The sequence below is a fragment of the Castor canadensis genome, chromosome 3, assembly GCF_047511655.1.
Source record: "Castor canadensis chromosome 3, mCasCan1.hap1v2, whole genome shotgun sequence".
Lineage (NCBI taxonomy): Eukaryota > Metazoa > Chordata > Mammalia > Rodentia > Castoridae > Castor > Castor canadensis.
The window spans coordinates 137,184,837-137,256,925 of record NC_133388.1 but is presented as its reverse complement, the minus strand read 5'-3'; the positions used below and the strand labels follow the sequence as shown (position 1 = coordinate 137,256,925).

Genomic DNA, 72,089 nt, shown 5'->3' with positions numbered 1-72,089 from the left:
GACACCACAGGAGCCTGAGGAACCTGCCCCATACAATGCCCCCTGCCAGCAGGAAGCAGCTAAAAGACCAATGCTTCACCCCAATTCCTGATCCTCAGCCCCTATCTTCATCATTATTAAAGAAAAAATGGGGGAATGATGGAACAATAATGCCGCCATTTTATAAATCCGTGGCTATTTAATCCTCAGGTCTCACCTCTTGGAAAATGGAGCCATTCCCAATAAACAGCCCCACCCTTTAACAAAACTTCCCATGCTCCAAAACAAGCTCCACCCCCATCAGGGACCCCTGCACATGCGCCAACCTCTTACCCTCCCTCTTCTATAAAACGCCATGCCTGGCCTGAACTCTCTCTCTTCCTGTACCATCTTTCCCAGGTCAGCCAGGTGGCTCTTGCCTGCCATTAAACCCTGCTCTTGGACGTGAGATTTGCTCGTGAGCTTTCTTTATGAGTGGCATTTTTCCTAACAATAGTCAAACAGCTATAAGAGAAGACTACTGAAGAGGACAAAAGTGTCTTAGACTTTAAGTCTCAGAGCAAGGGAGAGAACAAGAGAGGATCCAGGGCAACCAGAAGGTGATGATTAGTCAAGGTAGAGGCATGGAGGAGTTCTGAGCCCTTTTTTCCTCTCCTTCTGGTGCCACACAGGTCCAGTTGAGGCTTCTGCCCCAATATAGGAGCAGTGAACATGCAGGAAGATGTCAGTCCTGGTACTCAGAACTTGGGACATGACCCACTACCACCCAGGAGGAAGGGGAAGTCCTGCTGCCATGTAGGCTAAAGACCACAGCCCTGCTTAGAATCCTGGAAACAGGTCAGGTGGTCAGATAGAGAAAAAAATAATAAGTTAATACAGTTGCTCAGATTCCTGATGTGCATGAACCAAACCCAGAAATACGTAAGGAGAAATAAGGCACTGAAGGAAGGCATTGAGCTCAGAATATGGATAAACTAGCACTAAAAAAAAAAAAAAAAACAACAGGCAGGACTCATGCCTGTAATCTTACCGACTCAAGGATCAGGAGGATCATAGTTCGAAGCCATCCCGGGCAAATAGTTCACAAGACCCTATCTCAAAAAATCCCTTCACAACAAAAAGGGCTAGTGGAGTGGCTCAAGGTGTAGGCCCTGAGTTCAAGCCCCAGTACTGAAAAAAAAAAATAGTCGAACAAACAAGATTTTAAAGGAAGCATGAAGGATGGGGGGATGGCTCAAGTGGAAGGGCACCTGTTTAGCAAGCGTAAGGCTCTGTGTTCAAATCCCAGTAACAAGAAAAACAAACAAACAAAAAACCCAAAACAAATAAAGGAAGCATGGTTTTAAAGGATTTTAAAGATTTTAAAGGATTTTAAAGCGAGCATGATCCTCCAAGACTTCAAAGGGGTTAATGGCTCCTTTTAACTAAAACTGATTATTATGAACAAAAAACAACAAATCTTGGAAAGGGCAATTTTAATCAATGATGTAAAAAAACAATAAGTATGCTAAATAACAGAAAAGATTTAACTGAAGAACACTTAATAGGATGATGCTAGAACACAGCTCAAAAAAGACAAATAAATGGCAAATATAAAAATATTTCAAAGTTCCTATATCTGCTTAGTAAGAATTACAAAAGCAGGATGTGGTGGTATACACCTATAATCCCAGCACTCAGAAGGCTGAGGTAGGAGGATGGTGAATTCAAGTATAATAAATGGAAATAAGACCATCACCAAGTTAAACCAAGATGAAGTTCACTGGCTCTGGGGTAGAAATAACTTATAAAAAATAAAAATCAGATTGTCATTAGTTTTGTCATGGGCAATTACAAATGAAAAACTATACTGGAACAGTATTTTCAATTTCTGTGATAAAATAATCATGATTTTCCAATTCTATAAACATTCACATTATCATTAAGAAATGAAGGCATAGCCGGGTGCCAGTGGCTCACAGCTGTAGTTCTAGCTACTTGGAAGACTGAAATCAAGAGATTCACAGAAGGTCAACCCAGACAAATAGTTCAGGAGACCCCATCTTCAAAATAACCAGAGCAAAATGGATTAGAAGCATGGCTCAAGCAGCTAAGTGCCTGCTTTGCAAGCACAAAGCCCTATGTTCAGACCCCAATCCCAACAGGAAGGAGGGAGGGAGAGAAAGAGAGAGACAGAGAGACAGAGAAAAGAAAGAAAGACATAGCCAGACACTGTGGCTCCTGCCTGTAATCCTAACTACTCAGAGATGGAGATTGAGAAGATCACAGTTGGAGGCCACCTCAGGCAAAAAATTCAACAGACTCCCCCCAACACACACACACCATCTCAACCAATAAAATGCTGGGCATGATGACAGATGCCTATCATCCCAGCTACACAGGAAGCATAAATAGGAGGACTATATTTGAAAAATACATAAAACAAAAAGGGCTGGAGGCATGGCTCAAGCAGTAGAGTATCTGCCTAGGAAGCACTAGATCCTAAAGTTCAAACCCAGTACTGCCTTTAAAAAGAGGAGAAACAATGCAAAGGAACTAATGCAGAAACTTTAAAGCGAGAGAGGCCAATAGGGGAAGGGGACCAAGAACTAGAGAAAAGGTTAGTTTGAGAAGAATTAATTTAGACTGTAACACATATGTACAGGAAAGTGATGCGAGTAAACTCCCTGTATAGCTATCCTTATCTCAACTAGCAAAAACCCTTGTTCCTTCCTATTATTGCTTATACTCTCTCTTCAACAAAATTAGAGATAAGGGCAAAATGGTTTCCGCCTGGAAGCGAAGGGGTGAGGGGGAGAGGGAGGAGGTGGGAGGAAGGGGAGAGAAATGACCCAAACATTGTATGCACATATGAATAAAAGAAATAAAAGAAATAAATAAAATAAAAATAAAAAGAGGAGAAAGGAAAAGGAGGAGAGGAAGAGAAGAGAAAGAGAGAGAAGGAGAGAGGAGAAAGGAGAGAGAAGAGGAAGAAGAAGAAGACATTTCAGACATGCAAGGATCTAGAAAGCTTATAGCCCCCCACTTGGGAGGCTGAGGCAGGAAAATTGCAAGCTGTATGCCAGCAGTGGCTATATAGTGAGCTCAAGGCCAGTCTGAGCTATGTATCAAGATCCTGCACCCCCAAAAATAGGAGAAAAACAATCTTGACACCCCCCAAAAAATCAATGTAAGATAAAGAAGTGATATATTTGAATGGTGGTAAGGAGCTAACAATTCTTACCATTAAGTCTAAATAAATGTTGATTATAAACAAACAAAAAGTAAGGACAAAGGACAATTCCACTATCTTGACATGTAAGATGTAGAGGAGGGTAGGACTGTGGCAGGAAAATTGGGGACAAAGAAGAAATAAAAGTGGGCTTGAGTTCTAATAAGGTTTAGGGGAAAGATGGAGATGTTAATTAATTCTAGGTATTGCTTCAAAAATATGCTTATACACATGGCAAAAATTCAATCACCAGAAAATAGTTTACTTCCAAACCAGTTGCTAAAGGAATGGAACCTGGAAAACTCAATCTTCACTCAAGAGTCAGGAATGGGGTTCAAAGTAGAGGTAAAGAAAAGGGTAAAAACAAGAGAGAAATAAAAATTAGGACTAAACATAAGGAATGTGAAGGGTGGAATAGTCAGCAGTCTGTTGAAAGACAGAGACTCATTACTTTTTTATAATCTAGCCAAATGTTCAGAATAAAATGGACTAAAATAACATGGTTTGGGATGGAAAATAATGGGATAGAAAAGGTAATTTTAACAAAAATAAAGCAAAGGTAGCAAAAGAAAGTTCAAGAGAAAAGACCCAAGAAAGGATTTTATTTTTCACTCAATAAATACCTCTTCTGCACCCATTATGGGCAGTATTTGGGTAGCAGTGACCAAAACAGGTAAAACCAGCTCTAGTGGGACACAAATACAATCCAATCTGTGAAGGACTCAGCAACAGCACAAATGCAAATCTATGTATGGTGAAATAATTGAAAGTCACAATTCGAACAAATTATAACAATTGTCAAAGTGTTAGATTAAAATATTTTTTTTGTGCTGGAGATGTCACTCAGTGGTAGAGAGCTTGCCTACATGTGCAAGGCCCTAAGTTCTCTCCTGGGCTGGAGGTGTGGTTCAAATGGTAGAGCATCTGCCTAGCAAGCACAAAGCCCTGAGTTCAACCCCCAGTATTACCAAAAAAAAAAAAAAGAAAAAAAAATCTTTCCTTCTACCAAATATTCTAGGCTCAAATTCATAATTCTTGGATCCCTCTGATCTTAGGAATCTAGTCCTTAACTCATACTGCCCTTTCATTTCCACCCCTAACTCTGACATTAACAAGTGTCTCTGAGCACACACATAAAGCTTATGTGTTCAAGTCCTATCCATATTTCCTGCAAACACCCCTGGCTGTCCATCTCTCAAGCTTTGGGGTGTACATACAGACATTTCAGTTCCCTCTTGGGAAGATGTCTGTGCAGGTTCTAGAAATTAGTTCAGTGCAATTCTGGAATATCAGATGCCCAGATAGTGGTCTACACTTTAGGGAGAAAGTAGAGCAAGCTCTGGGAGAAGGGGAATATTCTTTTGTTAGAAATGGATTGGGGCGGGATTCTTTTGCTCTATCAGAATAGAAATCACAGATCACCAAGGGGCAGCTCCCTTGTATCAATAGCCTTGAAGTCCAGAGGCTCCCAGGGACTTTAGCTCTAAGCCCTGGGAGTCAGAGGGGTATGGCTCCAGCTTTCAAAGGCTGAGGCTTATTGCTGTAGGTATCAAGACAGAAGCTTATTGTCCAGGCTCCAGCGCACCAACACCCAGTAGCCAGAGCCACAGCTCATGAGCACTGGGTGTCAGGACACTTGGCTCTTAATCCCTCAGTGGCTCCTTCTAACTCTGAGATTGACCACAGTTTGCAAACCTTGTACTATTGAAATCAGAGTTTTGGACCCAAGACCCAAACTCCTGAGATTCTATATGCCAGGTCCAGCCGCCCACCTCTAGCCGCCAATTAAAGAGGCATGGTGATGGCAGACAAAGATTTATTACACGGCTCAGGGTATGCCATGGGAACAGGCAAAGCAAGCACTCAGCTCATCCTCAGCCATCTTCAGGGTGCAGACATGCGTTACAGGTTTACAAAGGCAAAGAACTCCGGGCAGGGGACAAAAGGTATGCATAGTTAAACAGTTCAGTCCCAGGAATGGCCTGGTTGGTCATTATCTCGGTCTTTGTTCTGGGAGAGGTTCCACAGTTGATATCTGGATTCATTGTCAGCTGGCAGGTGGTCCATCCTGAGGAAGGTCTACTGTTGGGGGAAGTTTCTGTCTCTTGTCATAAAGATGTTATCAGTTCTGACCTTCTGGAATCCAAAGTGATTGCAAAGTCACTGCAAAGAGAATGGTTTAGAGCAAAGACAGATACAAAATGAAAGCGGGAAGGTCAAGTTCTCCTGTTTTTAATTAATTGGTGGCCCCAAGTAAGGTATCAGCGCTTCTCAGAAAAAGCAGTTTTAGCAACTCTTACACTATCTGCTCCTGCCTTTGGCTTTTCCCAGGCTCTCATCTTCCACAGTCTCAGCTATGCCACCTTCTTTCAGCTTCTCAATACTTCCGCCATCCTTCTTAGCTTCTTACAGATTTGCCCTCAGCTGCTCTCTGGAACTCTTCAGCCACCTCCTAGTGTTACAGCTCTAAGCCCTAGGTATCGGGATCACTGGCTCTCAGGGGCTCTTTGTGTTACAGCTGTAAGCTTTGGCTATCAGGGCTCTCAGCCTGAGTGTCTCTGAAACTCTTCAGCCAACTCCTTGTTGCCACTGCCGCTGTGATAAAAACCACAAGAAGGCAAAGCACCATTGGAGAGAAGCCTCTATTGGAGTGAATGCTGACTGCAACAGGGAGCGAGTGCACAGAAGAGAAGCCTCCCACACTAACCTAAAAAGACTGGCAAGCAGCCCACTTACACAGCTAGAAAAGGTGCATGGTATGCCTATGCTCAGATTGCAATTCTGTCAATCACAGCACAGCTTCCAGTTCCACCAATCGCAGGCTTCACAGAAGGACCAATCACAAGCATCACATGAGGCCCAATCAGAAGCCTCACACAAGCACAGCCTCTTCTCTGTCAATCACAAACTTTTTGCTGAGTCGCTAGCGAGGCGCTCTTCCTCCTCCTGACGTAATTGAGTGTGTATCTGTTACAAAGTCGGATGCAGGATCCTCTGGAGCAGCAGCAGGCCACTTCATCTCTCTGGAGGTCACCAAGGCTTGTCATAGCTAAAGTGGAGTTTTCCCCGTGCTGGTGCAGGCTGGAGAAGTTATGGCTGGAGCAAGGCCTCCTGAGCAGTTGTGGAGTCAGCAGCCAGCTCTGGGTGGCAGTGGACCTTGTGACCGGGTGTAGTTTCCTCAAGGCATCCATGAAGTGTTCAAAGCATTATGTTACCACAATGGCAGTCCAGCTGGTTCCCAAGAGAGGGGCTGCCCGGTTGACAGCTGCCCACTCAGTGCAGCCAGGCATAAGGGAAGGGTCTGCTAGCTGTCATTCAGGGAACCAAACCACCACTCCTTCGGTTTTGCACATTCACAGAAGTAGTAAACATTAGAGGTGCTTAAGGATAAAGACTTATCATTGCCACTAATGTTCCTAACACTGCTTATCTCTTAGCAGAATATCCTCAGGGAGAATTGGGTTATTCTGTCTCACCTCGGCCTCTTGAAACCCTTGATGTGTGGGGTTGGCATGACCACAGGAGGGTCAGAATGGAATCCTTCAGCAAAAGGCCTAAGGTGAGGACACCTCTTCACTAGGTTGAAAGCAGCACGCTGACAGGACAAGTAAATCAATAAACATGAAAAATCTCAGTATTGGTGCTAGCTAAAGATTGAAAATAGAGTGATAGGTGGCTTCTTTGACTAAATAGTTAGAAAAGGCTTCTCTGAGGAAGGAACAGTCACTTAGGCCAATATCTGAATTTAAAAAATTAAAACTAGACATTCAAATTAGAGGGAGGAGCCATCCCAAGTGGAAGTCCCTGGGCAGAAGTGAGGCTGGTGTGTTTCAGGAGCATAGAAAAGGCCCAAGCACGGCAGGGGAAGAGGAGAGTGGCAGGTGAGCTGTACAAGTAAGCTCAAGTCAGCCGGTGTGGAGTTTTGTAAGTGAAAGTAAAGAAGTTTGGTTTAATTCTACATGAGATAGGAAGTTATTGGAAGAGGTTAGGCAGAAAATCAACATACTTAAATTTACATATTTTAAGGGTGACTCTGGCTGCTGATTGACATGGGGGAAAGGCAAGAAGGAAGACAGTAGTAACCACTTGGGAGGCCAAGCAGTAGGCCAGTTATACAGTAATAATGGTTTAAATAGTAATGAGAATGTTGCAGGGTTTGCTAGCTGAGATACGGGACTCTTGAGGCAATTAGCAGGAAGCAATGTTTTATTGTGCCAGCACAGACTCAGTGGATGCATGTCCAAAGGCTGAGCCCCGAGAACAAAGGGGTCTCACCTTATGTACCCTTGCAAGCAGGTTACAGAAGCAAAAAACAAGTCTAATCCATACATGGTTATATTTAATTTTATTGGCTACTTTACCCTAGTGCTACATGACTTTCCCCTCTCTGGTGCTAGGTGACTGTCTCATGTTCAGATTTCTCAGGTTTTCTCTCTCTGCTAGGCCATCCCTACCTCCCTGATGCTTTCTCAGGATTCAGGCATAGTCTGTTTTCTTCTGATCCTCCTCCCTGCTACATTAAGAATGAGTAAATGGACATAGCTAGGATGCATTTTGAAAGTACAATTAGTGTGACTTGAGAATAAATCACACAGAGGTTCAGGGAGAGGCTTAGGTAGAAGAGAATTCAAGGAAATTCTTGGCCTTCTGGCTAGAGAGACTAGACCAATAGTGTTACCATTTACTGAGACCGAGGAATAAACTTGAGGGAAGAAATAAAGAATTTTAATTAGACAAAGAGATATTAGAGCCAGGCATAATAGCACATGCCTGTAATCCCAGCACTCTGGAGAGAGAGGCAAGAGGATCATGAGTTTAAGAACTGCCTAGGCTTCATAGTGACACTGTCTCAAAAAAAACAAAAAAGAAAAATAAATATTAGCAGACTTCTGTTCTGCTTAATATGTAGAAAACTGCAAGAACATCACTCCTCCTCTAACAAGGAGAAAAAGAGAGAAAATCTACACAATCATAACTTTGTTGAGGTCATCAGCAAGTGGAGAACACAAGACAATTAAGTAAATCAAATGCTGACCAGGGACCAGCCCCTCCAAGGAAAGAGTGCACATGAATTGCCTCGCCTGTGGCACAGCACAGAAGAAAGAGGGAGCCATGGTGCACACAGATGAGAAAAATCAACTAAACTATTAATGAGTTCCTACAAGCCAGATGTGAGCTGGGGTAGGGTTTTGGCAGAGCTGAGATCCAAGAAACAAAGGGCGTCTGTACTCACTCTGCTCTTCTCCATGAGCCTCTACCAAGAGCCCACAAGAAAGACTAGGGACAGGGCAGGAGCACAGTCAGTCCCCTGCTGGTGAGCAGAAGGTCATCAGGAGCTGCAAGAAGACAGGCATAGAGCCCTAACCATTCATCTACACATGCATGCACCATACCTAGACAGCCACTGTCAAATGCTGACATCCAACCATAAAATCTTGAAATCACCCAGGGAAAAAAGAAATAATTACTGTGTTGGTCACTTTTCATTGCAGTAGTGCAATATTTGAGAAAGACCAACTTACAAGAGGAAAGATTTATTTTGGCTCATGGTTTCATTGGTTTCAGTCCTTGGGGAACCGGCTCCATGATATGGGCCTGTGGTGAGATAGAAAATCATGGCAGCAGGAACACGTACCAGAGGAGGCTGCACACCTAATGGTGGTCAGGAAACAGAGAGAAACTTAAAACAAAATTCGAGCCTTCAATTCATGAGCCTGTTGGGAGGAAATTTCATATTCAAACCCCAACAATTTAGAAGAACAAGATAAAAATTATAGCAGATTTCTTATCAGAAACAATGCAATCTAAGAAGCCGATGAAGTGAGATCCTTAAAGAACTAAATGAAAAATTATTAACCCAGAATTCTATAGCCAGAGAGAATGCTATTTTTTAACATAAATACATACACACACACATGGAAGACATTTTTGTATGAAAAGATATACTGCTAGAAATTTATTTTAAAATACTCCCCTAACAATTGGGGATAGTTGAAAACATTGGCAAAATAGTGTTAATTATTGAAACCAGATGATGGGTACATGGAAATTCATTACAGTGTGTCCTCTACTCTTTCTTCCTTTCTTTTTTGGTGGTGGTACTAGGGTTTGAACTCAGAGCTTTGCACTTGCAAAGCAAGCACTCTACCGCTTGAGCCACACCTTCAGTCCATTTTGCTCTCGTTATTATTTTGGAGATGGGGATCTTGTGAACTATTTGCCCAGGCTGGTCTCAAATGGCAATCCTCCCATCTCTACCTCCCAGGTGCTGCAATTACAGGTGTGTGCCACCACACCTGGCTTCCACTACTCTTGAGCATATAGAATTTCTGTATTAAAAAGTATTTTAAAAGAAAAAAGGTAGGAAGGTACAAACAAATATGCATCATAGAAAATTTGGAAACCAAGAAAAACACATTTAGCAAGATGGAATATATCCTTGTAGTCTTTCCAAGATACATGTGCATCCAAGATTGAGAATATAAAGTAATCTAATATTTTCAATTAATAATAGGACATGCTTATTGTCCCCATATCCTGAAAAATTGTCAGAGCATAGCTTTTAGTGGCTACATTGTGTCCCATCTTACACTGAACTATAATATAAATTGTGCATTTCTGGAACATTTTAATCAGTATTAATGGATTGATCATCAATTGGTCTTGCAAACTATGTCCCTGGGCTGGCTTCAAACAGATCCTCCTTATCCCTGCCTCCTGAGTAGCTAGGGCTACTGCCATTCTTAATAGAGTAAATCTTTCATGTGGTAAAAAAATTAGCTTCTTTACAATGCAAAGATAGATTTTTCAGGGGATAAAATCAAACAGGAAATACAGGATCCCAGAGAATAGCTTCATTATTTTGTTTGAGGTATGTTCTGAAAACATAGACATACCCCACGTGTACATGGTAAGTGTTTCTGGGCCCCTGGTGAGGCAAACATGGTGACAGACACATGTGATATAGCATCCAAAGATGCACCCCCAGGGACCAACTTCCTTCCACTAGGCCCCACCTCCTACTTTTCACCACCTCCTGTCAGTGGTATATTATGAATCCATCAAGGAATTGATCCATTCATTAGCTCAAAGCCCTCATGATCTAATCCTGTCTGGAAAGGCTTTCACAGACACAGTCCAATATGTACTTTACTAATCTCCTAAACAATTCTCAATCTAATCAAATTGGCAATCAAGATTAACCATCACAAATCAAAAAAAAAAAAAACAAAGGTTTTTGAATAGTTTTACGATTTTTACTTCTTCAGGTCTCTGGTAATGTCCAATAGTAAATAACTTTCTGCAATCTACTGTGAACTTGAACACAAAGCATCTAAATAAACCCTTTAAAAGTGAATTTATTGCTATTAAAAATAGGACCAAAGGAACAGAAGGTTTTCTCCAGCATTGGCACCTACCATGCAATGCATGTCCAGAGTCACCTTTCACACTCATGGGCCTGGATTTTTTCCCAGTACAGGGACACAGGCATTATTTCAAAAACTCCAGGAGCCAAATAATCTAAAATACATTTTCTTGTTTTCTATAAATATAATCTTAAGTATTTATAAGCTCTAGAGATGTCAGCTGAATTTGCCTTAAAGATAAATGTATTATTTATCTGTGAAAAATCAATCAGAAACCATCAGAGCTATAAATTTTGATTTCTTAATTACCCACAGGCTCAATATTAAATAATTAGCATCTAAATTGGTAGAAAGCTGGAATGGGGTCCAAACATTTCTTGTAAAAAAAAAATAATAAAAAATAAAATAAAATTTCATTTTCTACAGACTTGTGTTTCAACTCTCTGTATTCTAGTATACATTCTCACTAATGGCTAGAGGTGCAATGGAGCAGTCTTTAACACACCCCTCTTCCAACAGTGTATTAGAAATATTCTAAATGCTTATTCCAAAAGCCCTTAGAAATACCTGGAGATGTCCAACCGGGGGGGTGGGGAGAGAAAAAAAAGAAGGAGGGAGGAAGAAAGAGAGAGAAAGGAAGGAAGGAAGGAAGGAAGGAAGGAAGGAAGGAAGGAAGGAAGGAAGGAAGGAAGGAAGGAAGGAAGGAAGGAAGGAAGGAAGGAAGGAAGGAAGGAAGGAAGGAAGAAAAAGAATTTGAGCGAGGCATGGTGGCACACGTGTAATCCCAGCACTTGGAGGCAGGAGGATTGAGTTTGAAGACAGCCTGGGCTACATAGCAAGTTCAAGGCCAACTTGGACTTCATATGAACTATTGTCTCAAAATAAGAAAGATTTTGAAAATGCTTAATTATTTTCAGTATCTGGAAGCTGTAAGTAATAGGAAGATTCCTCTTGCTCATTCATGTCCAAAGATCTCACAATTCACATTCTGTGATTTAATCTTTATGTCTTGAAAACATATAAACAAATATATAATACTTTACAATAAAACTGCATTTTTATTCCATTGTAGATACCTGCAGTTCTATAGAGCTACAAGTATACCCTTGAAAACTAATTTAAATGTATAAAAATCAGTACCTAGATAGGTAAACAGATAATTGACACAGTAACAAAAACTGTCTTTCTACTTAGTAAAACAAAAGCACCACAGTGGGGTGAATGACCACGGTTAAGTTCTGATACACACCTGATCACTCTCCCATTTAGTTTTGAAAAACAAAAGTTCTGACTTAGGTTCTTAGTGCATTTTTTGTTTTATTTTTCACTTTTAAACTAACATCTTTTTCTTTCTTTTTCTGTTCGTTGTTTTGTTTGTTTGTTTGGTTGGTTTTTGTTACTAGGGTTTGAACTCAAAGCTTTGCACTTGCTGGCAGGTGCTCTATTGTTTGAGCCATGCTTCCAGCCCCTTTTGCTCTTGTTATTTTTGAGATAGGGTCTCACTTGGACTGTGATCTTCCATACTGGGATGACAGGCATGTGCCATCACACCCAGGTTTTTCTGTTAAGAAAAACTTTTTTGTCTCAGCTGGACTGGAACCTCGATCCTCCTGATCTCAACCTTCTGCATAAGTGGGATGACAGGTACGTGCCACTGCAATCAGCTACTGGTTAAGATGGTGTCTCGCAAACTATTTTTGCCTGAACTGGCTTCAAACCACAATCCTCCCCATCTCAGCCTCTCAAATAGCTAGAATTACAGGCTTGAGACACTGTGCCCAACTAAATACATTTTTTGGTATGTAGTGGTACTGGTTGAACACAGGGCCTCGTGCTTGCTAGCCAGGCCTCCAGCCCTTAAGCTAATATCTTGTTTTGAACATAAAAGAGGTTTGTAACAATGATATTTTTAGGAAAAATACTAACATTTGAACGATCTCAGTAGGACTGAATGAATGCCTTTGCATTTTAAAGCCACACAGTTCTCTAGAGTGCAAAGTGCTAAAACAAAATTAAAGAGCAAAACAATTCAATCTTCACCTCTCTTTTATTAACAGCCAATATAAAAAACCCCCAAGTCTCAAGGGACTCAACCCCAATCCCACACAATTTGAATGGTTTAATATCAGCTGCATTTTCTCAGAAGCTTGCTATGGGAAGTTCCAATGCTAGCACACCAGACATGTTTCCTTCATGCTTCCTTTGCAAACTTGATCACTTTTGCTCTCTCCTCTGGTGACCTAGTGTTCCTCTGCATGTTCCTAAAACCAATTATCATCGCGTTCCATGCTCTACAAAACTTATCCAGGCACGGAGCAGTCTTTGAAATCAAAGGCACACCATGCTCAGGCCTACTCCAAACACTGCATGAGTTTCTGATCCACGTGTTTTCCCTTTCCGTGTCTCCTGGGATCCTGGCCCAAATGGCACTTTTTATTGGTGGTATGCCCTGCTCCTGTCAAAGAGGAGCAAAAGCTCTAATTTCTAAATGTGGAAGCAATGATTCAGAACTGGTGGTTCTTCCTCAGGTAAGGTGATCTATTTCAGATCGGGATATGTTACCACAACTCTGATCATTTTTCAAGTTTGTGCATGTTTATTAAACTATAAATATTTTAGCAATTGATTCACTCATGCTTTAAAGACATCATGCACTTATAAAAACTCAAGGCTTGTGAGCCATAGAATATTTCATGTAGCTTCAGAAAGATACTTTTACATGTATGAAAGAAATACAGAAAGGTTAACAGATGGGATGTATTTGCATTATTATCTTACTCAAAGAAATGAGATAAAATAATTTTTTTTAGGAAGTTACTTGGCAAAAAACCTAAATAGGTTAGAAATTTGGAGGATGAGAATCAAATAACAAAATAGAAGTCAGTTCTCACCTATGTGACACCATGCAGTCTCCTTTACATGGGCCCCACACCGTACCATAGCACCTAGATTTATTGAACAGAATGCCTGATCTAAAAATATATTTTACTTTGGGGATAGTAATAGTAAAAGGAGTGGTAGAAAAAGTTGTGACCCTATTACAATAAATGGCATAATATGTAACTATTTATATTTCCAATTAAAATTCAAAACCAAAAAATGTGTATGATCTACTATTGAAAGGGACTAGAAGGAACCAGAAGAGACACAAAGACAAACTCGTTTCCTTAAAAGTATAAGACAACTACTCTACTTAAAGGAATTCAGTGATGTCCTCTGCAGGGCTCAAGGGACCCCATGATCTGATGCCTAACAAATCACCTCATAACTCACTAGAATACTACATAACACACTTCTTCATTCCTTAATACCTTTGTACATTTGTTCCATAGCTGGTCCACCTACCTGCAGATCACTCATCCTTCAAATTTTGTCTCAGTTCTTGCCTCTTTGGTAAAGGAATTTGCAGGTACCTCTTCCAGTTGGTGCTGCAAATGACATTTTAGCAAGTCACATCCTTTTCTACCAACAATGACTCTCCAGTTGAAATGCAGCTCCTTGCTAGTTACCAAGTTCTAGTAAAGACTCAGGTGTCAGAAATGGGGTATCAAGTGACTACAACCTGAGCTGCCGTGAGCTACATCCCACAGGATGCAGTGTAAAGTGGTAAAGGTATAAAAGACTTATCTGGTCTGCCAGATCACAATAGACTGTGCACTCTAAGCTAGAAATGGTGTAGTGCAGATGAACCAAGTATGTTTGGAAGGCACAAACAGGAAGCTCCATTTCCCATAATAGCCAGTAGTGTTTTGCCATCTCCCTCTCCATCCACCTATGACATCTTAAGGAGTCTTGTGACCAGTTAAGACAGGAAGAAAATGCCTGAATCTGGTAAATGATGAATCTGTACTGTGTCTTTCAGGCTGCCCTGAATGAAAATGGTTTATGTAAATCTTCCTCACCGGTAGAACTTTGAGAGGTATATTTGGTTGTTCACATCATGAAAAAGAAAAAAATGGTTGAGGTCTAGCCTTCACTGACTCATGGTCAGGAGCTAACAGTGTTGACTGGCTGCTCGAGGACTTACCAAGAACAAAGTGAGAAACTTGGTGACAAGAATGAGTGGAGAGAGACATGTGGATGAATTAGAATAGACATAAAACATGAAGATATTCACCAGAAGAACCATTTCAGAGAAGACTCAGCAATCAGATGGATAAAATGGCCTATTCAGTTTATATCAGGCAGCCTCTTTCCTGTACCTCCTCAGTGTTTGCTCAATGGGCCCAGGTAAAAAAATCACCATGGTAGCAGGATGAATGTTATGCATAGGCTCACCAAAGCTTACCAAGCTGCACACCTACTCAGTGCCCAACTAGCCAAAAGTAAAAGCCAATACTAAACTCCTGATATGACACAAATTCCTAGGGGTCCAGTGAACTTACATATATGTCATTCACTGGTCTTACCTTCTAAAAAATAGTGGGCTTTTGAGAAAGTTCTGTTTAGTTCACCTGCCCATTTCTTTATTGGTTCATTAGTTTTGGGAGAATTTAGTTTTTAAGTTCCCTGTATATATCCCTCATATGTGGACATTAGATCAAGGGCAAACACAACAAGGGGATTGGACTTTGAGCACATGATAAAAGCGAGAGCACACAAGGGAGGGGTGAGGATAGGTAAGACACCTAAAAAACTAGCTAGCATTTGTTGCCCTTAATGCAGAGAAACTAAAGCAGATACCTTAAAGCAACTGAGGCCAATAGGAAAAGGGGACCAGGAACTAGAGAAAAGGTTAGATTAAAAAGAATTAACCTAGAAGGTAACACCCACGCACAGGAAATCAATGTGAGTCAATGCCCTGTATAGCTATCCTTATCTCAACCAGCAAAACCCCTTGTTCCTTCCTATTATTGCTTATACTCTCTCTACAACAAAATTAGAGATAAGGGCAAAATAGTTTCTGCTGGGTATTGAGGGGGGGAGCGGGAGGGGGTGGAGTGGGTGGTAAGGGAGGGGGTGGGGGCAGGGGGGAGAAATGAACCAAGCCTTGTATGCACATATGAATAATAAAAGAAAAATGAAAAAAAAAATAAAAAATAGTGGGCTTGATAAAAAGTCAGAAAGGCCTGCTAAGTGACAGACACTGCTGGGAGACCACATGTGGTAAGGTTGGGGTGCTGTGCTACAGGACATAGCATATGTCTGAAACCAATATTATCATGTGGTCCTATCTCCTCTAAAGCCAGAATGCATGGCTCCAAGAAACAGGGGGGAGGGAGAAACATTCCTTCTCACTATTCTATCTAGAGAATTTTCCTTCTTGTCTTCACAACTGAAAGAAATCTTGCATACTGTCAACATGGCTTTGAACTCAATAAGTCTGGATATCCTGATGCCCAAAGGCAGCACCCTTCTACCAGAAAACACTGTCACTGTTTTGATGAATTCTGAGACTGTCCTTTGGCCTTTTTTGAAATTCTCATGCCTGTGAATTAACAGACAGAGGAAGAAGGTCACTCTATTGCCCAGGGTGATTGATCTCAATTACCAGGAGGAAATTGGGTTGCTGCTACACATTGAGAGCATGACAGACTATGTCTAAAAGGCAGAGATTCACTTGGACATCTTTTAGTACTCTCTTGCCCAACAGTCGTGGACAATGGAACACTACAATGACTCAAGTAGAACAAAACATCCAAGGACTCAAGGTCTCAGGAATGAATGCTTGGGTCACTTTACCAGGAAAAGCACTCTAGCCAGGTGTCTTAGTTCAAGTTGCTAGAACAGAATACTATCAACTTGGTGCCTTATAAACAGAAATGTATTTCTCACATCTCTGGAGGCTGGAAGTCTGAGATCAGAGTGTCAGCATGGTAGAGTTCTAGTGATCCCTCTTCTGAGCAGACTGCTGACTTAGAGTTGGAGCCTCACATAGCAGAAATCAGGAAGCTGCAGCAGTCCTTTTCATCACTCTTATAACAAGACCAATATCATTTGGAAAGACACCACCTTAAGACTTTATCTAATCTTAATTACTTCCCAAAGACCCTGCCTCCTAATACTAGCATGGGACAGGATTCTGGGATGGGGATGGGAATTCAACATATAAATCTAGTGGGGAAACAAAACTCTGAGTCCATAACACCAGGTGAGACATTAGCAGAGGGTGAGAGAAATGGCTGCTAAACAAAAGCAATTATGATTATCAATTAAGTCTCACGAAGATATATCAAATAGAAATTACAGTGTCTACATTTATATTAACTAGTTATCTATTTCCCCTTTCTCCCTCACACCATCACTACTTTATATGAAGAACACTGGCAGCTATCAACATTTTAGGTTTCAGCTTAGTGTGACCAGATTGATGACATCATTATCAATAATAGGATAACTGAGAGGACTTTGTGTGTTCCCTGAATTAAGATACAAATCTAGCTGAGTAAAAGGTAAAAAATGGATATAGAAAAGCAAGGGTAATGGACTCTGCTGAATATATTCACATTCACTGTCCAATCCTCCACCCCTGTCCTCTGCTCCCAAAAGGCTGACCTTCTATTAATGAGCTTCCTGGTGTCCTGGACTCTGGCTGGCTTCAAATAATGAAGAACATGTTTGAGCAGCCAGAGGGTCAGAGGGCAGATGGAATGCTTACTTCTTCCACCCACCATCCTCTCTGCAGAGTCCCCAGTCCTTACCTATATCCAAGCAAGATAGTTACCTCTGACCAGGGAACTGCTCTACCCAAGCCCAGTTATTACATTCTCTACCATTTGTCCTATGGTCATGTCACCTGCCTACTGCCAATGACAGAGCATCCTTTTCCCCCACTAATCATGAGTTTCCTAAGGGCAGGGTCTGCTCCTTACTGTTTCATACACTCGAGTGTAATGAGGGCCTGGTAGTTAACAGATACCCGCTAAACACTCGTTAAGTGAATGAATGAATGACCATCAATACCCGTAATAAGGGATACACTGTAAGTAGCATGAGAACAGGCCACCATACGCATTAATGAAAGAGCAGTAGGCTGAGATTCAGTCTGCTCAGAGAGGGCACAGAGCTGCCTTAATTGGGTGTGATAGCTCATCTTGACTATCGACTAGATTGAAAGACATCTAGGGATTAGCAAATCACACTTCTGGGTGTGTCTGTGAGGACATTTACAGAGATGACTGACATGTGGGAAAGCAACTAAGGAGGGAAGACCAGCCCTGAATATGGACAGACTTCCCCCCGCCTCCCCCTCCTCCTCTTCTTCCCTCTCCCCCTTTCCTTCCCTCTCCCCCTTTCCTTCCCTCTCCCCCTTTCCTTCCCTCTCCCCCTTTCCTTCCCTCTCCCCCTTTCCTTCCCTCTCCCCTCACCCCCTTCTTCCCAACTATCATAAGATTAGCAGCTAAGCTCCACCATGCCCGTCTACTGTGATGTTCTGCCTCAACAGAGGCCCAGAAACAGCTGACAAGGACTGTAACCTTTGAAACTGTGCACCAAAAAAAATTTTTCCTCCCTTTAAATTGTTTGTGTCAGGTATCTATCACAGTGATGTAAAGTCTCACTAATACTTCAAGGACCAGAGCAAGGGGTACCTTTTTGTAATCGGTCCAATTAGCAGGTGACTTTTGGTAATATGAACAAAGCAACAGTATATTCTAAGAGATGAATTTTTTTTCGGGGGGTACCAGGGCTTGAACTCAGAGCCTTACCCTTGCTAGGCAGATCCTGTAACACTTGAGCCATGCCTCCAGCCTACAGGAACTGGTCTTACATAAGAAAAAGCTATACCCTAACTGCTTAGGCAGTAAGCAGTTAAAAGAGGTTTATCAGTTTGAGGACAATAATGAAATTCAGCTAAAAAGGATCTCATGATGACATCTGTCATGAGATAAATGAATTGGAATTGCTATTCAGTTATTTACTTATATCATCCTTATAATTTTAATCTACCATAAGAATGAAACAGGGAATTTTTAGCCAAACCTCAGACAAATCATATTAGGAATATTTGCAACCTTGGGCCAGTTAGCTCAGGACTAATGTGGTCTATACAAGCCGCCATGGGAGACGCTTCCAAATTCTTAACCATGACTCTGCTGTATAAATAACTGGTGATAAATGAAGCTGACCAAAGTTTTCAAGTGATCTGATTTGGTCACAAGTATATAGACAAAGACTTGCACAAAGCTTGTGTCCTCTCTGTTAAAAAAAAAGAAAAAAAAATCCAAAGCCAGAAAATATTTTTTCAGATTGCAAAACCAATATGTAAATAATGTTCTGCATAACGATATTTTGGTCAATGACAGACTGCATACTTGACAGTGGTCCCTTAAAATTTTATCACCTAGTGATGTTGTAGCCATCTTATTTTGTACAAGTACACTCCATGATATTTGCACAATGACAAAATCACTTAACACATGTCTCTGAGTATATCTGCATCATTAAGTGATGCATGATCCTGTTTTAGAAGATAAACAATTTTTTTTGGTGGTGATACTGGAGATTGAACTCAGGGCCTTGCGCTTACTAGGCAGGCACTCCACCAGCCCAAGATAAACAATTAACTACATAAATAGTAAGGCTATGCTTCATTCCCATCTGATAACCTTTAAAAAATAGTGCAGATAAATAATTCCAAAGCTTAACTAAAAACTGCTGTCGATAAGACATATCAAAAAATAACTCCACCCAAATACTTTATTTGGTAAGTCTAACCAAATATTTTATTTGATAATCCTAAATCTTATTTTTCTACTACAATTTAAACAAATTCTTTGTGATAGACTAAAATACTGTGGTAGTAGCACTTGTGAGACTCTCAGGTACTTAGTAAAAATTATAGGGTTTGGGATTTAGTGAAAGGAGAATTAGTGAGTCTTTACTTTCATAAAGAAGAGGTTATTTTAAGATTTCCATGGCAAAAGCGGATTACTCAATAGAAAACTCACACACTAAAAATGGCTATATCTGACCATTCCTTTTGGCAAACAAATAAGGTAGCTTTTGTTACTCTGCTACACTGGGTTGATTTAAACCACACCTGTTTAGAAGAGTGTGGAGAGCACTTCTGCAAGTTTTGACCTGCATCTGTTTATTTCAAGTTCATGAGAGTTTTTCTGCATCGCATTTATGTCTCATGTTTCAGAACCTTCCAAGGGGGAGCTGAGTGTTTGCCATTCTATGGGTTATTTCCTGGAGAAAACGTCTCCTTTTACCTTCCTTGGCTATTCAATCTTTGTTTTTTCCCCCTGCATAATGGAAAGAACATTGCTTTGAGTCCAGCTGACTTGAATTCAAATTCCAACGTTATCTTTTAGCTGTGCAGACTCTAAGATCCTGGCTCCCTGTTTATAAAATGAAGCTAATAATAACTATTTTGGGGGCTGTTATCCGGCATATCAAAACTGCACATGAAGTATCTGTTTCAGTACTGGGCATTTAATAAGTGGTAGCCATAGTGGTCATTATTGTCCTTGTTGTTACTATTACACTTACTCTCATCAAGACTTCTAAGACATCAATTTGATTTCAAGAACTTGCAGTGGTTAGAAAGTTAAATTATTCAAAATTATTCAGGAAGGTGGGTGAATCACTGGTGAGTCAGTTGTATCTTACCCAATGATACATGTACTGGTGGTGGTAAGACAGGCTTCTCTAAGCCATTTTACTATATAAAACATATGCAGAATTAAGCAGACAGGATTACCAATTGGAGTCAGAGAAACAGTTCCAATCAAAATTTAAGTGAGATATGTAAAATCCAAAATGCTCACAGAGCACTGAAGAATGGGTTTTTCATTTTTCAATGTTGATCCAATTCTTAGCATCTTCTGTTGAGTGTTCGATATTGCAAAAGAAAAAGTCTCCATAGCATGAGTTCTGCTTTTTTTGTGGTTGTCATTGTTAACATTGTTCAATTAATCATCTGTATTTCTTCTGTCACATAAATGAACAAAATGTCCAAACCACTTGAAACAGCTATCAATGCACATCTCATATAAACAGGATGACATCAGGGAGAACTTAAGGGCCTTTCTAAAAAAACCATAAATCTTCAAATTCAAGTCAAATTATAATACCAGTGTTGGAAGGAATTCACATGAGGAATTGGAAAAATCCTTACAACGTAATTAGTATATCACATTACTTATGTCCTACCTTTCTTCTTCTCCCAATTCTTTCAGAGAGTCTATCTAAAGCCAATAATTTACCCTAGTCTTTCAAGATGTCAAATACCATTTTTCCTTACTTAAATGATTTGATCAAAGAGAATTGGCTTGGAAAAGTATTAGGAGTATCAAGCTTTAGAATAAACCATGTGGATGGAAGTTTTGGTTGAACTGGGTGGGGTTTTTTGTTTGTGTGGTTTTTGTTTTTTTTCTGACAGCAAACAAGTCTATCTGAAAACACACTAAGCTCCGGCCAGTGCCCAGAACTAATTTGGTTTAGAACTATTTTTAAAAAGCACTAGCTAAGTTTTATAACAAGTCATACCAAATGGCTATACCATTTTTTATCTTCCTAAAATCCAGGAACCATTTTTTCAAATGTGACTGTAATAAATTGTCCATGTAGTAAGCAGATCTAGAATACCCCCATTCTTCAGCCTTTTCATAGATCCCTAGAAACAAAACACTTAGAGGTTTGCATCTGGACTTCCACTTAACACATGCCTTTCTGAGTTTTCTTTATTTCCTGTTAATAGTTTTTATTGAAATCTAGAGAGTTTTGGCTCTGGCCAGAGAGGAAGACATGAAATGCTTCCCAGCAGCCTGACGCAGCCAGATTTGGGGTTCAGCCTTCGCCACTTGCCAATGGCGTGTGCTTTGGTTTCAGGCTATCAGGATAGATATTTACTTTCCCTGTGGAATCTCGTGGCAGTCAGGTCAGTTGCCATCCTTCTCCTAATACTCCTGATTAAATATTCACTTAGGTGTGGTGTCTGAAGCATCTTCAGTTTATAATCTCTCTGATGTGTGCCTTTAGCCTGACCTTTGCTTTCTCAACTACAGAAGTTCTGTTTGGATAAAAACAAGAGATATAAAGATTTTTTGGTTTACTTTTTTTCTTCTCTCTGTATATCCAAACAGATTAATCACTAACATGCTCCCTAGAGTCAAAACAGACATTTGTTCTACTATTGAGACAGCAGGTGTTATTCGGAGAGCCAGAGTTCAGGGTGACCTGGATTTGAATTCCAGAAAGGGAACCTGGCACTGTATTGTCTTGAGCAAGTTACCTAAACTCTCTGAGAAAAATGGAAATAATAATTTCCACCTCACAGGATTTTGTGAGGAAGATCTAATATCATTAATATGTATCATGAAGTCAAGCTCATAGCAAATACTCAGTAAATTCTAGTTTTCTTCCAACTGCCTTTCTTTAGCAACAAAACAACCCAAACCTGCTTGTGTTCACTGTAGCACAGGAAACACGCCAGATGATGACAAACAAAAACACCCTTCCCTGGCTCTCCTAGTAGCCCCATAACATGATCGGGGCAGCTGTTAATAGCTCTTTTTCAGATTAAGAAACTGAGGTACAAACAGGTGGAGTAACTTTTCCAAAGCCTCAAAAAAGATAAAAGCCCAAATTAGAACCTGGATCAATTAATCCCAAATCCAGTTCTGTAATTTTATTGTTTGCCATTGAATTTTGTTCAACAATACTCTGAATTATTTAAGTGAAAGCCTGCTCTTGGTAGTCTCCATTCTTGTCAGACTTGATAACTAGATACGCACAGAAGGAGAGAATCACAAGAACCAGGGCCACATGCGCTCTGGGCCAATGTCTGTCCCTGACAGTACAGCCAAGGACCACACTGTGGGAGGCCAGGGTTACCTTCCATTCTACTAACTTCAAAAGCCTGTGTATTAGGTCCAGAGAGGGCCACGAAGGGCAAGTGGTGGCTTAAAGCCAAGGTCAAGATGTGATGAGTTCAGTGTTGACATTTTTAGGTTGAAGAGACAATGGGACAGCTGGCTGGTGCTGCGCCCCACTCCGTTCTCATTTGAGAGTTGACTCTCAATAGGATAATGAAAGCTGTTAAAAAATATTTAACAGAGGGTGAAGAGAAGATAAGAAAGAATAAAGTAGAGGGAGAGCATGTATTAAATATCACAATAAAAACCCTTGTACAATTAATATATTAATTAATATTCATTTATTTAATATTTTATGATTATAACAATGATTAATAATTATTTAATATGTTAATTTTTAAAAGAGAAACAAACAAACAAAAAGGGTTTGTTCTGTCACATGCAGTCTTCAGCTGCCCTGGGAAGTATAGAGCAGATGTACTATCTGGATGGCTTTCAGATTTAAACTCCTAACTTCTGAAACTTAATGCTCCTCTATGAGGTCTCAAAAAAAAGATTTGTGCTGGTATAAACATTTTTTAGACTTAAACTTGGAAGGGTTTTTTGTTTCACTCAACCTGCTTTCACTAAGCCCTCACAGTCTCTGCACTGAAGACAAAACTGGTATTTGTGAGGAGTCAGAGGTCCAGACATGTTAGCTGGTAAGAGGTGGCACCTGAAGGGGAACCCAGGTTGTCTAACCTCTCATCCTGACTCCTTTGTGGTAGCCATGGGAACCCAGTCACTCTTTCTCAGGGTCTCCTGCTAGGAAGCAGAAAGGGATTTCTGTAAGCATGCACTGAATGGACGAATGCTACAGCAAAGGGACAATGAGGAGTTACATGTTCCACTTTTCTTCTCATTCTGCCTCACTCCTGTTGTGAATGAAATGCCAAGGAAATTCAGCCAAAACAATCAACTCACTGCTGTCCTCTTGTGCCAATTTGTCATGCTACCACAAGCCAGAGCAGCAACTGATCCAGGTCAAAGAACCAAGAACAATCCAGAGAGAGTCTCAATTCAGGAGGGTCTCCTGATACGATTAGAAAGAACAAAAAAGTCATAGACTTAATTTATCCCATCTTTGCTTGGTTGGCACTTATGTTTATCTCTACTCCTCATCTATGGAAATCTGTAAGGTAATTTTAAGCATTTGTGGAATGAAGTCAGCTGTTCAGCTCAGAAGTCAAGACACCTCATGACTGAAAAGTAGGGTCATAAAAGCATGAAAGGAGGCAAAATGATGGGAAACCTTAGAAAGGAAAGAGAAAGATGAAGAGACAGAGAGGAATCCACTCAAGAAACACTTCAAAGACAACAAATCGAGATCTGGCATGTTTGGGTCACTATATCTGAGTCCAAACTCAGTCAACAATTCTCTTTACTTAAGATCCTTTTGACTGGGTCACTTTCTTATTGTTTATAACAGATTAATAAATCAGGCTGTTTGTCAGAACAGTCATTTGGGGTTTGTTGTTGTTATTGTCAGTTTTTGGTCTTTTGAGATAACGTCTCACTCTGTTGCTCAACTGTCCTTAAACTCCTGGGCTCAAGAGATCCTCCTGACTCAGCCCCCAGAGTAGCTAGAAATACGGGTGCATACCAGTGTGCCCAGCAAAAACATTCTAGGTTACTGACATTGGCAATTCTTACTTACACTGGCAATAGGCTAGTTCTCCACAATTGGACTGCTGGTCACTGAAGCACCTGTTAATAATGCTTTCTGGTTCAATGTATCATGACAGCTTTGCCCATCCTGACTTTGCTGCTGTCTGGTCACATTTCTGTTCTAGATTCTGATCTAAATTCAAGAACACTAATGATAATGAGAACACTTCAATAATGAAGTTAGAGACATCTACAAAACGTGAGGGGGGAAGGATGTGAAAGGTTTGGAACCTTGGTTTCAACCCTAGGAAATGTCCATCATCTTCCTAGTCTTAAATGAAAGGGTATTAATCTTTAAAATCATCCCCTTGAAGTGGTAAGTGTGGTCAATCACACCATTTAAATGTTCTCCTGTAGGGAAGTTTACATTTACTCTTTTCACTAGGCATGGTAGATTAATCACACTTGTAATCCCAGCACTGGTGAGGCTGAGACAGGAAGATCAAGAGTTTGAGGTCACCTTGGGCTTCATAATGAGAGCCTGTCTCAAAAAAATTTTTTTAACTCTTTTCCCTAAAGTTTCAATAAATTTAGTGTATGAAACAAATTGACAACAAATAAATTAGCAGGGAAGAAAGTCATACGTTTATTAACATGCAGAAACATGGGAGCCCTACACACAGAGGATACTCAAGATGTATATTTGGGGACATTTGACATTTATATGGAGCTGAACAAAGGGATAGGGCCTTGGGCTTCAGGTGGGGGGAGGAGAGAATGGGAATGGTGTCAGGCTATGGAAATTTGTCTTGTTGCACAAATGAGATCTCCTAGGTAACAACCACCTGTGGTCCACTCTCAGTCAGGTACCAGACTCCAATCTTTTCTTCCTGGGAAAAAAATCTTCCCTAGGCAGAAAGGGATAGAAGAGCCTGTTCAGATCTACTGGCTGTTTACTTCACTAATAAGTTTCCTTTATACATGTAAATTTATTTTACAAAAGGGCAGACTCTGAGAGCCATTCTTGTCTCTGACAAGGACTGCAGTTTCTCCAAATAACTTACTCAAAATATGCCAAAGAATTATATGTGGGATGGAGAATTTTACTAGCCCACACTCCTAAACCTCAGTCAGCACCTTATGCAACAGTGGAAATAGAAAAGCCTGTGTACCCATGACCTATAAGATAGAAAGGTATAAAATGCTGGGCCGGTGGCTCATGCCTGTAATCCTAGCTATTCAGGAGGCAGAAATCAAGAGGATAGGGGTTCAAAGCCAGCCCCAGGAAATAGTTAATGAGACCTTATCTAAAAAAAAAAAATCACAAAAAAAGGGTTAGCAGAGTGGCTCAAGCAGAAAATGTGCCTGCCTAGCTAGCATGAGGCCCTGAGTTCAAACCCCAGTGCCATAAAAAAAAAAAAAAGAAAGGTATAAAGAAAACAGGTGAAGAACTAGAAAGTTATTTAGGAACTCTAAGAGAAAATCAGTACAAGTGTGTAGCTGTTTGTGTTGTTGGGGCAGGGCGGGGTAGCAGGGATGGACATGGGAAAGCTTAGGATGGTGATTTCAACCAATGTTTCTACCTCTGGGGACTTTTAGGATCTTTGTAGGGATTGTTCCCTTGTGTGGATGACTGGAGGATGCTAAGTACACTTGGTTGTACACCAAAAGAAATCTACACCCTCTAGAGTTTGTCAAATGTCCTGCCTGCCATTCATATATATTAAAAAACTATTTGTAGTTATCTACATTTTATGTATATGTCTTTGATTTCAACTCAAATGTTTCTTGTACTATTTTAATATATGCCAGATTTTTCAGAATCACCAACATGGAGCAAACTGAGAGAACACTGAGCTGAGAACATTTCATACTACTTTGTTCCAAACTTTACCACGAGTGCTTCATTGGTTTCAGAATCACATTACTCTCAGCTACGCAGAAGATGGAGCTCAAGACGATCAAGGTTCCAGGCCATCCTGGCCAAAGTTAACAAGACCCTATCTCAGTCAATGAGCCGTGCCTGGCAGTATGCTCCTGTCATCCCAGCTATAGGATTGAAGTCCGGGCCAGCTGGGGCAAAAATGTGAGACCCTATTCAAAAAATAACTAAAGTATACAGGGGTAATGCACTGTATTCAGTGCATAAGGTTTCATCTATGTGTGTTTGATTATAGAAACTAATAAAGTATTATCTAAGTAATGAAAAAATAACTAAAGCAAAAGGGCTGAGGCCATGGCTCAGGTGATCCAGCACTTGCCTTAACAAGTGCAAGACCCTGAGTTCAAACCGCAGCATCAACAACAAAAAAAAAAATAAACAAAAACAAATCACATTCCCAACATCAGTGACCTAGAGCATCGTAGATCTAGAACATCAGTGAATCACCTCTGCTTGTGCAGTGCAGGGACAAAGGAAAGGTTTTCACTGGAATAAACCAACAATAGGCAGATTGAGTAGGAGAAAAGATACAAAATTTGTTATGCTCCAGAAAAAAAAAATCCCAACATGGAAGTTTGCATAAAGCATGAGATTAAAGGAAGGTCACATCATTGAGCTTAAATACCCTCGTCATTGGGGCAGAGGTGGAGGCAATTTTTAGGAGGATAGCAAATGATTTTCAGGAGCACTCAATGGGCTTAGAGAATGTACGATGGCTGGGGACAAAGTCTATTTGGCCTACATAACAGATGAATGGAATAGAAGACAATGGTGTGTGACAGAAATCTGTCCAGGTATGCTTGCAGGTTTGTTGACAGACTTCAGTTTCTTCCTGCAATGAATTTAGTTTTCCATGGTTAATGAAATGAAATTTCAATTGTGTTCCTCTTTTGGCAGATCCAGTAAGGCAAAAAAGGGAACTTTGCAGACAGCCTCTCTCTATATTGGGAGGAGGAGAAGCTATGGAAGGTCAGAGGGGCCTGGATTCTGGGGTGCCCCTGAGGCCTCTCAGCAGGCCAAAAAGCCAGTCTCTGGGGTACCAGTTTCTGAGCCTCACTGATAGCTGTCACTGTTTCTTACTTATATGCGTGCATCTGGCTCCCAGCATGTGCTGTGCTGTGGAAGTACCAAGGCTCTACTATGCAGAGATACATATTGCTGCTCACTATAAATTACTCTCCTTCAGAGCACAGTTGAGGCTAAGTGCAGGTACATTGTATCACCTACAAAATACATTCCAGACTAGAATTGGGGGGGATTATTTTTATAAAAACATGGTTTTTAATTTTCTCTTTTACTTTTATTATATTTTTTAATCAGCATACATTAATAATAGAAGGGAGTTTCATTGTGGTGATCCCATACTGTGTACTTTGAACAGGTCACCCTCTCTACTATGTTCTCATATCCTTTTCCCCTTCTCCCACTCCTTTTTAAAATAATATTTAGTGGGTTTCATTATACTATCTTCCAAAATCTACAGTAGTATACTTAAATTCTCCTCCCCCTCAGTGTCTTTTCCTTTTCCCTTCCCCCCCCTTCAGAACCTACCCCCCAGACCATCTCTCTTCCACATTTATGTCCCATTATCATCATCACCATCATCATTTTACAACTAGGTTCCAGAAATAAGCAGGAACATGCAATATTTGGCCTTCTGAGTTGACTTATTTAACTCAGCCTGATGATCTCCAGTTCCATCCATTTTCCTGCAAATGACATAATTTCACTTTATGGCTGAGTAAGATCCCATGGAATATACATATTCACACTACATTCATCGGTTGTTGGGCACCTTGGCTAATTCCACAGAATTGTGACCAGAGCTGCAATAAACATGGGAATGCAGGTATTGCTCTTGTATATTGATTTACATTCCCCTGTACATATGCCCAAGAGTGGTACGATGACATCATAAAGTAGATCTATTTTTAGTTTTTGAGGACCCCCCCACATATGATTTGTTCATGAATTACTTGGCATAATGGAGTTAGGAATTATCAGTGGACGTTGACAAGGAGATGAAACTTTGATGGCAAACAGGATATTTATGCTATCATAAAGCCTCTCTCACAAATTATTTTACTAATTGCAAAGAGAAAAATGGTAACTTTACTGTGGAGAATCCCAGTAAACACCACCTTAATCAAAAGATTTAGAAAAGTTTTTAAAAAATATTTTATATGATATTTATATGTGCATATGCATGTGTATGTTCAGAGAGAGAGAAAGGAAATAAAAGTGGAATTCAAGGTTGAAAGACCTGATATAACAACTTTTAAATCATCACCTATGCCTTCTGAGAGTTCATGTTATGTAAATAATAAAGGAGTACCCCTGATCTTTGGTTTGACTTTCCACACTTTCAGTGCCTGCAGTCAATACTGGTTCAAAAATAGTAAGCAGAAAAAATTTCATAAATTTTAAATCACATGCCATTCTAACTAGCACATCCTCACTGTATAAGCCACCCACCTGTCAGTCACCTGACAGCCATCTTGATTAACAACTCAACTATTGCAGTACCACGGTGCTTGAGTTCAAGGAACCTAATTTCACTTCAGAATGGCCCAAAAGGGAAAAGCAGTGATGCCAGCAACTTTGATATGCCTGAGAGCAGCCATAAAGTGTTCCTTTAAGTGAAAAGGGAATTTTTATCACAAGTAGATTACGGAAGAAGAAAAAAAAAAACAGGATCTATAAGGTTCCATACTATTTAAAGTTCCAGGCATGTACTGGAGGTCTTGGAATGTATTTCCTGTGGATAAGAGGGGAATAACTGTACTGTTTATTTTGCATTTCATCAGCTAGACAGTAGCCATGGGGGAAGGTGATGTGAAAGAAGAAAGAACAGCACATGCTGAATTGAAGTCATTTTTTAAAACAAATGTGGGTATGGACGTATGTTCATGGGTATATCTTTATTCTAGTTTGCAAATCTTTTATGAATCCAGTGAGATATTTGATCATGAGAAAATCTGATAGAATTTTTATTCCAAACAAACGGAACCAGAGTCAAATATCTCACTCTAATCCTACTCCAATCCAACGTTATGGATTCTCCCAGATTCACTGATGGCAGCCATCACCTAAGTTCCTTCATTACAATCCATGAGAAGCCATGCATCAGAGAGGGATCTGTCCCACTGTCATATTCTCTGGAGTACAAAGTGTTAAGAAGTAAGAAAGTGATCAACCTACCAAAGAAGACAGGCAGACCACAGACTTCAAAAACCTCAAAGCCTTTCATGAGACCTCGAACCTGCCCACGTTCTAAAAAGGTGGACGCGAGGCGAGCGTTCTCCTTCTCCAGAACATAGGAACCACGTGTGCAGCCCACAGCAGCCTAGTGGAGGATCCCCAGGCAGCCAAGCAAGCAGGAAAAGCTTTCTCTGTCACCAGCAGTTGTCTTTTTCCTGGCATACAAGTCAGGTGCCGGAAACTTTACCCAGACTGGCAGGGACAGAGATTAGAGGAAGCAGAAGAGGGAGGGGCAGTAATGAAGAAAACAGAATCCACAGAAAAAGTGAAAGATGGCATCAAAATGGTACTATCAGAAACAATTTCAGAAGTGTTACCTATTGTCTTTTTTTCAAAGTATTTAAAACCTCTCAAAGCTCGGAAAAGTCACAAGCCTACACTCTTGGCATGGCAGTTCTCCCATCAGAAAACAGAAAAGAGATTCTCACCCAGAACTCACAAAAGTGTGCATGCTTGCGTGAGTGCCATTGACTGTTTGGTTTAGTTCCTTTGTCCTGACTGCCACCAAACTCCAGATATTCCTTGCCTGCCTCCTTCCCAGCTCTCCATGACATCTGACTTTTGTAGCATTTTCCTCATTCTCTTTATCAGCCACATCTTCCTCTGCCCTACACCTGAACAACTGTACCTTTCCCAAGCTCCTTAACTAACCCTTATTTCATCTTGCAGCTATTAGGAAAACACAAAGTCATTTGGGGTCATCTCTCCAAGGTTGAGAAGCCTGAGCCACCCACCTGCTCCTGCTCATCAAAATGAAACCTGCCAAGTGCTGAGTTGCTTGAAAATGTCCCATTAAGTCATTTAAAGATGTAGCTCTACAAACATCCAACAAAGCATAGCCTTAACTTGAGAACACACTCCTTGTCACAATCACAGAACCTTTCTACAAAGTGTTCCTTCCTTACCAGAAAATAAAACAAGCTCCCATCTGGAAATGTTATCATCAGATCTTTATTCATGTTTATTTCGTTTATAAAGAGCACTCTTTCATGCAACCAACCATGTGATCTTGTTCATGATAAAGGGCATTTTAAAGTTACCTGGACACTCACGTCTACAGTGCCTTATAACAGGTTTTTATTCTCCTTCCTTAGGAAGCAGCTGAGATGACCAGAATGGACATTTTAATAGTTTCAGGCCCAATAGCAAGGCTGTCCATCTCTACATTACATCATGGACACAATTGTTCCCTTCAGCCATAGTGAACTGCTATGTCTTCTGCCTAATCCACTTGCCAGAAAAACCCATGTCCCGGCAAATAATCTAGAGTACACTATTACCCTCTAACTCAAGCCCTGAATAAATACCATTGTAAATTGTGCCCTTACCAGTCTGGTAAACTTCTATCACATTGTTCAAAATGAACTGCAAAGAATCACGTGGCTTGCACATCATTTATAACATTCTTACTGTGATTGTGTGAGTTGTCCAGCACTTCTTCTAACCATCTGCTCTATCAGGCACTCTCAGTTTTGTTGACCTCTGCAAAGGCAGAAATTTTGCTAGTTTCCTGCTTATTGCATGTAGTGTTACAGCTTGGTGAGGAGAGACGTAGGCTCCCAGTGTGGCTCTACCTGATTCAAGCTACACATGTGAGTTATCATTTCTTTTGGCCTTAGCTTTTTCCTGTGAAATTGGGGAACGTACTATATGATACCCGAGCCATAGGAGTAAATCCTATGGCTTTGCTGTAGTTTGGAAATAGAATGTCCCCAAAGGCCCATGTGGTCCCAGCTCGGTGCTACTGGGGGGTGGTGGAACCTTTAAACGGTGAGGCCTAGTGGGTGGTCTTCCAGTCAGTAGAGTATGCCCCTGAAAGGAATAGTAGAACCCTAGGCCTTCCTCTTTCTTTTTTTTTTTCACATCCTAGCCATGGTGGCCAGAGATGTCACTCAGGGTCAGTGTTAGCCTAGTACATGCAAGGTCCTGAGTTTGATCCTCAAGACTGTAAAAAAATAAAAATGCAAAAATGCATCCTAGTCAGGCACTGCCTATAATCCTAGCCACTTGGGAGACTGAGATCAGAAGGATAGAGGTTGGAGACCAACTTTGGCAAATAGTTAGCCTTTGGCCAAAATAACCAGAGCAAAATGGACTTAGAGATGTGGCTCAAGCTGCAAAGCACCTGCTTTGCAAGTATGAAGCCCTGAGTACAAACCCCAGTCCTACCAAAAAAATCCTAGCCATGAGGTAAGTGAATAGGTCACAACCTGCTACCACTATGCACTGCCTTGCTACAGGCCCAAAGTAATGAAGCCACGCAAGCATTTATTGAAACCTCGAAAACTGGGAGCCAAAATAAACCTTCTCTTTTTATAAATTGATTATCTCAGGTATTTGGTATAGTAACAGAAAACTGTGTGACAGCTCTGTGAGTATGGCTGTAACTCCACAAGGTACCCTGGATAATGATCCACCAAGCTCATACTGTTAGAGGCCACACACCTTCCAGAGGCCTCCCTCATTACCTAGCCATCTCACAGAAGTTCCATAGCCAGTTCAGGACGCAGGCCGCACATGGCAGTTTTACCTCATTTTGCTAATGGTGACCACGAGCCTTGGAGGCTGGCTTGCTCAAGGCAGCAAAGCCAGTACTAAGCAGGATCAGAACTCGAACCTTAGCCCCAGAATTTCAAACCCTCGATCGGTGCCCTTTCTACTATATAATAGTGTTCCTCATAAAATCTCAACAAATAGTCACCAAACTGATTATGAAGGAAATTCTCATTCTCTACTACATACTTCCACATGAATTAACGCAGAAGTGCCACACGGACATGACATGGCTCCAGCATTTTTGGCCTAGGCAGAAGTTAATATTATTTCCTTTAGGACATTAGATCCAGCACTGACTGCTGCCCATGTAAGACATGTTCAAGGACCACAAACATTGTCCTATCCAAGGCTCTGTGGTGAGAACTCTCCTGGCTCAAAGATCCTCCCTCCCAGAAGTCACCATCTTAATGAAACGACAGGATGAATTTTTTTTTCTTTTATTATTCATATGTGCATACAAGGCTTGGGTCATTTCTCCCCCCTGCCCCACCCCCTCCCTTACCACCCACTCCGCCCCCTCCCTCTCCCCCCCACCCCCTCAATACCCAGCAGAAACTATTTTGCCCTTATTTCTAATTTTGTTGTAGAGAGAGTATAAGCAATAATAGGAAGGAACAAGGGTTTTGCTGGTTGAGATAAGGACAGCTATACAGGGCATTGACTCACATTGATTTCGACAGGATGAATTTAAATAAGTACCCTAGAAAGTACATGGAACATCTAGGCGAGAGGCACAGGGTCTCCTGGGAGGATAGGAGATCTGTTAGCTTCCTGGGACTCCCCTAACAAGTTCCCACAAACTTAGTGTCTTAGATTATAATTCTAGAGGCCAGAAATCTGAAGTCAGTGTCAATAGGACCACACTCCCCACAAAGACTCTGGAGTAGAATCCTTGCCTGCTCCGCTCCTGGTGGCCCCTGGCATTCCTTGGCTTGTGGCAGAATCACTCCAACACTGCCTCTTCTTGACAAGGACATCATCCCTGCATCTGTGTCCTCTCCTGTCCTCGTGAAGACAGGACTCTTTCCAAATAAGGTCACAATACGCGGTTCCCGGAGCCGTGAACTTTTGGAGGGGCACTATTCATCCCACTACAAAAAGCATCTGTGTCAGTCAGAGAAGTAGGCCCAATAGAGTGTGTGTGTGTGTGCGCGCGCGCACAAGGGGATTTATTCCATGCTCACGTGAGCACAAGCTGAAAAATCCTAGGCCATCTGCAGGATGGAGTGCCAAAAAACTGGCGGCTTCTTTATCCAAAAGCCAAAACTGCAGAATGAGAGGGAGGCCAATGATGTTGCCCGAAGGCCACAGGCCCAAAACCCCAAGGAAGCCGCTGGTGGGAGTCTGTCTTCAAAGCCTGAAGAACCTGGGGTCTGATCTCCATATGTGACAGCAGCAGAGACACATACCTGCTTGGGAAAGAAGAACGTAGGCAAAGGAACAAACAACCCCTTTCCTCCATCTAGACCCTAAGTCTACAAGATGATACCTCCCACATCCTGGGCAGGTCTTCTGCATGCAGGTTGCTGACCTGCCAATCTTCTCTGAAGACTCCCGCACAGACACACTTACTGCATTCATTACCAATTCTCTAGGCAACCCTCAATCCAGTCAAGTTGACACCCAAAATTAACCATCCTGGTTTCCCAGAAGACATGACATTTGAATAGAGCCAAGGGGAAAAAACCCAAGATTTCAACATCAACGACAGAGAGGAAAACCATCCGAAGAGGACTCAGGAGCAAAGACACAGAAACAGACAAGTTCAGGAGGAAAAACATGGAGAGCAGCAGTAAAAAAGAAAGCCAGAAGATGGGCCTTATGGTGATCTAGGATCACTCCTGTAATCCTAGCTACTCAGGAGGCAGAGATAAGGAGCATCATGATTCCAAGACAACACAGGCAAAAATTTCTGGAGACCCCCATCTCAACTAATGGCTGGGCATGATGGTTCATGCCTGTCATCCCAGCCATGCAGGAAGCATAAATAGAAGGATCCCTGTCCAGACCAAGCTGGGCATAAATGTGATATCCTATTTACAAGATACCTACAACAAAAAGGGCTGGGGGTGGGGAGTGGTTCAAGTGGCAAGTTCTTGCCTGACAGGCACAAGGCCTTGAGATCTCCAGTACCAACAAAAGAAAAGAAAGGAAGAAAGAATGAAGGGAGGGAGGGAGGGAAGAAGGAAGGAAGGGAAAGAAAGAGCTGGAAATACAATGTATTCATCTGCTTGGACTCCTGTAATACCTGTGTGGCTTACACAGCAGACATTTATTTTCTCACAATTCTGGAAGCTGGAGTCCAAGATCAAGGTGCTGTCAGGGTTGGATCTTGGTGAGGCCTGTCTTCCTGGCTTGTAGACAGCTACCTTCTTGCTGTGTCCTTACATGACTCCTTCTCTGTGTACACAGGGTGGTGTCTCTTTCTCTTCCTCTTCTTATAAGGACACCAGGCCTATCAGATTGGGGCCTCATCCTTGTGACCTCACTTCACATTAATTGCTTCCCTATAGGGCCTGTTTTCAAATACAGTCATATTGGGGATTTCAACATATGAATTGGGGTGAGGGGACACAATTCAGTCCATAACAAATGATTTGGGGCCAAATCAAGATGGGGCAAGAATACTAAGTAGGCCAAGGAGTTGGGCCTCTAGTCTATGAATGTAGAAAGACGCTGGAAATATTGATAGTGGGTATGACAATGTTTTCAAGGGAAGTACCATCCTTTTCATTCTCCTCTGTAATAATAAGGACTGTTTTCTAGGAGCTCTTTCAGATGAATCAACTATGTTACTGGCTGTATTTTAGAAGATAAATATCTTAGAATCTCTTACTCTGTCTGATAGAAAGCCTAGGAAGCAATTTGATACCAAAAGAAAGCTAACTGGTAAGTCAGTTTCTTTTGTTCTTAAAGGATTTACAATTAAATAGCATAGCTTCCACTGTTACTTTACCTTAGGTTCTTTAAAAGCAATCCATGACAATCTCCATGCTTACACACAGCCACTTTCAAGTCTGGGTAAGTAAGGCTGTAGTTAAGCATGCTGCCACTAAAATAATGATTACGAAAACTATTTCAAAAATTAGAAATTTGTTCATGATATAACATTAAGCAAAATACCAAAACATAGGGCTGGAGGTAGACTGCCGAGGGACAGAGCACAACTGCCTAGCAGTTGTGGGGTCCTGAGTTTGATCCCTAGGACCACAAATTAAAATAATAATAAAAATAATAACAATACAAAATAAATCAGGCCAGGCCAAGCCCTCCGATTGCCTGGCCTGGTCACACAAGTAGGAACCAGTCCCCTTGTCCCTGCAAGGGCAAGAGGGTTTGCCCTTCTCTTCTTTTCCCTTGTCTAGACACCACCCAAAAGGAAGTTTCACTCTCACTCCTACCCCCACAACAAACACTGCAGAAAGCGAGGTCCTGATGGAACAAAGTCATAGTTCCCAGGAGCAAGACAGCAGGCCACCCACTGCCTACACAGCTTTTTTCATTCATTCATCAAACATTGATTGAGTGCTTACTATGTGCTTCATACCATGCTAAGTACAGATATCTAAAACACAAGAAAGCCCCTGCTCCCATGAAGATTATAATCGAGTGCAGAGAGGCTGACAACCTGTTAAACACATTAAAATAAGCATAATATATAGTGCCTTGCTAGATGACAAGTGTTGCAGGAGAATACAGCAGAACAGGAGGGGAGTCAGGAGTGCAGTGGGCAGGAGGGGATTGCAATGCTAATTAGGATCATTGAGGTGCCCTCACCAAGAAAGTGACATGGGAGAAAGGATTTGTGTAAGGGAATTAATTATACACATGTCTGGGGAAGAAAATTCCAGGCAGCCAGAACACCAGGTGGTAAGGCCCTAAAAGGAAGCCCATTTGGAATGTTAAAGAGGCCACTGCATCTGGAGCAGATAAGTGATAGGGAGAGTAATAGGAGAGGGAGTCAGGGAGGTGGGGGCTGAGGGAGGGGGTGGACCCTGTCATCTTTTCACCCTTGGTTTTGCCTTTATGATGAGAGAAACAGGGAGTGACTCAAGAGTTTGGAGCAGAGAAGTGACCTGCTCTGGCTGATGTATTAAAGAGCCAAGTATCTTGGACTGAGGATGTAGCTCAATAATGGGGTGTTTGCCTGGCATGTGTGAGTCCCTGGGATCAACCCCAGTACAATGGAGGAGGAGGAGAAGGGAAAACTCTTCCTGTATGCAGAACAAGAGTAGAAACTTGGAGACTTAGCTCAAGGCAATTGTAATAATACATGTTGAGATGCTGGCGAGCCGTACTAAAATGGCAATGTAGAAGAAAGAAGAGATTGTAAGATCCAGATATCAGGATTACATGAAGGATTCCATATGAAAAATGAAAGAGAGGAGTCAGGGACGTTCCCATGGGGTTTGAGCACTTAGAAAAATGAAATTGTCCCTAACAAAGATGCAAAAGGACATAAGAAAAGCCCATTGAGGAAATGACCACAAGTTCAGCTTTAGAAACATGAAGGTGGAAATCTCAGAGACACAAATTGATGGTCTGGAATTCGGGGACGGGTGTGGGCTGGACATCCATCCATGAGCCTAGAGGAGATTTCCAAAGTAAGTAAGGTACAGAAACAGGAGCACTGTAAGGGTTGCGCACCGGACGTGCTGTGGAAAGGGAAGGAAGCCGCAAGTATCTGGGAAGATGTAGCCAGTGAGGTAGGAGGGAAATCTTGGAAATTAAGTCAGGAAAATGTTGCTGAAGGACAAAGCGAGGATCTTCCCTCAGCTCCTGCTGAAAGGTAAAGCTGAAAAACGAGCTTTAAATTTAGCAAGGCAGAGGTCAAGGTCAACCTTCAGGAGTTTTTTACTTATAGAAAAAAATAAAGTTAGGAGAAGTTCAACAATAAAAACATAAAAGGGACACAGTGCCTGGCATCAAACCTCAGGGAGGGAAGAAGGAAGAGGTGACAGAGCCTTTGGCATGTAAGGGCTAGACTCGTGTGCGCCTGGCTGAGATGTTTCTGTGCGCGCATAAGCCTTTATTTTCTCATGGCTCAACAGACCATGCTGCTGACTTACTGATTCTTTGCTCTCCAACTCTGCCCTACATCAAGCTTAATCTTTTAAGTGGAAGGAAAAAAAATAAAAGGTCATCTTCCAGCAATTAAGCCATCACTCATATGAAACCTGGACTCAGTTCGTGACACAAAAGGGATTCTTGCACATTCTTTTTCAGTTTGAGATTCGTTGTTCTAATGATGCATTTCTGTTACTGACATTGTTGCCTCATCTTTGGAAGAACAGCATCAGGAAACACACACTGCCGTTTCTCAGTATTCAACCCAAGGAGGCCAGACTTCTGTGGTCAAGGCTGTGTTTGCACTTTCTATCATCACACACTCCACTTCCTGTAAAACCATCTATCACCAGCATTCCTGCCAAGTTACCCATTTAGAACTGTCTCTTTTTCACACAAAGCCATATGTGAATGCTTATACCCATCAGAAAAAAGTTTCTTTTTTATCTCAAAATCAGAAAGTCTGCCTCAAAAATTCCTGAACAGTTCCTTTTCACTCATTAGTATTTACCAATAGTTTTTTCCCCAGTTAAACCAGAAGATGAAATATATTTCTAGGGACACACTTAAAACATTATATTTACATGTCTGGTCTTTGTTTTGGTTTGATGGAAAGAGCTATCATTAACTTATATAAGTAGAAAATTTTGAATATTATCTATTTGTTAAAGGAGAGCCATTTACAAGGCACGGAAAGGCAGTGTATATGTCTAAGCATGATGGAGACACTCATGAGTTTGCTCATGATAAAAATAATTCCCATTATTTTTCTAAGTTTGTGTGGTTTTGTTGTAATTGCTGGACTACACACACACACACCCTTCCTTCCAATCATGCAAGTATATATAAACAACCTACAAACCCACTCATTTTATTTGCCAACACCCATACCTCACCAGCAAGTGGGTTTCCAAGATTCAAGAAAACAAAATCACTGGTCCCTTCTTTTGGTCCACAATAACAGCTCCCCTGTATACTTGAATCATAGATGGACTGCTCCTCAAACTTCTTTTTCATAGTTATATAATTACAATTTTAGTGGTATGAAACTAAAAGAAAAAAGTAGCTCTTGCTTGACTAAGTAACCTATAAAAGAAATTTGCCTCTTCCCCGTGCCTGTAGATTTCATCACAAAGCAGAAATGATCAGAATCTGTGCTTTAAAAAAGAAATACACCAAGATTCATTTACAAAATTCAAAATAAATAATATGCTTTCTTAAAATATTATTTTTAGATGCTGGGTTGTATAAGCAACTTGCAGAAGATGGAATGTGAAGGCAATTCTTCACAAGAGACAAGCACAAGAGGCATATATTAAGAATCTTCCCAGCCCAGGACCAGCAGATGATGAAATCTGACAGATTGGCTGGCATCACCTCCCCCATTCTGGGTGCTTGTCTCATGCAATCTGCTCCCACGGGACTGAGCCATTGCCTGGTTCTAAAAACATCAGCCACACACACATACCACCTCCGATCCTGGAAACTGAAGAACTCCACACTGTGGTAAACATTTGTTCTCTGAAGTTTTCTTCACTAAACTTTTAGGATTCAGATTTCCCACATGTTAAGAGTGTGCCGGATGCACAACATTCAGAAATTTTCCTCCATTACTATCCACAATAGTTCAAAAACACTTGTTCAACAAGCATCTATTGAGCATGTGCTGTGTGCAAGGCCCCACCACAGCTATCAAAGATGCTGACTCAAAGACTGGACGTGGTCCTCTTTTTTTTCTTTTTGTGCTGGGGCTCAAACCCAGGGCCCCACGCATCCTAGACAAATGTTCTACCATTAAGCTACATCCCAGCTCATGGACTTCTCTCTAAAGGAAATTGACATGCATGAAGAAAACAATGTCACAAATATGACATGAACAGTACAGTGGGAGAAAAAAGGCCAAACTGAGTTCATTCTGTCTGAGAGATTGAGGAAAGCCACCTTGAAGAGCTTGCATTTGAGCTGGGCTCACTGAAGGAGTTCTAAGGGAGAAGGGCAGAAAGAGTGTTACAGACACCCCAAAGCCAAGGCCTACCTGGGAAACTGAGAACCTAGAATGACAGGGGAAGAGCACAGAGGGAATCAGGCTGAATGACAGGTTGGGCAGGAAAAATTTTGAATGCTATGCTTTCATTTGATACTAAAGCAATAAGAAACCATGAATGACTTTCACGGAAGAGCAATCAAATCAAATTGTATAATTATATCATTGTGGCAGGGTTTGGGGGACAGGTTGAAAATAGGCTGAGAAAATCAGGACTTGAAGTGGAGCTGTGGCAGCACAGAGAGGAGGAAGCAAGAGATGCGATGAGCAGGACTCAGAGGTGAAGAAGAGGGAGGAGCGCAGTGTGAATCAGTGATCCTAGTTACAGTGACAGGTGAGATGGACTTGCGTGATCCAGCCATGGGAGGAGGGGTAAGTTTGGGTGAAGAATCAAGTTCATCATTCTTTGTTCAGTGGATTGCCTCTGAGAGAAGAGATGTGTGATGGAAGTCAAGGAGCTCTAAGCCCAAGTGTCATCAATGTTGAGTTAAAGTGACCCAGATGATAACAGGAAAAAGTCAGGACAGAAATGGTAGCCCAGGAGTCAATGGACATGACAGAGTGACCTGGATGTCTATATGATGCGGCAACTCACATAAAAGAACATGATCTGTCTGTACAGAGTATAGCCCGAGGCAGATGCTTTCTGATGGCTAAGTCAAGAACATTCCCAAACCCTCATCCCTACAGCCAGATAGTTTCCCAGCATTGCCTTCCGCCAGAGAGGCAGTGTGGCAGCACAAGAACTCTTCTGGAAGTCTATAGAAAACATGCTTCTCTGATAAAAGGAGCAGGCATGATTGGTGCAGCCTCTTCCTGTCCTCCTTGAGTGAGGAAATGATGCTTAACAGTTCTTTGAGCCAACTTGTCACCTGGGAGGTGACAAAAAGCCAACACATGAATGATGGCAGTGAGGTACAAAGATTGAGGCCCCACTTTCCAATCCTAGCTACAGGGACCCAAAGAATAGCAGTAAACAGAGAAAAACTAGGCTCCAAATGAGTGCAGAGGAAGGGGGCTCATCCTAAGGAAAGGCAAGGGCTGGCTAAGTGACTGAAGTGGTAGAGGCCTGCCTAGCAAGCATGACAAAACAAAACAAAAAGCCATAAGGAAAGGCTGAGGATAGAAAGTGGGCCCCACTGTTTCCCCAGCACCAGCACAACACCTGGGCATACATGAGGCACATACCTCATATTTGATGTTCAACAAATATCTAGTGGACAGCATAGTGGAAGGGCTTGAGGAAAGGCCAGCAGAGTGGGGTGGACAGAGCTGAGCTGGAGAGGGACACAATAGGCTGGTCGGTAAGAGTAGTTTGTCCCTGACTACAAGGAGGTGGGAAGGGTGCTGGCTGCAGAGTAGACAGAAGGGCCTGCTTAGTGTGCTCTCTGCAGTCACAGGCCCTTGGATCCAGGGAGAGAGGGCAGAAATGCTGCTTGAAGAAAAAACAGTATGAAGCCAATGTACTGGCCTGGGTACTGTTGATCCAATGGCAAAGGCAGCTGTCATTTCAGGAAAATTTCAAAGGCCTTTCATTTCAAGAGATTTGTGTACATCATTAACACTGAGAAAGACCAGTCTTGTCCTCAGGAGCCCGCAGCTGTGCAGTCTACCCAGAGACCCTTATGGGGACACAATTCATCTCGTAAAGCAATGATTACCCTGCCTGACCCACCAAAGAATCTTCTATCTTCTCTTCTTCAGGGTTCATTGTGGCTGGATTTAATGTGTGAGAACTAGTTCTAATGGCAGGAAGTTGGGCCTTGTACAAGAAGGAACCTATCAACTGTACAGTTACAAGGGATGCAAACCTATGCAAGGTGTTGCTGCTTCAGGAAGCTTCCTGGAGAAAGATCACCCAGCAGTTGGAGAAAACCCACAGTTGGAAGAAAGTTGTCATCCACAAAGTGCTCATAGAATGCCCCACAAAACATCTCAGCCTCCAAATATTACTACAGCTTCATTGCCTTCCGACACACCTCTCTCCCTACATGGCTCCTGCCAGAACCGCCCTACACAGAGTCAATAAAGGAATAAGTCTAATGATACCTTAGACAGCCTTTTTGCAATTATCAGTATGTGTGTAGAGAGAGAGGGAGAGAGGAAGGGAAGGAAGGAGGGAGAGTGCATACATATACCAGAATCACATGGAGAAGAAAATAGAATAAAATTGCCATCATGTCATTAAAGCCATATGCAGCCTGTGGGCCCTGCCCCGTTTGCAATACTGAGACATATTTCCTATCATTTAATAGGAGCATTTAAATGCTCCACTTAAGGAAGAATGGAAGAATGACATTTTCAAATGTTAGTTTCATACATATAATTCCAAGAAAGTCCTACCAAATTGCTGGAGGAAGTAATCTAATTTTCTATAGACCAGCCATATACTCCAGTTAAAACTGCATTTAACACTTCAATCTGTTAATAAGCCTCCCACATCATCTGGGGGGGGGGGGGGGCGGGAAGGGGGAATGAAGCCCCAGCATGGTACAGCACCACCTATTGGCCACATACTAAAATACAGCCTGATTGGTCTATTTTAGCATATTCAGGCACATTTCATGTGCCATTGAAACACAAAATTTCTTTCATATGAACTGATCTCTAACATTTTAAGAGATTTAATATAAGCAAGGTGAGGATAAGTACTATGTAACACTGGCAAGGTATTCTGGTTCCATTCTTTTTGTATTATGTCTTATAGAAAGCTATTATAAGAAAGCTTTTGTCACCTATTTGTATTCACTCCGTGATTAATTAAACGCCTATTGCCGAGCATTTTCATATGCCAGAGTGTCTAACAATGGAATTATGGTGGTATGCAACAATGACTGGCCTCTTGCCTTCTTGGGGCTTTGACACTTCTCATCACCTCCACCATGAACACCTTGGTCAAAGCCACTTGCATTATTATAGAGCCCCTGCTTTCACTTTTATACCTCTACAATCTCTGCTCAAGAAAGCATAGAGGGAGTCCTTTAGAGCATAAGTCAGCTCAGGGGCCTTCTCTGCTCTAAACACTCATTCAGAGTCAATTCTGAAGCCCTTATTGTATAAGATTTGCCCTCCCTTCCCCAATCCATCTATCCCCTGGACCCAAATCACCCATGCCAATCATACTGGCCTCCCTGATCTTTCTCAAACTTGAGAAGACTCAAGGCCTTTGCACTTGCTGATCCCTCCACCTGGGTTCTCATCCCTCACATACCTGCATGGTTCACTGTCTCTCTCCAGGTCTTTGCTTACATAATCCCTTTGTCCACAAGGCCTTTCCTAACTACCACTCATAAGATCACAAGCCCTACCCCCAACCCATGTTGCAGTCATATCCTCTCTTCCTTTTCCTTTTCTTTCCTTGTAATCCTCACCACTCTCTGGCATACTATAAACAGGTATTCACCTGGTTGCTTGTGGTTGTCTTACCCAGTTACAGTGCAAACTCCATGAGGACAGGTACTTTGTATTGTTTATTTCATACTCTCCAGAGCCTACAATGGTGTGTAACACCTGTCTATCAAATAAAATATCATTTCCCCTGTATATCTCTCCTACTTTTTCCCCTGGTCTAACCCAAAGAAGAGTTTGTCTTATATATTTTAGAGGTGAGGCTAGCTTCACGGGTGTGCTCTGTGCTCACTTGATTGATGCTCTCAGTTAATGATTTAAAACCCTTACTAGTTTTTGGATAAAGGGACCTGTGTTTTCATGCTGCTCTAGGCCCCAAAAATTATGCAGGTGGTCCTGTTTTGAGGATTTAAGGCAAGAGATGTGTGAATAAATGGCCCATTGAAGGATGAACAGTAATGTGGCATAATATATGGCTCTTTTGGAAAGTCATAGCTACCAGCTATTCCATCCTTAGTAAATCAAGGGAGGGAATTTGTGGGATTTTTGCTCTTTAGAGAAAGAAGTATTCAGACTCATTAGTGAGTCATGGGATCACTGCTGCTTTCTCCCCAGCAACCCCCATCTCCCTCTCACACCATGCCACAAGCTGGAATTCCCCCACCACAAGGTCAATGTCAATGCATGCCAAGAGAGAATCAGTATCATGGGTAGATAAAATTGTGAAATTAACTACTCTGGACTAGCTTAAATTTCAAATACACAGAAGAGTTCTATACCAGTGGGAAAGGTGTTTGTGGAAGTCTGACTTTACCCAAGAAAAAGTAGATGCTCAGAATTAATGGCACAAAGTAGGAAGCAGAGAAGACAAATCAGGAGAGGATGTGAAACATCTCTGAAGTCCCAGCAACTATTTTGTCTCAGCTCAAGGCCTAACATAGCTCCTTGTGCTATCCTGGTCATAAAAAAGGTGGGAACCCACCCAAGTGAGAGCTATGAGTGCTCTGCTGTCCTCTGCTGGCTCCTGGAGGAAGTGCCCTGCACTTGCAGCAAGGGCATGGTTTTTCCAGAATGATGAATACACACCAAGGGAGCAAGAAAATGGGAAAATTAGGGTAAGTAACACATTGAGTCCTATTTCTTTTAACACAATTAACTGTACAGTACAACTACTTTGGGGGAAAAGCCTGAGGTAAATGGGAGTTGACTGGATGAAGACAGACTTGAATTTGTTCTTTTTTATTAATGGCTTTATTTTAGCTTATATTAAGTGTACAGAATAACAAGTTTCATTGTGACATTCTTTTGGCAACATTGGGACTTGAACTCAGGGCCTCATACTTGCTAGGCAGGCAATCTTACCACTTGAGCCATTCCATCAGCCCTTCTTCGTGATGGGTTTTTTTCAAGATAGGGTCTCACAAACTATTTGCCTGGGACTAGCTTCAAATTGTGATCTTCCTGATCTCTACCTCCTGAGTAGCTAGGATTACAGATGTGAACCAGCAGTGCCCAACACATTGTGACATCTTCATAGTACATATAATGTACTGTACAATGGGTGACCCCATTGCCTTCTCTTATCCTCACCACCTTCTCTAATAGCTACCCTTCTACTTTCAACTTGTTTTAAAATTCCACATATGTGAGAAAACGTGCAATATTTCTGGACTGTTTTATTTTGCTTACCATAATGGTCTCCAGTTCCATCCATTTCCCTGCAGACAACATAATTTCATCCTTCTTTGTGGCTGAATAATACTCCATTGTGTACATATACCACATTTTCTTTATCAGTTGATGGGCACCTAGGCAGATTCCAGAATTTGGTTATTGTGAATAGTTGTGCAATAAACTTGGGTGTGCAGAATCTCCATCGCATGCTGCCTTTAACTCCTTTGGGTACATACCCAAGAGTGGTATCACAGGACCATATGGCAATTCTACTTTTTTGTTTTTTGAGGAGCCTCCATACTGATTTCCATAGTGGATAAACTAACTTACATTCCTACCCACAATGTTTAAGTGTTCCTTTCCCCCAACATCCTTGCCAACATTTGTTGTTGTTATTGTTCTTTTTATTATTGCCATTCTGCCTGGGGTGAGATGGAATCCCAGGGCTGTTTTGATTTGCATTTCCTTCATGGCTAGAGATGTTGAATATTTCTTCATGTATTCTTTGGCCATTTGGATTTCTTTTGAAAAGTATCTGTTTGGTTCACTTGCCCATATAACTGGATTACTTGATCATTTTATGCTGAACCTTTTTTAGCTTTATGTATTCTGAACATTAATCCTCTGCCAGATGAACAGCCCACAAAGACTTTCTCCTATTCTGTAGGATGTCTCTTCACTCTCTTGATGGTTTCCTTTGCTGTGCAGAAGCTTTTCAGTTTGATGAGATCCAGTTTGTCAGATTCCTAGTCAGAAAGTCATTGCCAGCACCTAGATGGGGCCAAGGCCATGACTTTACAGTGAGAACACAGTTCACATGCATTACTTAAAGATTTTGCAGGGGGCAGGGTATCCCAATGAGGTAACTGAACTTGCTGATAAGCAAGTTCATGAGGCAAGGTAATTTCAACATTAACAGTGTCAAATGGACTCCTGGTGTAAGTGTTAACTGTCTAAGCAAATCCAGATGACATCAGTCTCCTAGTTTGCTTCTTTCCAAGAGATGTCAAAGCCTCAAGAACGTGATGACTGCTTTTGCAACTAAAACCAAAAAGAACCCACTTGTTATAACTTAAGACTGCTGCTGGCCCATGAGGGATGTAAGTAAAACTCTCCTTCCTTAGAAACAGCAGAGAAGAAAAAGAAAAGGTATTTTTATAGTTTAGCTGGGTTCAGGTGGCTAGTTTTAGCATCCTTACCAGACTCTAGTATAATTATGGGACATCCCAACCACTGGGTTTCCCAGTAATGATTTAGTAAAATTATAGAAAACCAGGTGAGGAAGATAATCACTCTGTCTTCCATACTGTTTGACTCCAAATAGCAATGAAAAAATAAGTAATAACATCAAATAGCTTTTTCTAAAGCATATGTGATATCCTTGTTGCTGGTGGCAGATGTTCCTATTCTGTTGCTGTTCTACAACAGTGTGAAAATAAGTGACATGTTACAGGTTTATCGCTTCTTGGCCTTTTGGCTAAGATCAAGTGTACAGGTTAAGCAGTGTGTTTTTATATCATAATAAAGAATATAATTTTGCAACTGAAAAGAAAAAGCTACTAATTTGTGTGTGTGGTGTGGTGTGTGTATGAACTCAGGGCTTCCTACTTGCAAAGCAGGTGCTCTACCGCTTAAGCCACACCTTCGGTCCATTTTGGGCTGGTTATTTTGGAGATGGGGGTCTCAAGAACTATTTGGCTGGGCTGGCCTCAAACCACAATTCTCCTAATCTCAGCCTTCCAAGTGGCTAGAATTATAGGCATGAGCCACCAGCACCTGGCTTATAAATGCTACTGATTGTTGCATGTTGATTTTGTATCCTACTACTTTGCTGAATTTGTTAATCAGTTCTAAAAGTGTTTTGGTGGAGTCTCTAGGATATTTGAAGTATAGAATAATATCATCTGCAAATAGGGATAATTTGACTTCTTCCTTCCCTATCTGTAGTCCTTTAATTTCTTTCTCTTGACTTATTGTGCTGACTAAAATTTAAAGTACTATTGAATAAGAGCAATGATGGTAGACATCCTTGTCTGTTTCCTGCTTTTAGAGGAAATGCTTTCAAATTTTCCCATTCACTATAATATTGGCTCTGAGTTTTTTGTATGTAGCTTTTATTATGTTGCAGCACTTTCTTTCTTTCTTTCTTTCTTTTTGGATTTTCTTTCTTTTTTATTGTTGTTCTGGATGGGGGTACATTGTAGCAGTTACAAAGTTCTTACAGTGTATCCAATATACCATACTTGAACTCACCCCCTTCACAAGCACATTCTTTCTATACCTAGTTTCTTCAGAACTTTTATCATGAAGAGACGTTAAATTTCGTCAAAGGCTTTTTCTGTATCTATTAAGATGACCAACTGATTTTTTTTCTTTGATTCTATGTGCCATATTACATTGATTTATTTCCATATATTGAACTATCCTTGCATCTCTGGAACAAAACCAACTTGATCATGGCATAAAATGTTTTAAATGTATTGTTGAATTTTGTTTTCAAGTATTTTGTTAAGGATTATTTCACCAAGTTGGCAATCAAGATTATCACAAGTCATTAAAGAAATGGAGGGATTTTTTTTAAATTCCTAAAATCAAATGAAAATGGAAATACCACATATCACAATCTGTGGAATCCAGAATAGGCAGTTATAAGAGGAAAGTTTATAGCTAAGAGTGCCTACATTTTAAAAAATGAAAGAGATCTAAAAGACTATGGGAGCCACCTATGCTGTAGTCACAGTTCAGGTGCAGTGGTCACAGTTCTTTTTGTTTTTCTTTGCTGTCGTTGTAGGGGTAGATTCCAGGTTCTTCTGGTCCCCTCTGGCCATGCTTAGTTAGATCCTAGTAGTCAGCTGGAGGCTTTTATCTGCCCTATTCTTTTTAGGAGGATAGAGAAGTACTGAGACCTATCTCTCCTATCCTTGAGTTAACATTTGCACTGAAGTTCAAGCAGGGGAGGGTTGTGTGTAGAGCAAGGTGTTCTGACTCTCAGTTTAGCTGGGATTATAGCTCAAGGCATGGCAAGTCCCACACTTTTCACTGTCCATGAGTACAGTTTTGTGAAGCCCAGTCCAGGCACACAATGGCACACACCTGCTCGGTCTCCAACCTGCTGTAGCTGGCCACTTGAGCTGTCAGTCTTACAGAGAAAGTGAATTCCACCCCTTTCCATGTCTCTCACCTGAAACCTCCTGCATGTGTTTTTCAATGAATTTGTTCTAGCAGCATTCCTCTGGGGTCACTGTGGGCCTCAAGGTAGATTCTGGCTGGGACAGTGTGGCAATACTTGCTGTGCGTTCCAGGGAAAAGGAAAGTGTAGGATCTTATGTTTCCCAAAGCAGCAAGCTTGGTGTGACCTCCTCAAGGCACCCCATGACAGCTCCAAGCTGTCATTGAGATATACAGATCTCCAGTCAAGTGCTGACCTGCTATGTAGCTCCCAGATCAGCTAGATTCAGACTGCCTTCTCTTCTGCATCTGTTTCTGTGCCAAACTTGTCCTCTATGTCTCTCCCCCTTTTCCTTTCTGTTACTCTTTCCCTGTGCAACACCACTGGGCTGTATGGGTTCAGCCTTGATGCACTTTTATCTCACCTCTGTTCTGATAACCAGAGTCTCTGGGTGTCTCCATCTGTCTGTCCAATATTAAAGTCCAGTGTGTCCCCTCAGTCACATACCTCACCGAGAAGCTGAAATCCTGCTTGCATCTCGTCTGCCATTGTAGCTCCTCTTCTTGAATCTGTTCTTAAAGTCAGGAAAGACCTATACAGACAAGAACAGACATAGGAGAGAGAAATCTAAGCCCAGCTAACACTTTGAATATTAAACAATGTCTACATCTAAGTGAGAACAAGCAATACCTTGCCTCAGGCAAAAAGTAAGGAAACATCCTAACAATAAAGGATGTTTTAGAGTGGGAGGCACCTACACACTTTTTTTTTCTTTTATTCATATATGCATACAATGTTTGGGTCATTTCTCCCCCATTCCCCCACCTACACAGTTTTGAGTTAGATTGTAAGTTAGGGAGTTTCACTTTTCACATCTTGTGAAATAAAAAGTAGGCAGGCCAGATGCAGCAGTTCCCCCAAAGGAAGTGGTAATGTGAAATAGGCCCTTTGAGGCAATAGTTAAACTTAGCCACCTATGAGTTTGTAAAGCTCTTCCTGTCCAGACCACAGCAAGACTCATGACATCTGACTGAGCATGTGGCTCAGTGGTAGAACACACATGAGGCTGTGGGTTTGATTCCCAGCACTTGGTTAAAAAAAAAAAAAGACTCGTGTGGTGGAACTCCTGGGATTCCATGAGTCTTGCCACCTCGATCTATGGTGACTTACCTAAGGCTTCATAGAGTAAGTGGCTGTGATAATGTGTTTTCCTTTCTCAATGACAGTGGTTCTCCAACTTTAGGGAGCATAAGACACAAGGGTGCTTGTCAAAGTGTAAACAACGGGGCCCATCCCCCAAGACATTAATGAAGTGAGCCTGATTGTGTTGCAGTAATCTATACTTTAAAAACAGCTTCCACCCTTACCCAAGGGATCCTAACAGAGATGATTTGAGGACCACATGTTGTACTGCACTTTAGACTGCCTCCTGAGTCACTGGCTGACTGTAATGCAAACCCCTATACATTTCACCCAGTTTCCTAGGACTTCAGAAGCATTTGTTTTCCAACCCTGGAAGAATGTCCTTGAGGCTTCCTCAAGGACATGATTCACCCAGACATATTCACTACTCACACCAAGAAGGAGATTTGAAAGATCCCCTCTCTTAGTCTCTTCAGGCTACTATAACAAAATACTACAAACTGCACAACTTATAAATAACAGAAATCTATTTCTCACTTATCTGGAGACTAAGTCCAAGATAAAGTTGCCAGCAAATTGGATGACAGTGAAGGCCCTACTTCCTGGTTGATAGGTGGCCCCTTCTTGCTGTGTCCTCATGTAGTAAAAGGGAAGAGACAGCTCTCTGGGCCTCTGTTTTCGATGCTGAATATCAAAGCCAGGGCCTTGTCCATGCTAAGTACACACTTCCACTGGGCTATACCCGAAGCCTTGGAGTCTCTTTTATAAGAGCACCAATCTCATTCAGGAGAGCTGTACCCTTGTGACTTAATCACCTCTCAGTGACCCCCCACCTCCTAAGACCAGTGACATTGCCTAAAACATTGGCAATGAGGTTTTAACATATGAATTAACATTCAGGCCATGATCAAGTGTGGTTGGGACATAGATAATCTCGGCTCTCAGCTTAATACCTCACTGGAACTAAATTTAACCATGCCCAACAAGCTTTGGCTTACAAGTGCAAAAGGCAAGAACCCTTAACTTTCATAGATGGAAAACACCAATAGAAGAGTAACTAAAGTATTTTCAACAGATTACCAACTGCCAGTGGAGTCTTGCAGACAAATCACCCCATGATAAGTCGTCTGTCACCTTAAGCAGGAGCAATCATCTGATGGGAACTGAATTGCCTCCCCTTTCAGGATCACAGATCTGACAGACAAATTTCCTGTGAAATATGGAGATTGCCCCCTGACTGCCCCTCTGAGCAGCTGCAATTTCCTTGGCACCAAATGCAGGCTGCCACTGGCCACAGCAGTTTCCTTAACACAAGTAAGTCTGTGTGGCCAGAACTGAGATAAAGATCACAGTTTGACCAGGGCTGCTTGATTGTCTGTACTTCTTGCCTTACCTTCCCTGTGTAATCTTAGAGTTCATGTCAGACCCCAAAAGAGAGAGCTTGACCTCCTTTGTCTTCCCAGTATGGTCATACTGAATATTCATTTTTTTTCCATTTAATTTCTGAGATAAGTAGCCAGACCTGCTATGTTGGGGACCCTTTGTCCTGGAACTCTGATAACAGATCCACAGGTCACTCACCACCTTCTGGTGGCTCAAAATACCAAGCCCAATATGCTTAGATAGCTTACCTGGGCTCAAATGAGCAACTCCCACAAAAAACACACTTGATGACTATGCCATCAACTTCTCCCTGACCACTGAGCCTGCCATTCAGGAAACAGAAGATAGAACATACATGCTCCTGTGACTATCAAAGCCCACGAGCCCCAGCTCAAACAGGCTATTAAGAAAGTCTGTGACATTGATGTGGCCAAGGTCAATGCCCTTTGTCAGGCCTGATGCAGAGACAAGGCACATGTTCACTGGTTCATGATTATGATCTTTGGATATTGCCAAGAAAAATGAGATTATCTAAACTAAATCCCATTGGCTAATTCTAAATATACATTTTTTTCACCATAAAAAGATGAAACAAAGTGGAGTCATTCAGACTAAAGCTCCCCATCACCAAGCAGAAAGTATGCATCTATCGGCCTTCGGAGAAATCAAGATTGCAAACATAACAACCAAGTTTCCCAAACAGACCAATTTCAGTTGGCATATTAATGACTTTTCCCTGCTCTATCCTTACAAGAAGAAGCACCCTAGAATAACCTGATATTAATCAGTTATTTCCCTTTCATGCTGCCTCCCTATCCTTGATTTATAAGGAAGCAACTTTGAAATGAAGAATCTGTTTTTGTTCTTTCATTTCTGCTTTCTTCAGCCTTTCCCTATCTATAAAACCAACCTCTTCTGCTCAGCCCATCAGAACCATTGTATGGACTAAAATATTGCTAATATTGCTCCATTCTGAAATAAAAAATAATGCCAGGGATGGGGGTGTGGCTCAGTGGTAGAGTACATCCCTAGTATGTGCAAGGCTTTGAGTTTAATCTCCAGTACCAAAAATAATAATAATAACAATTAATAAAGCCAATTAAGATTGTCAAGCAAAATTGTTGCAATTTTGTTCTTTCACAAGGAGAAGATGCAAATCCCTGAAAAAGAAAGGAGTTTGGCATGTAGGAGGGACAGGAATAAGGCCAGTGTAGCTGGACAAGTGAACAAGAGAAAGAGTTGGAAAAGTAAGCAGGGGCTGGCTGAGATAGAGGTATCAGCACTACTGCAGAGGAGAGAGCTCTTCTCAACAGTTAACACTTCCACTGCCAACTCTTTGGCTTCATGGGCAATTGCAGAGCCCACACGCTGACTTATGAGTAATTAAGTGTCTCTTGTAGGGGATTTCAAGCTCGGGGAGTCCCTAAACTCTTTTCTCCTTCTGGAGATGACTGAACACTCAGTAAGAAGGCAGAATAGAATGTGATTCCAGAATAGGACATCTGGCTTTGGATCCAGACCCCAGGTTTCAGTTTCACTTCTGCCACATTTTAATTGTTGAACAACATGAGCCTGTTTTCTACGTCTCTAAAATAGGAGTCATGTGGAAATAGGGTTGGTGTGGGCTTTATATAAGAAAATGTGTAAATCATTTACCATAGCAGCTGACATAATAATGCCTGAAGATGCTATTCATATCCAGCAGTCTTCATTTATCTAATTTAAGACATTGGTATTAAATAGAAAATACCTCTGGAGTAGTCACACTGTACGCTGTTACTAGTCATTTGTACCTTAATGTGACTGTGTCTGCATTTCTTCCTCCAAAGTCCCACAAAGTTGGATTTGAAAGAAAGAAATTCTAGATTTCACAAAGATCAAAGGGAAGAGGAGAAAATGAGATGGGGAAGAAGGACTAAGGCTTCTGGAATCTTTCAATGTTTAAATTCTTCAAAAACTAACAAAAAGAAGGAAGCATTTATGTTCTCTTTCCTGTACAAATTGCATTTCAGGGTAACTAAATGTTGGTAAGAGAAGTTTCTCTTCCAGAGAAGGTTGTGACCAAGATGTCAGAAGCAATGATAGGAGCACTGCCATTCAGTAATCCTTAAGAAACTGGTGTGCAAAGGTGGCGATCACCCAGGATAAAGAACTGAGCAATTCGTGTCTCCTCAAGGACGTTTTCATAGCTACACCTATGAGGTATTTCTGCCCTAAACTCAAGTCTAAATCTTCAGATCTAGCTATCAGTTTTGTGGAAATAGCAATAACAGAGGACTATGATAAACATTATAAGGAAACAATTAACAAAACTCAGACTACAGGAACCTCCATTGAAGAAATCACCTAGTTTCTTCAACAAAAGAATTGCAAGACAAAAAAAAAGAAAGCATGAGAAGAAACCTGTATATCAAAAATATTTAAGAGGTAACCTGACCCCTCGAAAGATCCTGATTCAGACAGATCAAATATAAAAGAAAAAATTATGATAAAGTCAGTGATATTTATCTGGATAGTTGACAGTATTAAGGAATTGCTTTTAGGTGTTGCTATTGTATTATGGTTACTTTTTTTGTGTGGGGATGTGGTTCTGGATTTGACCTCAGGGTCTCATACTTGCTAGGCAGGTGCTCTACCACTTAAGCCACTCCACCAGCTCTGTGGTTATTCTTTAGTCATTATCTTTTATAGATATACACTGAAATATTTACATATGGCAAATATCTGTGCTTACAGATTTTATATTTATATATGCAGATACATATAAAATAAGTCTAGTATCTAGGACTTAATTCAATTAATGCAGTAGGGTTGGGGGTTCAGAACATGCAATCCCAAAAAACAATACCTAGGCATTTGAGAAAACAGCATAGCAGAAAGTCACTCTTGCCTTCCACTCATCCTTCTCCCCTGAAGGAGGGCTTAAGAACCTCATTGAAGAGGTGCCCTCTCTTATGCAGAGGAGAGGAAAATTCTTATCTCTGAAGGCACAGAGTCACGGAGAAGAATCTGAACAAATAGGTCTTGCTAAACTCCCCTCCCCCCTTATTAACATTTGATCTTACTCTTTTGTATTGCTCCATGACTTTAAATTCATCACCAAACCTAAGCATAAAAATATATGAGCTTGCCTGTTTCTTCGGATCATTTCTTTATGAAAACTCCCAGGTCACATAGAATGTATTAAATAGGGCTGAATTTGTAATTCAGTGGTTGAGCCCTCAGGTTTGATTCCAGCACCACATACACGCCAAAAAATTTATATTAAATAAATTTGTATGCTTTTCTTTTGATCATCTTTCTTTTACTGTAGGGACCTCAGCTACAATTCTAGATGGGTGAGAAAAAGAAATCTTTACTGCATGGTGAGTTTTAAAATATAATAAAACAATAACAAAAACTAAAATAAAATCAAAAGCATCTTAAAATAACTTCGTAGTTTTCCTTAAAGTTATGCTTCCTACACACATTTCACTGGTAACCAAGGGCTCCAAGAGTTGGAGGCATTTGAACGCTTTTGTATAGTCAGGATAACAATAGTATGACTAATGCTTATTAATAATCTGTACAGTTTGACTGAAGTCAATCCAGAGAGGCTAACCCACAGGAAAACTTGTACAGTTGCACTGGGGAAAACAACCACACCAAAAAAAAAAAAAAGAGAGAGAGAGAGAGAGAGAACTCCACAGCTAACATCATACTAAGTGGGGAAAAGCTGAAAGCATTTCCTAGAAGATTAGGAACAAGACAAGTGTATCCACTCTCACAGCTCTTATTCAATGTAGTACTAGAGGTTTTAACTCGAGCAATTAGGCAAGAGAAAGAAATAAAAGTATAGAAACAGGAGCCAGGTACGATGGTGCATACCTGTAATCTCAGTTAGAGGCAGGAGGATCACTAGTTAGAGGCCAATCCAGGCATAGTTAGTAACACCCTTTCTCAAAAACAAAACACAAACAAAAGATCTGGAGGTATGGCTCAAGCAGTAGTGAGGCCCTACTGTGAGGCCCTAGGTTCAATCCACAATATAGGAGGAAAATGGTACACATATAGGGAAGGTGGAAGTCAAATTACCCCTGTCTTCAGATGACATGATTTTATACATGGAAAAAACTAAAGACCCAACAAAAAAACTACTAGGACTAATAAACAAATTTAGTAAATTAGCAGATACAAAATCAACATTAAAAAAAATCCATACCTTTTCTACCCACCAATAACAAATTTGATGAAAAAGAAATCATGAAAGTCCTCCCATTCACAATAGCTATCAAAACATAAAATACCTAGAAATAAAGTTAAGCAATGAAGTAAAAGAACTCTACAGTGAAAATTATCAAACACAAAAAATGGAAAAAACAACCATGTTCATGGAATGGAAGACTGCTGTTAAAATGTCCATGCCACCATTTATCTACAGATTCAGTGCCATCCTTATCAAAATACCAATGACACAGATGCAATGCAATCCTTATCAAAATACCAATGCATTTTTTTTACGGAACTAGAAAAAGCAATGCTAAAATTCATATGATGGCACAAAAGACCCCAAAATCTTTTTTTTTTTTTTTTAGACAAGATCTCATTGTGTAGTCCAGGCTGGCCTTGATCTTCCTTCCTCTGCTACCTAAGGGCTGAGATTACAGGCATATATCACATCTGGCTCTAGCCAAAGCAATCTGGGGGGTTTTTTGGTGGGGGAGGTTGTTTTGGTTTGGTTTGGTTTGGTTTGGTTTGAACTAAGGGTCTTCCTTGAGCCACTCCCCAACCATTTTTTATGGTAGGTTTTTTTCAAGAGAGGGTCTCTTGAACTATTTGCCCAGGCTGGCTTTGAACTGGGATCTTCCTGATCTCTGCCTCCTAACTAGGTAAGATTATAGGCGTGAGACACCAGCACCTGCAGCCAAATCAATTTTGAGCAAAAAGAACAAATACTGAGGCATCAAAATACCCGATTTCCAGGCATACTGCACAGCCATATTAACCAAAATAGCATGGCATTGGGATAAAAACAGACATAGAGACCAATGGAATAGATTCACACATCTAAAGCCAACTGATTCTTTTTTTTCCTTTATTCATATGTGCAAAAATGTTTGGGTCATTTCTCCCCCCTTCCCCACCCCCTCCCTGACCTAACCCACCCCCTTCCTCTCCCCCCCAACCCCCTCGCTACCAGGCAGAAACTATTTTGCCCTTATCTCTAAATTTTTTGAAGAGAGAGTATAAGCAATAATAGGAAAGACCAAGGGTTTTTGCTAGTTGAGATAAGGATAGCTATATAGGGAGTTGACTTGCATTGATTTCCTGTGCATGTGTATTACCTTCTAAATTTACTCTTCTCCAACTAACCTTTTCTCTAGCTCCTGGTCCCCTTCTCCTATTGGCCTCTGTCACTTTAAAGTATCTGCATTGGTTTCTCTGCATTGAGATAAAGCTAACTGATTCTTGATAAAAGTACCAAAAATATACATTGGACAAAGAAAAACCTCTTCAACAAATGGTGCTAGGAATGCCGGGTAGCCACATGCAGAAGATTAAAACTTAACCTCTATCCTCACCCTGTATGAAAACCAACTCAAAATGGATCACAAAACTTAACTGTAAGACCTAACACTCTGAAACTACTAGAAGAAAACTTCAAGATTGGAATAGGCAATGATTTCTAGATAGGACCTCAAAAGCACAAGAAAACATGCACAAATCGACAAATGGGATTGCATCAAACTAAAAACTTCTGCACAGCAAAAGAATTGATCAACAGAGTCAAGAGACAGCCTGCAGAATAGGAGAGAATATATGCCAACTATTCATCTTGACAGAGTACTATGCAGAATATATAAAGAACTCAAAAAGCCTAACAGCAAGTAATCCAACATAAAAATGGATAAGTGATCTAAATAGACACTTTGCAAAAAGAAGAAACACAAATGGACAACAAATATGTTAAAAACACTCAAGAGATTCCAAGATGGCAGCTAGAGGGAGGAAGCAGAAAGCGAGCCTCCTATAGTGAAATCTTGGAGAGACAATGAGACACACTTTGCAGGCATAATCACTGAGAAGAGGCATAACTTTGACCCCTCCACACCTCCAGCCAGCGCAGAGAATCTCCACTTCACGTTAAACGGAGAAACCAGGAGGGCTCCCGGGCCGCCAGTCACCCGCGCCCAGATGGCTTGGGAAGACGTGGACCAGGTGAGCTTTGTGGTACCACGGTACTCCCACAGACAAGCCTGGGCCAGAGCAGCATAGCCCCCTGGACAGACTGACCTCAACCCGGGGAAAAAAGAGAAACTGAGTAATAAGCAATAAGAACAAATAAGACACACGGGAAAGAGGGTGGGGCACCCTGAGCGCTGAAGATTGGGGGAAGGGAATCCTTCCCGGGACTGTAAATAAACAAGCCAGGCGGGCTGGAGAGCCTCTGGCGGGAGCAGGGGCACGCGCCCAGCAACCAGGAGCGGGAAAGCTTTTGAGAGTGGCGGAGGGAGGAAAACTCCACAGGAGAGGGGGGAAGACCCACCTCCCACATGAACTGTAAAAAAACACGCAGGTCTGACAACGTGGGTGCAGTGTCACCTTTCCCAGTGCTTGGAAAGGGGAAAGCTTGTAGCAGAGGCTCCCACACAGGAGAACTCTGAGCAAACAAAGCCTGTGGGGCCAGGTGAGTGCTAAGCTCACCACAGAGATCTGCATAAATAATGCCTCCAGCAACAGCAGGCTGACAGCAGCAGGCAGGCAAGCCACAGCTGCAGATACCATTATCAGAACTGTCTCCAGACTCTTTTTTTTTCTTTTTCTCCCTACCTTTGATGAGAGAACAACCGAATTACACCTGCAAGTGGAAAAACTTACTGAAACTGTATTGCATTTGAACTTGGGACACTTGGTGGGGTTTTGTATTGTTTTGTTTTGTTTTGTTTTGTTTGTGTGTGTATGTGTAGTTTTGTTCTACTTTATGCGTCCCCTTTGATGAGACAACTACAGAACAACATCTGAGGCACCATCTCCAGGATTGGAGACTGAGACAGACACCCAAATTATTAAGACTGAAACTGCATTGCATTTGATCTTGGAGGTTTTTTGGTTTTTTGGTGTTTTTTTTTTTAATTTTCTATTTTCCATTTTATTTTAATTCATTTTTATATATAGATATTTCTTTCATTTACTTATTTTTTATTTTTATTCCAATCTATTTTTTTTTATTTTTGATTTTTCAATCCTCTCTCTGTCTCTCTAATGTCCGTTCAGCTTACTGTCAATTAGTACACTAACACTCCCTGTTTATACCTTTGAAACTTTCTTGTCTGAAACCTGGTTCTGCTTTCTCCCTCTTGTCTGTGTATTTGTTTTCCCCTTTTCTTTAACTTTTGCTTTCCATCTCAGCTCACCCTTCCATTCTAAATATTACCATTGTTATTATTACAAGCTAGAAAATACTTAATTGCACACAGTACGGGGACAGTAACAACACCAAAGACAATGACGGGAAGACAGAAAAAACAAGGAAACCAGTTTCCCCACAGCAAAAAATTAGTACAGGAACCAGAGGGGAATGAAGAAAACAGAAACTCAGATCCAGACTCCAACAAAATGAAGATAAACTATGCTAAAGGACCCAATGAAGCCCACAAGAATAATTTAAAAGAAGACATACTACAGGTACTCAATGAGAATTTTATAGAGATGATACTGGATAGGTCAACCAAAATGTACAGAAGACATTCAAGAAATTCCAAGACAACAAAAATAGAGAATTTGAAAAAACAAAGAAGAAATAAAGGAAACCATAGAAGCACTGTATAAACACCAAAGTGAAAGAGAGAACATGATGAATAAACAGATAAATGAACTCAGGACAAAAATAGACAACATTAAAGAGGAAAACAGCCAGGATATGGAAAACCTCAGGAAAAAGAACAAAACAGAACTGTAAAACAAAAGGGAAGGCCAATCCAGCAGAATAGAACAAACAGAAGACAGAATCTCAGAACTTGAAGATGAAATGGTAATTAAAGGAAAAACCGAAGAACTATTAATTAAACAACTCAAGACCTGTGAAAAGAAAATGCAACAACTCACCGACTCCATCAAAAGACCAAACTTGAGAATCATGGGCATCGAAGAAGGAGAAGAGGTGCAAGCTAAGGGAATGCATAATATATTTAACAAAATAATAATGGAAAATTTCCCAAATCTAGAGAAAGATATATCCATACAGATGCAAGAGGCCTCCAGGACACCAAACAGACCAGATCAAAATAGAACTACCCCATGACATATCATCATTAAAACAACACGTTCAGAAACTAAGGAAAGAATATTGAAGGCTGTAAGAGAGAAAAAACAAGTAACATACAAAGGTAAATCCATCAAAATCACAGCAGACTTCTCAACAGAAACATTAAAAGCAAGAAGAGCGTGGGGTGAGATCTTCCAGGCACTGAATGAAAATAACTTCAACCCCAGGATACTCTACCCAGCAAAACTATCATTCAAAATAGATGGAGCAATAAAAGTCTTCCATGATAAGCAGAAACTAATACAATATGTGACCACAAAGCCACCACTACAAAGGATTCTTCAAGGGATTCTGTACACAGAAAGTGAAACCCAATTTAACCATGAAAAGACAGGCAGCACCAAATCACAGGAAAAGAAAAAGCAAGACAGTAGAGAGTAACCTCAACTTAGGTACACACAATCAAACCTTCAAACAACTAAGACAACTAAATGACAGGAATCACCACATACCTATCAGTACTAACGCTTAATGTTAACGGACTTAATTCACCCATCAAAAGGAACCGCTTGACGAAATGGATTAAAAAGGAAGATCCAACAATTTGTGGCTTACAGGAGACCCATCTCACCGACAGAAATAAGCATAGGCTTAGGATGAAAGGCTGGAAGAAGATTTACCAAGCCAATGGCCCCCGAAAATAGGCAGGAGTACCAATACTTATCTCTGACAAAGTAGACTTCAAACCTACTTTGATCAAATGAGATAAAGGACACTCCATACTAATAAAAGGGGAAATAGACCAAAAGGAAATAATAATCATCAATCTATGCACCCAATGTCAATGCACCCAATTTCATCAAACATACCCTGAAAGACCTAAAAGCATATATAAACGCCAACACAGTGGTTGTGGGAGACTTTAACACCCCATTATCATCAATAGATAGGTCATCCAAACAAAAAATCAATAAAGAAATCCAAGATCTAAAATATGCAATAGATCAAATGGACCTAGTTGATGTCTACAGAATATTCCATCCAACTTCTACAAAATATACATTCTTCTCAGCAGCCCAGGGAACCTTCTCCAAAATAGATCATATCCTAGGGCACAAAGCAAGTCTCAGCAAATATAAGAAAATAGAAATTATACTGTGCATACTATCTGATCACAATGCAGTAAAAGTAGAACTCAACAACAAAAGTAAAGACAAAAAACATAAAAAACAGCTGGAAACTAAATAACTCATTACTTAATGAAGAATGGATCATCAATGAAATAAAAGAGGAAATTAAAAAGTTCCTGGAAGTCAATGAAAATGAAAACACAACCTACTGGAACCTATGGGACACAGCTAAGGCAGCCCTTAGAGGAAAGTTTATAGCCATGAGCGCATACATTAAAAAGACTGAAATATCCCAAATCAATGACCTAATGATACATCTCAAACTCCTAGAAAAACAAGAACTAGCAAATCCCAAAACAAATAGGAGAGAAATAATAAAAATAAGAGCTGAAATCAATGAAATAGAAACCAAAAAAACCATACAAAGCATTAATGTAACAAAAAGTTGGTTCTTTGAAAAAATAAACAAGATCGATAGACCCCTGGCAAACCTGACTAAAATAAGGAGAGAAAAAACCCAAATTAGTAGAATCAGGAATGCAAAAAGGGAGATAACAACAAACACCATGGAAGTCCAGGAAATCATCAGAGACTACTTTGAGAACCTATATTCAAATAAATTTGAAAATCTTAAAGAAATGGACAGATTTCTAGATACATATGATCATCCAAAACTGAACCAAGAGGAAATTAATCACCTGAATAGACCTATAACACAAAATGAAATTGAAGCAGCAATCAAGAGTCTCCCCAAAAAGAAAAGTCCAGGACCTGATGGATTCTCTGCTGAATTCTATCAGACCTTTAAAGAAGAACTGATACCAACCCTCCTTAAACTGTTCCACAAAATAGAAAGGGAAGGAAAACTGCCTAATACATTTTATGAAGCCAGTATTACACTTATCCCAAAACCAGGCAACGATACCTCCAAAAAGGAGAGCTATAGGCCAATCTCCTTAATGAACATTGACGCAAAAATCCTCAACAAAATAATGGCAATCTGAATTCAACAACACATCAAAAAGATTATTCACCACGACCAAGTAGGCTTCATCCCAGGGATGCAGGGGTGGCTCAACATATGAAAATCAATAAACGTAATAAACCACATTAACAGAAGCAAAGACAAAAACCACTTGATCATCTCAATAGATGCAGAAAAAGCCTTTGATAAGATCCAACACCATTTCATGATAAAAGCTCTAAGAAAACTAGGAATAGAAGGAAAGTTCCTCAATATTATAGAAGCTATATATGACAAACCTACAGCCAGCATTATACTTAATGGAGAAAAAAATGAAACCATTCCCTCTAAAATCAGGAACCAGACAAGGATGCCCACTATCTCCACTCCTATTCAACATAGTACTGGAATTCCTGGCCAGAGCAATTAGGCAAGAAGAAGGAATAAAAGGAATACAAATAGGTAAAGAAACTGTCAAAATATCACTATTTGCAGATGACATGATCCTATACCTTAAAGACCCAAAAAACTCTACTCAGAAGCTTCTAGACATCATCAATAGCTATAGCAAGGTAGCAGGATATAAAATCAACATAGAAAAATCATTAGCATTTCTATACACTAACAATGAGCAAACTGAAAAAGAATGTATGAAAACAATTCCATTTACAATAGCCTTAAAAAAAATCAAATACCTAGGTGTAAACCTAACAAAAGATGTGAATGACCTCTACAAGGAAAACTATACACTTGTGAAGAAAGAGATTGAGGAAGACTATAGAAAGTGGAGAGATCTCCCATGCTCATGGATTGGTAGAATCAACATAGTAAAAATGTCTATACTCCCAAAGTAATCTACATGTTTAATGCAATTCCCATCAAAATTGCAATGACATTCATTAAAGAGATTGAAAAATCTACTGTGAAATTTATATGGAAACACAAGAGGCCACGAATAGCCAAGGCAATACTCAGTCAAAAGAACAATGCTGGAGGTATCACAATACCTGACTTCAAAGTATATTACAAAGCAATAACAATAAAAACAGCATGGTACTGGCACAAAAACAGACATGAAGACCAGTGGAACAGAATAGAGGACCCAGATATGAAGCCACACAACTATAACCAACTTGTCTTTGACAAAGGTGCTAAAAACATACAATGGAGAAATAGCAGCCTCTTCAACAAAAACTGCTGGGAAAACTGGTTAGCAGTCTGCAAAAAACTGAAACTAGATCCATGTATATCACCCTATACCAATATTAACTCAAAATGGATCGAGGATCTTAATATCAGACCACAAACTCTAAAGTTGATACAGGAAAGAGTAGGAAATACTCTGGAGTTAGTAGGTATAGGTAAGAACTTTCTCAATGAAACCCCAACAGCACAGCAACTAAGAGATAGCATAGATAAATGGGACCTCATAAAGCTAAAAAGCTTCTGTTCATCAAAAGAAATGGTCTCTAAACTGAAGAGAACACCCACAGAGTGGGAGAAAATATTTGCCAACTATACATCAGACAAAGGAATGATAACCAGAATATACAGGGAACTTAAAATTAACTAAATTCTCCCAAAACTAATGAATCAATAAAGAAATGGGCAAGTGAACTAAACAGAACTTTCTCAAAAGAAGAAATTCAAATAGCCAAAAACACATGAAAAAATGCTCACCATCTCTAGCAATAAAGGAAATGCAAATTAAAACCACGCTAAGATTCCACCTCACCCCTGTTAGAATAGCCATCATCAGCAACACCACCACCAACAAGTGTTGGCGAGGATGTGGGGAAAAAGGAACCCTCTTACACTGTTGGTGGGAATGTAAACTAGTGCAACCACTCTGGAAAAAAATTTGGAGGCTACTTAAAAAGCTAGACATTGATCTACCATTTGATCCAGCAATACCACTCTTGGGGATATACCCAAAAGACTGTGACACAGGTTACTCCAGAGGCACCTGCACACCCATGTTTATTGCAGCACTATTCACAATAGCCAAGTTATGGAAACAGCCAAGATGCCCCACCACTGATGAATGGATTAAGAAAATGTGGTATCTATACACAATGGAATTTTATGCAGCCATGAAGAAGAATGAAATGTTATCATTCGCTGGTAAATGGATGGAATTGGAGAACATCATTCTGAGTGAGGTTAGCCTGGCCCAAAAGACCAAAAATCGTATGTTCTCCCTCATATGTGGACATTAGATCAAGGGCAAACACAACAAGGGGATTGGACTTTGAGCACATGATAAAAGCGAGAGCACACAAGGGAGGGGTGAGGACAGGTGAGACACCTAAAAAATTAGTTAGCATTTGTTGCCCTTAACGCAGAGAAACTAAAGCAGATACCTTAAAAGCAACTGAGGCCAATAGGAAAAGGGGAACAGGTACTAGAGAAAAGGTGAGATCAAAAAGAATTAACCTAGAAGGTAACACACACGCACAGGAAATTAATGTGAGTCAATGCCCTGTATAGCTATCCTTATCTCAACCAGCAAAAACCCTTGGTCCTTCCTATTACTTTTTATACTCTCTTTTCAACAAAATTAGAGATAAGGGTGAAATAGTTTCTGCTGGTTATTGAGGGGGTGGGGAGGAGAGGGAGGGGGCGGAGTGGGTGGTAAGGGAGGGGGTGGGGGCAGGGGGGAGAAATGACTCAAGCCTTGTATGCACATATGAATAATAAAATAATAAAAAAAAAACACTCGAGACCATTAGCTGTCAGGGTAATGCAAATCAAAGCTACAATGAGATGTCATCTTACCCCAGTAAGAATAATTATTCACCAAGTTTTAAAAATAATAAATACCAGTGAAGATGTAGAGAAAAAGGAACCCTTATACATTGTTGGTGGTAATAAGAGTACCCGTTATGGAGAACAATACAGAGGTTCCTCAAAAAAACTAAAAATCAGCAGGGATGGTGGTACACAATTGTAATCCTAGCACTTGGGAGGTGGAGGCAGGAAGATCACAACTTCAAGTACAGCCTGAGCTACATAGTGAGACCGTGTGTCAAAACAGTGACAACCAACTAAAAAGAGCACTGCCATATGACCCAGCACTCCCACTCTTGAGTATATATCTAAAGGAAATGATATCAACACAAGAAGAGATGCCTGCATGTCTCCATTTACAACAGCACCATTCACAATGTCTAAGCTATCAGCAGAGGTGCCTATCCATCAATGAATGGATAAAGAGCATGTGATATGTATACATTGGAGTATTATTCAGCCATAAAGAATCCTGCCATTTGCAGTAAAATGGATGGAACTAAAGGGTATCATGTTAAAGGATATATGCCAGCCACAGAAAGACAAGAACTACATGTTCTCTCTCAGATGTGGAAACTAAAAAAAGCCAACCTGAAATTAAAAATAGTGATTACTAGGGAAGGGGGTGGGGGTGGAAAAAGAGCAGTCAGATTTGATCAGGGTACAGTTTATGCAAGTATAAAACTATCATACTGAGCCCCATTAATATGTACAATTAATAAATGTTAATAAAAATAAATTTTTAATTAAAATTTAAAATTACAATATAAAAAAAAAAACAGAAAGAAGGAAGTTGTAGCTTCCTGTGAGTTCCTTGAATTTCTATCTCCTTCAGTTCCCTGTCAGCTGCTGGAGACCAAAGGACCAGATTTTATTCATCTGTCTATTCCCAAGTCCTGGTACAAGACTGCACAGGCTTCACAGCATCCCAGATGACTGAATGGAGAGGAATGGGGGGTGGGTAGAACTAAAGAGAGAGAGAGAGAGAGAGAGAGAGAGAGAGAGAGAGAGAGAGACTCTGATATCTAAAACAGGGAGAAGAAAGTTGAGGCCAATCTGCAGGACTTGCCAGGTAACAGTTGTCCTCAATCTTCCTGAAGCCAGAATGATAATCACAAGAAACCAAAATGGAAGGAAGGAACTAGGAAATGGTCAATAGCCAGGGGCTGTGTCTTGCAACTTTCAACTGCTTTAGCCTCCTTCCTAGCTCAGCCATTCCCAGGCAAACCTGGGAACTTCAGGGCCTTGAAAGAATCCAACCTTCATCCCCAGGGGCCAGCAAGGAGCTGGTGATCCCCAGAGAAGTTGAAGCCATGTGTGCAAGGCTGGACCTCTGCACTGCCTGCTGGGAACATCCTTCTTTTTTTGCATCACTCTTTACCTGTCTCACCAGGCCAGAAAAAAGAGCATTTGTAGGAAGGTTAAAAAGCCTGGAGTCAGTAGCAGTGTGAGAGGAATAAACATTACTGCGATGAACCGATACTGGAGAAGGTAAGTATACCACGTGGACAGCTTTTCATACACACATATGAAAAACCTGCATTTACCAAAACCTGCTCCAAATGCTTCTGCAGTTTTTCCCTCAGTACAAGCACATAGCCATCTAATTACAGCTTAAAGCAAGGCTCCACACTCAGCTGCAAAGCAAAATCATCTGAACGTGCTGTGTCAGTTTCTGACTGACCTTCTTACTGGATTCCTTCTTGCTCTCTGCAACCATGGCCATGAACAGTGAAAAGAACTGATGTGAGACTCCAGGCTTGGGAATAAACCAAAGTCAATCAGCCTAAACACAGAGTCTCTTTGTGCATCCTCTTTCCAGGCTGACCCACAGCTGGTACTTCTGCTTGGGGCATCTTGGCTGCCTTCCAAGGGTCTTGAATAACACTGTTTATTTCTGTGCTGGGGATTGAATCTAGGGTCTTGGCCAAGCTATGCAACAACCATTGCACCACTGAGCTATATCCTGAGCTAGGGCTGTGTTTCTGAAGTCATCTGTAGAAGTAGACAATCCCGTCAGTTCAGGTTTACATCCTTCTCTCTTCTCACGGCAAATGCTATTGGATGTGAATTTGAAGAAGAAAATTGCTCCCTGATTTCTCTCTCTCCTTCTGTCCTCAGTGTTGTAACCCATAGTCTGCACCTAAGGAGGGCTTAGCCAACACACACACACACACACACACACACACACACTTTTTTAGACTTTGTCTTTAAGAACCCATAGCTAGCTCCTGACAAAACTCTCCCATTACTATCTCCCAAAGCTGCTAGACAGTTTTGTTTTCTTTTCTGTTTTTCAGTACTGGGGCTTGAACTCAGGGCCTAATGCTTGCTAGACAAGCGCTCTATCACTTGAGCTATGCCTCCAGTCCACAGTAGACAGTCTTAATCAGAGACCAAAGCATTGTAATGATGTTTTCATCATGGTTCCCAGAGAAACAGAGCAAACAGGAAACATACAGATATACAGAAAGAGATTTACTATTATGAACGGTTGATGCATGCCATTATGAAGGCCAAGAAGCTTATGATCTGCTGTCTGCAAACCTAAGCCCTAGGAAAGCTACTGGTTTCATTCCAGTCTGAAGGCCCAAGAATTGGAGTCCAATGGTGTAATTCTCAGCCCAAGTCTGGCAGCAGAGAACCGGCAGTGCTGGTGTCAGAGGGAGTTTGAGCAGAGCGCCAATTCACCCTTCCTTGGCCTTTTTGTTTTATTCTGGATCTCAGTGGAGGATTGATGGTGTCCACCAGCACTGGTGAAAGTGGATCTTCTTTACTAGGTACCATTCAAATGTTAATCTTTTCAGGAAACATTGTCACAGACACACCCAGAAATATTGTTTTACCGCCTATCTGAGCATTCCATAGCCCAGGTAAGAAAAGCCCCGGAAAAAGAGAGAAAGCCAAGAACTTCTAATTAAGATTCACAGTGGTATCTTTCTCTACTTCTAATTGTTCTAGCTTCAACAAGTAAGGCAGGAACACCACGGGCAGAGGTACATTCGAGGCCTTTGAAAACCTGGACGTGTGCCTGGCAGCCCAGGGAAGACCTGCGTTTCTTGCATTTTCCAGGGCAGAGCATCCATTGCCCCCAAGAATCCTGCCAGATGCCCTGGGAGATGTGACCAGCTCTGAACTCTGGGGACGCAGTGTAAAAGCCTCAGAACCTACCCAGCCTGACTTGAGTCCCAACTCCAACTCTTTTTTTTTTTTCTGTGAAAAATATTTTTTATTATTATTCATACGTGCATAAAGGCTTGGGTCATTTCTCCCCCCGCCCCCACCCCCTCCCTTACCACCCACTCCTCCCCCTCCCTCTCCCCCCCCAATACCCAGCAGAAACTATTTTGCCCTTATTTCTAATTTTGCTGAAGAGAGAGTATAAGCAATAATAGGAAGGAACAAGGGTTTTTGCTGGTTGAGATAAGGATAGCTATACAGGGAGCTGACTCACATTGATTTCCTGTGTGTGTGTGTTACCTTCTAGGTTAATTCTTTTTGATCTCACCTTTTCTCTAGTTCCTGGTCCCCTTTTCCTATTGGCCTCAGTTGCTTTTAAGGTATCTGCTTTAGTTTCTCTGCATTAAGGGCAACAAATGCTAGCTAGTTTTTTAGGTGTCTTACCTATCCTCACCCCTCCCTTGTGTGCTAAAGTTTTTATCATGTGCTCATAGTCCAATCCCCTTGTTGTGTTTGCCCTTGATCTAATGTCCACATATGAGGGAGAACTTACGATTTTTGGTCTTTTGGGCCAGGCTAACCTCACTCAGAATGATGTTCTCCAATTCCATCCATTTACCAGCGAATGATAACATTTCGTTCTTCTTCAAGGCTGCATAAAATTCCATTGTGTATAGATACCACATTTTCTTAATCCATTCGTCAGTGCTGGGGCATCTTGGCTGTTTCCATAACTTGGCTATTGTGAATAGTGCTGCAATAAACATGGGTGTGCAGGTGCCTCTGGAGTAACCTGTGTCACAGTCTTTTGGGTATATCCCCAAGAGTGGTATTGCTGGATCAAATGGTAGATCAATGTCGAGCTTTTTAAGTAGCCTCCAAATTTTTTTCCAGCCAACTCCAACTCTTATATGAGTGACCAAATTTCTGAGTCTTAATATCCTAACCAGCAAACTGAATCCTAAGCAATCTAAGTAACAGCCTTGGGTAGTTAACGTACTCAATAAGATAACGCATAGAAAGCACCTAGCATAGTGGCCAGACGTTCTCAAAACTCAGTTCCCCTTCTCCCCCACTTAATCCCATCTGGTCTTTCCACTTCCTCCTTTCCCAGTCATTTCACTCATGAGGAAAATGCTCAACCCCCAGTGAAAACTGTGGGCCAAAGCTTTAGCATATGAGACACCCAATAATATATGCCCATTCTATTCATCAGATATTTTTTACCATATTTCTTCTTTTTATCTGTTTGTTGTTTTTGTTTTTTTGGGACATTATCTCACCATGTAGTCCAGACTGGTCTCAAACTTGAAATCCTTCTGCCTCAGTCTCCTGAATGCTGGGATTACAGGCATGTGCCACCATGTCTGTGTAAGAAGTACTTATCCTTGAATGGCCTTTGGTGCTTTTCTTAAATTTTTTATTATTTTTCAAATTTTCCATACTTTTATATATTTATCATATAAAATATGTAATATTTTCATATTTTTTTTAATTTTTGAGTTTTCAAATATACATATAAATGGGGAGACTACTGAAGAAAACCTGTGTAAACCCATCACTGGCTTTAATATTATTTGTCAGCACTTTAGCGTTCCTGTTTCATCCATCTCTCCACTTCTGTTGCTCTTGTGTTGCTGGAGCAAAAATCCTAGACATCTTATCATGTTACCAAATACTCCAGGATATACTCAACAGATAAGGACATTTTCTAAATGACCACACTACCATTTTTACACCTATGGTAAGATAAGAAATCTTTTTGGTCTTTGTCTCTGGTTCCTGACACAGAATTGAAATTCTGTGTGAAACTTGAAATTTCCTGAGTGATCAGTGTCTTTTATTATTCATAAAATGCCTCTTTTTCCTTTTTTATCGTCATATTATTGTTGTGCTGGGGGTACATTGTGACATTTACAAAAGTTCTCACAATATATCATAGATGAATTCAACCCTCCATCATTCTCATTTTTCTCCCCTCCCCATTCTTAGAATAGTTTTGACAGGTCTCATTTTTCCATTTACACACATGTGTACATGATATTTCTACCATATTCACTCTTCTACACCGTTTCTCTACATCCTCACTCTTCCACTGATACCAACCCCCAAGCAGGGCCTGTTTTACCTCCTGTCCTCCATTTTTGAAAAAAGATATATAAATGCCTCTTTAAATCACAGTAGAATTTATGCTAATGAAGTAACTGAAGGGAGGTGCAGACTAGAAATTAAACACTGATAAAAACTCTTGAGCCAGGCATCAGTGGCTCATGCCTGTAATCCTAGCTACACGGGAGGCAGAGATCAGGAAGATCATGGTTTGAGGCCAGTCCTGGTAAAAAGCAAAACCCAATCTCAAAATACCCAACACACACACACACACACACACACACACACACACACACACACACACGGGCTGATGGAGTGTCTCAAGTGGTAGAGCACTTGTCTAGCAAGCATGAGGCCCTGAGTTCAAACCCTAGTACCGTCAAAAAAAACTTCTTGAGATTTAATACACTTCAAGTCTGGTGAACACATCAAGTTGTTAGAGGGTGGTATACTAAAAGAAGGCATGGGAGCCCCCAAACCACTCCCACTGCCCAACTCTTCCATCTGCCTGCCCCGGAGCTGCACCCTTTTTAATGGACAGGTAAAATAGTAGTGTTTGCCCGAGTTCTGTGACACATTCTAGCAAACTATCAAACTCGAGGAGAGGAATGGGAACCCCTTGTTTATAGTTCAGTCAGAACTACAGGAGGCCAGGATTTATGATTAGCAGTTGAAATAAGGGTAGTCACTAAAAAGATTTTTTAAAAAATCAGTATATATACCAGGTGGGCTTTTTTTGGAAAACAATACTAAAAAACAAAATATAAACAGACATTTTTTGATAAGTAAAGAACAATGAACATGAATTGAGTATTTTTTTTAAATAAAATTAAATATTTAGATTTTTAATCATTTTGAACTTATTGAGTGTGATTGTGGTATTATGTTTTTATCTGTTAAGATTTATGTGATGAAGTATCTACAGGTGAAAGGTTAAAGGCCTGGGTTTTTCTTTTAAATGTTTCTAGTAATGCTTTTTTTCTTTAGTTTGAGTGCTTGTTACATGATTATATGAGCTTTGCAAATATTTATTGTCTTTTACACTTATGATTTTTACACTTTTGTGTGTAAGAGAAACATCTTTCTGTTTCCTCTAAACCTTTCTGCTTCCTCTAAACCTTTCTGTTTCTGCATATTTCATGAACTTTGCTTTTTGGAAAAAAAAATCTTTGCACGACAGGGGTTTGCCACTGTCAAATCTCTGTAAGGTATGCTTCTAGCAATGAATTGCATCCTAATAGAGTGGTAAGAAATGTGTTGAGTCCACCTGCTTGACTCCACTGCCTCCCAAGCACCTGCTCGCTGCATGAGTTTAGATAAATTAGTCTTTTTTGGTTTTATTTTTGTCTCCTTAAAAATAGAGATGATGGTTAAGTGTCCACCACATTTCATTGATGTGAGAATGTTACACTTAATTGAATAGTAAAATGTTTGACACTGAATACTCAATAAGGAAATTTTCATTTCTAATAATATGTTAAAAACAAATAGTCCATATGGAATATTTAATTTTAAAAATATATATCATAAAATGACAAGAAAATTGAAACTATTTAAATACTAGTTTTGATTTTAGTACAATTTCCCATGAAAAGAAACCAGGACTCCTTGGAGAAAGAGCAGATTGCAGAAGTAGGGCAGGAAGATGCAAGGTGAACCTCGGACATTTTTGTAATGCTTAAAACAAGGAAATTTTGAAAGATTAATGGAATCACAACCAAAGAGCACAGGAGTCAGTCAGAGGGGCTCTTACTGACCTAACTGTGATCATATAAGCATCAAAAAGAATAATGATTATAGTTGAATGGCATACCTAAAATATATTTTAAAAACCTAAAGTCAATAATACAAAAAAAAAAAAGGAAGAAGAAGATAAATCCAGGGAAGGCAGAAGACTTTTTTGTCACCATCTAAGGACTTTATTAAACCAAATTCTTATTTTGAAAATTGGTAAAGTTTGAAAAGAATTAAACATTAGTAGTCCTTCAAGGAGCTCTATTGTGATTTGCATAAGAAAGAAAAAAGCCTGAGCCTATCTAGTAATCATAGGGAGAAACCCATGGTTGAAAGGTTTATCTGAGAGTATACTCTAAATAGGAGGATTGAGATTCAAGGCGTCCTCAGTCACAAATGTGAGACCCTATCTGAAAAATAACTAAAGCAAAACAGGGCTGGGGTTATGACTCAAGTGGTAGAGTCTCTGTCTAGCCAGCATGAGGCCCTGAGTTCAAATCCCAACACCACAAAGAAGTATACACATTTAATACATATAAAATGACCAGCAAGTGTTCTGGTCCTTTGAAATGGTCAATAAAATTTGGCATTTCTGCCAGGCGCCTGTGGCTCCCACCTATAATCCTAGCTACTCAGGAGGCAGAGATCAGGAGGATTACCATTTGAAGTCAGTTCAGCAAATAGTTCGAAAGACCCTATCTCGAATAAAACCCATCATAAAAAGGGGCTGGTGGAATGACTCAAGGTGTAGGCCCTGAGTTCAAGCCCCAATACCGAAAAAAAAAAAGACAATTTATAGTACCATTCAAGCAGGAAAAAACCTGCCTGGGCAGCCCTGCTATTTAAAACTGGCCTATATCTACTTGTCTTACCCAAGTGAATGTTCTTATAAATAAGAGATGTACTTCTACAGTAAGAAATAAGAGTATTGGGGTCACTGACACTGTCTCCTACCTTCTAAGATATCTAAAGTTTTGATTTTTTTTGTCATTGCTGTATACCTACTATTTTACCTAACCAAAGATTCAAAACCTTCTCCCAAAGGTAAAAACTAAATTAATATTTATATATGACATTTGTGTGTTTGTGATGCTAATTATTTCTGGCTTCTTTGTATGTTAAGTGTATTTACGATCCTAGCGTTCTAGTATGCAAAGCTTAGGGGACCTAGCTGGTGTTCTCCAAACTGAAGTTTGTTAGTGATGCTAGGCTTGTGTCCATGCATCCTAAATGTAACAAGGAGAGCTTGATGGTGCTGATATAATGCTATCAGTCATAATTATTACCCTAAAATTCTGCATCCTGTGGAAATAGCTAGACTGTTCTGTCAATTGCTAAGCTCTTTTTCAAATTTTAACCATGGCTGTTCTTTTGTTGCTGTTGTTGTTGTTGTCTTCTATACTTTGGTCCTTCTCTGGAGCAGTTGCAATCAAACTCACGGAAGATGACACTTAAATACTTACTTATTAAATGAGGTAGTTTTTTAAATATTTGCTTTTGTTGGTTTTGTATTGTATTTCCTTATAAAACTTTGTAACTGGGGTCTGCTAACATTCTGCAGAAATACAACTTCTAACAATAGCAACATGAGCAACATTTTTGAGATACTAAAACATGAGAACAGACGGAATTAAACTTAACAATGGACTCCTAGTAAGCCCCGTCAAAGACCCACTCCTAAATCTGGTCTTACCAGCACTCCCACCTGAACTGCCTATCAATTTTCCCTCTGACTGGGATCAAACCAGACCATTCAGGAAAAAGCTCATCCCAGCAACAAGGGACCATTAAAGCCAAACCACAAAGTAGATAATCACCATTCTCACCTTTTTCTTCTTGTTTTGTTTATTCACTTTTTTTGATGACCAACAGAGGATGGTATAAAATTCTTCTAATGGCACTTGATGCATAAGCCCAAGAATTTCTCTTTAGTAAATACTTGAGGAAAATTTCTTCTGAGACTGAGGATGGTCAATGTTATTTAATGAAAACAGATTCTATGTCCAGGTCAAGACTTCAGATGATCTTCATTAAAATTTTATGTGAACTCTTGACACGGAATGACATAGCTAAGACACTCCCAGATTTCTGACACTTAGAGGTTATGAGATGATAAATTTTTCCTATACTAATCAATACAATAAGACAAGGAGAAGGTATAAGGAGTGGAAAAGATGAAGCTAAACTGCCAACAGCTACAATCAGTCTAATTGGCTATATAGAAAAATCGAAGATTTAATAAGAAAAGCTTAACAAAAAAAAACTCAGCAAAAGTGACAACATATAAACTCAACATTCGAAAATATGTGATAGGTTGGGGTATAGTTCAGGACACAGTGCTTGCCTACCATACTTGTGTTAATGGCGCTGGTGCAGTCTGTGAT

At 40.6% G+C, this 72,089-nt stretch overlaps 1 long non-coding RNA gene across 1 annotated transcript; it reads right to left on the bottom strand.

Annotated features, from left to right (window-relative positions):
* Positions 1–43,759: 43,759 nt before the first annotated feature.
* LOC141421339 (uncharacterized) lies at positions 43,760–64,405 on the bottom strand. Its single transcript, XR_012445933.1, has 3 exons — positions 64,367–64,405; positions 47,535–47,619; positions 43,760–43,992 (listed from the first exon to the last, which is right to left on the bottom strand). It is a non-coding gene; the product is annotated as an uncharacterized lncRNA (long non-coding RNA).
* Between the last annotated feature and the right edge of the window lie 7,684 nt (positions 64,406–72,089).